This window comes from Gossypium arboreum, chromosome 12 (genome assembly GCF_025698485.1).
Source record: "Gossypium arboreum isolate Shixiya-1 chromosome 12, ASM2569848v2, whole genome shotgun sequence".
Classification (NCBI taxonomy): domain Eukaryota; kingdom Viridiplantae; phylum Streptophyta; class Magnoliopsida; order Malvales; family Malvaceae; genus Gossypium; species Gossypium arboreum.
The window spans coordinates 51,613,113-51,685,201 of NC_069081.1; the positions used below are offsets into that span (position 1 = coordinate 51,613,113).

The following is a 72,089-nucleotide window of genomic DNA, read 5'->3' on the forward strand; positions in this document are numbered from 1 at the left end:
TACCCGATCTAATTCTGCCTCCGAAGTTCAAGGTGCCTAATTTTGAAAAGTATGATGGGACAAGATGCCCAAAAGCGCATCTCATCATGTTCTGCCAGAAGATGACCGGCTATGTGAACGAAGATAAGCTACTCATACATTGTTTTCAAGATAGTCTAGTAGGACCGGCTTTTCGGTGGTACAATCAGCTTAGTAGGGAAAAGATCCGATCCTGGAAGGACTTGGCATCAGCATTCTGTGAACAATACAAGCATGTATCGGATATGGTGCCTGATCGAATGACTCTACAAATGATGGAAAAGAAACCAGCAGAAACCTTTAGACAGTATGCGCAAAGGTGGAGAGATATCTCGGCCCAAGTGGAGCCTCCACTGACTAAGACTGAGATAACAGTTCTTTTCATCAACATGTTAAAAGAGCCTTTCTATGAAAAATTGGTGGGAAGTGCTACGAAGGATTTTTCGGATATCATAATATCCGGAGAACTTATTGAGAACGCCATTAAAAGTGAGAGGATGGAAGGTTCAGAAAGTTCAAAAAGGGCAGCGCCCATGAAGAAGAAAGAACCAAAAGCCCATATGGTGGGAATGGGAAGCCGTTATACCCCTAATCCATATGAAAACCAACCCCGACCTCGAAATTATCCACCTCCAAATTTTTATTATCCTCCTCAGACCCCTTATTACCAAGCACCACCTCTTTCCTACCCCGTATACGCCACGAACAACCAAAGGCCCGTCACCACATTCCCACAAAACACTCTACCCGCTCAAAGCCAACCCAAAAATGAACCAAGACCAGCAAGGCCCAATCCCGAGAGACCATAATTGTAACGTCCCCACGCCCAAGACCATCGCCGGAGTCGAGTATGAGGTGTTACTAAGCTTAGTTTAACATTTTTAGAACTTTGGATTATTTATTTCTACATTCGCAGCTTTTAAGCTACTTGCATCACAGTCACAAGAAAAATCATATCTTGAGTTACGAAACTAGAAATCAAGATCCGTAAATTTTCCCTGAATCTAGACTCATATACCTATCTACTAATTTGTTTCTAGAATTTTTGGTTGGGCCAATTAGTACAGTTTATTAGTTAAAGTTACCCCTGTTTCAGGACTCGACTGGTCTGACCTCTGTTTACTACGAACCACATTTCTCTCTTTAAAAAATTCATATGACTATGAGATTTGTTTCTACTAAAACTAGACTCATAAGGATTCTGAGGATATAAAATATACCACCTAATTATATCTTTATAATTTATGATGAATTTCTAAAGTTGGAACAGGGGATTCAAAAACTGCTATGACCCTGTTTCACTAAAATTCAAATATCTTCTAACATATAATTCCTTTACCTGTTTCATTTGTTTCATGTGAAACTAGACATAATAAGCTTCAATTTGATATGTATTCCATCACCAAATTCAATTGCTATGATTTTTAGTAAATTTTCAAACTCGCATCAGTGTTGCTGCAGTATCCTATTTATGGCAAATTTATCCCTTTTGATGAGTTTTTATACACTAAGTATCTTATTAATTTTCCTTATCATCAAACATAATCTAAACTAACCATTTTCATAATTTATCATTATCAAACATTTCCTCAACCATTCCATTACCATATCATAAGATCATTTACACAAAATAGATATATTGCTATACATGCCATACTTAAATTTACAAGCCATTTACCAAAAGTCTTAGGATAGTGTGGTGAGCCTTGACCTATCCCGACTCTGAGTGGCTTGTCCAAAACTACAATGAGTAAGAAGGAGGAGTAAGCATAAATGCTTAGTAAGTTCATATGCAAATAATAAGTAACATAACAAACAGTTATACCAATCAACATTAGCATACATCACTAAAACACATATCACATTTCGATCATTTTCATCATCTTATTACCTTATAGTGGTTGTATCAATACTCAACCCGAGGGTTAAATAGATACTGTCCAAAATAACCATTTCACATCACTCACCAATACTTCTCTTTACATCTCAAATATTCCTCCATTGAGTAGAACTTTACCCGTTGAACACATCGAAATATAATTGGATACATGGATAATTTGCATATAAGTGCCACATATTCAATCAAGCAATCATGTAACCCGCCCATAAGCGAACTCGGACTCAACTCAACGAGCTCGGGCGTTCGCATCCATAAGTGAACTCGGACTCAACTCAACGAGTTCGGATGCTCAACCATCCTAGTGACATCTCACTTGTATCCTAATCTATTCCTAAGGTTCAAGCGGGCTTTTCCTCGAACACTTATCCTTGCCGTCTTAGTAGAATGCCGAAATCAATACTCAGTAACAATTATATTTAACAAGTAATTCACATAATTTACATATTATTTGAAATTAACCACAAAGCATACATTTCATAATAAAATTCAGCTTAACATATAATTAACATCAATAACTTAAAAATAACCATTATGCTACATTATTTACACATGAACTTACCTTGGTACCAAAATACAAAGATTTTGCAATTTAGTCCACAATCTTTTCTTTTCCTCGATTGAGGTCGATTCCACGTCTTTCTTGATCTAAAATAACACATTTAGCTTATTTAATACTCACATTATCAAATTAATCCTTAACTCAAATTTTGGCAAAATTACAATTTTACCCTAAACTTTTGCATATTTACATTTTTGCCCTTAGGCTCTGGATTAAACTTTATTCCTTATTCTTATGTTTTACAACATGCTGATCACTTTTCTCTTCTATGGAAACATCAAATTCTCACTCTAACATGTACTTGTGACTATTAGGTATTTTTACCGATTAAGCCCTTTTACTCGTTTTTGCTTAAAATCGAGTAGTACAAGTTGTCTAACATAATTTAAAACTTCATATTCTATCATAAAGCATCAAAATACATAAATTTAACCTATGGGTATTTTTCCAAATATAAACCCTAGGTTAAATTATTGCTAACATAAGCTTTATCGAGTTCTGAGATCTCAAAAACGTAAAAATCATTAAAAGCGGGCTTGGAATCACTTACTATGGAGCTTGGAAGCTTGAAACAAACCCTAGCTATGGAGAACCCTTGAAATTTCGGCCTAATGAAGAAGATGGACAAAATTGGCTTTTAATTTTGTTTTAATTCATTTTAATAACTAAATGACCAAAATACCCTTACTACTAAACTTTCCAAAAATTCCTTCCATGTCCTATTTTTGTCCATGAACTTAAAATTGGTCAAATTGCTATTTAAGACCTCCTCATTAATATTCCAAAACAATTTCATACTAAAAACTTCTAGAATGCAAGTTTTGCAACTTATTCGATTTAGTCCCTACTTTCAATTTAAGCACTTTAGGCATAGAATTTCATCACGAAATTTTCACACAATCATGCAATCATATCATAAACCTCAAAATAATTATAAAATAATTATTTCTATATCGGATTTATGGTCACAAAACCACTATTCCGATTAGGCCCTAATTCGGGATATTACAACTCTCCCCCCCTATAAGGATTTTCGTCCTCGAAAATCTTACCCGTAAATAGATGTGGGTATTGATTTCTCATAGTTTCTTCGAATTCCCATGTAGCTTCTTCTACTTCATGCCTTTGCCACAACACCTTCACAAGTGCAACATTTTTATTCCTTAGTTGTTTGACCTCTCGAGCTAAAATCTTAATCGGTTCTTCTTCGAGGTCATATATGGTTGTAGTTCAATTTACGTCGGTGAAACTACATGTGAAGGATCCGAACGATACCGACGTAACATAGATCGTGGAACACATCATGAATCTTCTCTAATTCGGTGGTAATGCTAGCCGATATGCTACCTGGGTCCAACTTTTCAATTACTTCATACGGCCCAACAAAACGCGGACTTAATTTGCCCTTCCGTCCAAATCTAAGGACTTTCTTCCACGAGTCACCTTTAAAAATACTTTATCACCAACTTGAAATTCAATGTCCTTTCGTTTTAAATCGCATAAGATTTACATCTATCAAGCGACTTTCAAACAATCTCGAATTACCTTCACTTTTCTTGTTTCTTTTATTAGATCAACTCCATAAATTTGATTTTCCTTGAGTTCATCCAATACAAAGGCGTTCGACACTTACGACCATATAATGCTTCATAAGGTGCCATTTTCAAGCTCGTCTGATAACTATTATTGTAAGCAAATTCCACCAACGGTAAGTATCTTTCCCAACTTCCTTGAAATTCCAATACACAACATCTAAGCATATCTTCAAGAATCTGAATTATTCTTTTCGATTGTCCATCGGTTTGTGGATGAAAAGCGATCTTGAAATTTAACCCGTACCTAACGCGTCTTGCAACTTTTGCCAAAACCGCGAGATAAACCTTGGATCTCTATCTGAAATAATCGACAATGGTATTCCGTGTAATCTAACAATTTCTCTAATATACTGATTCAGCCAACTTGTTAAGAGAATAATCCGACGCGTCAGGGATAAAATGAGCCGACTTAGTTAATCATCAACTATTACCCAGATGGCATCTTTCTTTCCGAGTCAATGGCAATCCGAAACAAAATCCATAGTAATCCGATCCCATTTCCATTCAGAACCATAATAGGCTGGAGTAATCTCGAAGGTACTTGGTGTTCACTTTCACTGTTGACAAATTAAGCATTTGGACACAAAATCGATATATCTCTTTTCATTCCATTCCACCAATACATTTTCTTCAAGTCATTATACATTTTCGTACTACCGGATGAATCGAGAAATAACCACTATGTGCTTCTGTAGGATCTTTTGAATCAATTCCTCATTCTTGATACACAAATCCGATCTTTAAACATTAAGCACCCATCGAACCAATTACGAAATCGATCCCGTATCAACTTCACCTTTGTTTTCTTTTGGCTAGCAAATTTTGATCATTTTTCGAGTTTCAGAAATCTCTTGTAAAAACATTGGTTTTGCTCTTAACTCTGCTAGAATCAAACCATCATCTGACACTTTCAACTGAGTGTTCATAACTCTCAAAGCAAACAACAACTTTCTGCTCAAAGCATCAGCAACCACATTCACTTTTCCCGGATGATAATCAATAACAAGCTCATAATCTTTCAATAACTCCAACCATCTTCGCTGTCTCAAATTCAAGTCTTTTTGTGACATCAAGTATTTAAGACTTTTGTGATCGGTATATACTCGGCACTTTTCACCATACAAATAATGTCGCCAAATCTTCAAAGCAAACACCACTGCAGCCAATTCCAAATCGTGAGTAGGATAATTCCTCTCATGAGGTTTTAACTGCCTCGAAGCATAAGCCACCACTTTTCCTTCTTGCATGAGTACACACCCCAAACCATTTAGAGAAGCATCACTATACACCACAAATTCTTTACCTAATTCGGGTTGTACCAACACTAGTGCTTCAGTTAATAACTTTTTCAATTCTTCAAAACTCTGTTGACATTCTTCCGTCCATTCAAATTTAACATCCTTTCGGAGTAGTCTAGTCATAGGAGCAGCAATTATAGAAAATCCATTTACAAACCGTCAATAATACCTAGCTAGCCCCAAGAAACTTTTAACTTCAGTTACGTTTTTCGGTGGTTTCCAATCAACAATAGCTGAAATTTTACTAGGATCAACCCGTATACCATCACCTGAAACAATATGACCCAAAAATCCAACTTCCCGGAGCCAAAATTCACTTTTACTAAACTTAGCATACAGCTGCTTATTTCTCAAAGTTTGCAAAACTATCCTCAAATGCTCAGCATGCTCTGTCTCATCTTTTGAATAAATTAAAATATCATCTATAAACACCACAACAAATTTGTCCAAGTATGGCCGAAATATGCGATTCATTAAATCCATAAACACAGCAGGAGCATTTGTCAATCCGAATGGCATAACTAAAATTCATAATGACCGTACCTTGTTCTAAAAGCGCTTTTAGGCACATCCGACTTCTTTACCCGATTGGTAATACCGGATCTCAAGTCAATCTTTGAAAACCATGTCGCTCCTTTTAGTGATCAAACAAATCATCAATTCTTGGCAGCGGATACTTGTTTTGATTGTCACCTTGTTTAACTGCCGATAATCAACACACAACCTCATAGAACCATCCTTCTTTTCACAAATAACACGGAGCACCCCAAGGTGAAAAACTCGGTCTCACAAAACCTTTATCATCAACTCTTGCAAGCTGCGACTTTAATTCCTTCAACTCTCTGGTGCCATTCTATACGAACAATCGAAATTGGAGCTTTTCCCAATATCAAATCAATACCAAATTCTACTTCCCGATTGAGGCAAACCCGCAATTCTTACGGAAATACGTCCGCAAATTCACACACAACCCAGCGATTCAACTTTCTTTTCAACTTCTTTTGTATTAATTACATATGCCAAATAAGCTTCATAACCCTTTCTCAGATATCTTTGACCCGACATTGAAGAAATCGCACTAGGCAATGCCTCTGATTTATCTGATTCAACCCGCAGAGTTTCACCATTTTCACACTTTAATTCTATAACCTTTTCTTTGCAATTTATTTTAGCATCATGCAATGTCAACCAATCCATACCCAAAATAACATCAAACTCATCAAATGGCAACAACATCAAGTTGGCTGGAAAATAATGATCCCGAATCATTAAAGGACATTTCTTACATACTTTATCAACAGTCACACATTTGCCTAACAGATTCGACACTCTAATCATAAATTCTGTGTTCTCAACAGGTATATTCATACTAGACACCAATTTCATGCACACATATGAATGAGTAGAACCGGGATCAATCAAAGCAATAACATTAACATTATAGAGAGAAAATGTACGGTAATCACATCGGTGAGGAAGCATCTTCACGAGCTTTAATAGCATAAGTTCTAGCCGAGCCCTTCCTTGAGTCTAACAGGGTGCATCCACAGCTACATTCTTCTTGCTTGCTTCGCTCCCACTTTTCTTGGATATCTTCCTCTCGAATCCATCCCACTTGTTTTGTATTCGAAATTTTTCTTTCTCGGCTCTCTCAAGGGTCTCTAATAAAATGATCTGGAGAACCACATCGAAAACATTCATTTGCTCTGCACGGACCAAAATGATTTCTACCACTTCTTGGCTTTTCGGGTTTAACAAATCTCGAGTTCCCTACACTGGCTGAAGTATATTCGAGATTTAGGACCCACATTTTGCTTCTTATAATTCCTATATGATTGTCCAGCTGAAGCTTGGGAACAAGGATTCATATTCCTTGACTTTCTAGGTTGCTGTGAAAATGAACTACTCATCGGTCTTTTCTTCCAATTTCTAGTTTCAGCCTCTACCTTTTTCTTTTCTTTAAGTAATTCTTCGGCCTTACAAGCTCGATCAACCAATACTACCATTTCTTTTAATTCAAGAATTCCAACAAATACCTTGATGTCTTCGTTGAGCCCGTCTTCAAATCGTCGGCACATCTTGGCCTCTGTAGGAACATACTATCTGGCATACTTACTTAATCGAACAAACTCTCTTTCATACTCTGTAACCGTCATATTACCTTGCTTCAGCTCAAGAAATTCTTTACGCTTCTGATCAATAAATCTTTCACTAATATATTTCTTCCGAAACTCTTCTTAAAAAAATTCCCAAGTTATTTTCCCTTTCGGTACCACCGAAATCAAAGTCTTCCACCAATTATAGGCTGAATCTCTCAACAAAGATGTAGCACATTTCAAACATTCTTTAGGTGTACAAGATAATTCATCAAGTACCCGGATAGAATTTTCAAGCCAGAACTCTGCTTTCTCTGCATCATCCTCAATATTTGCTCTAAATTCTTCAGCCCCTTGTTTACGAATTCATCAACGGGGTTCGTGAAATTTTATCATATCCATACCTTGAGGCATCGGGGTGCAGGTTGAGGAATTGGGGAGGTGAGGGAGGTCGTACATTTGGGTTCGTCTGAACGAACTCGATGTACCATGCACTCATTATTTGGAGAAAGGCTTCCGATCCCTTTCTCCTCCTCCCGACCAACATGAGGGGTGGGTTTTCGATCAGTGCTGCTCCTTCAGTAGGAGTGGCGCATTACTCTCTACTTCATCTACCACAATTGGATCGGGATCCATTTACTATATATAAAAAATTCATTTAAAAAGGTCAGAAGTCGTCACACTATCACAATTCATACATATGGCATGTATAGCAAAATCCGTACATACAACACGTAGTCCAAGAACCAACTAAACCTGCTCTGATACCACTAAATGTAACGTCCCTACGCCCGAGACCATCGCCGGAGTCGAGTATGAGGTGTTACTAAGCTTAGTTTAACATTTTTAGAACTTTGGATTATTTATTTCTACATTCCCAGCTACTTGCATCACAGTCACAAGAAAAATCATATCTTGAGTTACGAAACTCGAAATCAAGATCCGTAAATTTTCCCTGAATCTAGACTCATATAACTATCTACTAGTTTTTTTCTAGAATTTTGGTTGGGCCAATTAGTACAGTTTATTAGTTAAAGTTACCCTGTTTCAGGACTCGATGGTCGACCTCATTTACTACTGAACCACATTTCTCTCTTTACAAAATTCATATGACTATGAGATTTGTTTCTACTAAAACTAGACTAAATAAGGATTCTGAGGATATAAAATATACCACCTAATTATATCTTTATAATTTATGATGAATTTATACTTGTGACTATTAGGTATTTTTATCGATTAAGCCCTTTTACTCGTTTTTGCCTAAAATCGAGTAGTACAAGTTGTCTAACATAATTTAAAACTTCATATTCTATCATAAAACATCAAAATACACAAATTTAACCTATGGGTATTTTTCCAAATATAAGCCCTAGGTTAAATTATTGCTAACATAAGCTTTATCAAGTTACCGGGATCTCAAAAACGTAAAAATCATTAAAAACGGGGCTTGGAATCACTTACTATGGAGCTTGGAAGCTTGAAACAAACCCTAGCTATGGAGAACCCTTGAAATTTCGGCCTAATGAAGAAGATGGACAAAAATTGGCTTTTAATTTTGTTTTTAATTCATTTTAATAACTAAATGACCAAAATACCCTTACTACTAAACTTTCCAAAAATTCCTTCCATGTCCTAATTTTGTCCATGAACTTAAAATTGGTCAAATTGCTATTTAAGACCTCCTCATTAATATTCCAAAACAATTTCATACTAAAAACTTCTAGAATGCAAGTTTTGTAACTTATTCGATTTAGTCCCTACTTTCAATTTAAGCACTTTAGGCATAGAATTTCATCACGAAATTTTCACACAATCATGCAATCATATCATAAACCTCAAAATAATTATAAAATAATTATTTCTATATCGGATTTATGGTCACGAAACCACTATTCCGATTAGGCCCTAATCTGGGATATTACAATAATTTACCCCTATTCCTGTGTCGTATGGGGAATTGTACCCATAACTTTTGGAGAAACAACTAATATCTCCCCATTACATGGCACCCCTTAAACCTCCATACTCGAAATGGTACGATCCAAATGCTAGTTGTGCATACCATGCCGGGAACCAGGGGGACTCTACGGAAAATTGTCTTGCCTTCAAAAGGAGAGTCCAAGGACTCATCGATGCGGGCATTCTGTGATTTGATGGTACTAGCGGTACGGCTGGAAACCCATTCCCAAACCACACTGAAGGACATGTGAGCACAGTGGGAGAGGAGGACAAACGGCAAAGTAGAAGATGGGTTTCTGAAATAAGAACACCTCTGCAGAAAATCTGGGAGGTGCTTGTTGAAAAGGGGTTACTCTGTCATCTTAACAGAGAATTTGAAGGAAGAAATGCAAAAGGTCAAAGTTTTTGCGAATTCCATGGAATCGAGGGGCACGACATTCAATCCTGCGAGGAGTTTAGGAGATTACTGTAAAATATGATGGATAATAAGGAGATTGGGATTTTTTATAAAGGAAAAGAGGCCGATAGAGGAGAAATATGCGCCTCTGACAATCAATCGTCAGGTTTCCTGTATAGTGCCAACCGACCGTTAATAATTTATTATGACGCGAAGAAAGAGCCGATGAAACCAAAAGTGATAATCGAAGTACCATCTCCTTTCCCCTACAGGGACAACAAAGCAGTACCATGGAAATACGACGCCAATATCATCACACCTGAAGATGAAAAACCCAAAGCCACAACTGGAGATGTTGGGGAGGTAGGCCATTTTACCCGCAGTGGGCGGTGCTATTCTAAAGAAGTCGAGCCGGTAAAGAAAAATAGTAACTTGAAACAGAAAGGAAAAGAACCAATGCATGTGACTGAAGATGAGCATGAAACTGTGCCTGAATAAGAAGCTAAAAAGCCTGTGGACGAGGAGGAAGCACAGGAATTCTTAAATTTTATCAAGCACGGTGAGTACAACGTGGTGGAACAATTGAGTAAGCAGGCAGCACGAATCTCGGTATTATCTCTACTGTTGAATTTAGAACCACACCGGAATGCTCTGCTGAAAGTGTTAAATCAAGCTTATGTGGAAAACAATATACCTGTTGAAAAGCTGGATAGGTGGGTGAATAACTTGAATGCGGATAATTTCATTTCTTTTAGTGATGATGAAATACCACCCAATGGTAGAGGCTCCGTGAAAGCATTGCATATCACAACCCGCTGCAAGGGTTACATAATACCGAACGTACTCATCGATAATGGATCGGCGCTCAACGTCATGCCTTTGGCCACACTTTCCAGGATTCCGATGGATTTGTCCTATCTAAGGCCTTGTCATTCCACAGTAAGGGCATTCGATGGGACAAGACGTAAAGTCATGGGGAAAATTGAGATCCCTCTAGAAGTGGGTCCCTACATATATGATGTCGAGTTCCAAGTCATGGACATTACACCCTCATATAATTGCCTTTTGGGAAGACCCTGGATCCATTCCGCTAGAGCGGTCCCATCGTCCCTCCATCAAAAGGTGAAATTTATCATGGATGGCTGTTTGGTCATTGTCGAAGGGGAAGAAGATATTGTAGCATCTATTTCTACCGACGCACCATACATTGAATTGAGTAAAGATGCTATAGAATGTTCCTTTCGATCCCTTGAATTTGTCAATGCCACATTCGTTACTGAGGGAAATAGAATTCCCGCTCTAAAACTGTCAAAAAATACCAGGATGGGTACCAAGATGACTGTGGGAAGAGGAGCCCGAGCAAGGAAAGGTTTGGGAAGGCATCTGCAAGGAATAGTCAGGGTCTTAAAGCCGGTACATTACAAAGCTTGATACGGTTTAAGGTTCCAACCAGATGTGCGTCAAAGAAGAAAACAGTGGAAGAAGGATCAAGAGAGAAGGATTGCGAGAACTTTGGGCCGAGAAATAGAATGGGAGCCCATAAAGTACCCTCTTTTGTCAAAAACATTTACATCTGCAGGGATGATATACCCCGGACAGAATAATACACAAAGCATGCTGTTATTAATTGAAAGGGGTCTTCAGAATATCAGTATAAATGTCATTGACAAAGGAAGTGAGGCAATTAAAGATGTTTCAACGATACGCCCTTGTCCTCCTGGTTTCATGTTGAACAATTGGACTGCTGTGGAGCTCCTTGTAGTTTCTAAATCTTCTCTAGAGTAATGCTTAATATTAACACTATTCTTTTTGTGTGCCCCTAAGTAATAGTAGGGGTTCTTTTGTAAGAGCTTATGATTTGCTCTTTATCATTTAAATGAACATCAATGAAGATGCATTTTGTCACAATCTTTCGCATTATCACTAATTTCATAATCATTTTCTCATTTCATAGCCTATCCTTACATTTGCCTCATGCCATGTCATAACATTTCGCTTGTTGGTTCCAATACTTTGATACTCCTCTATAGTTTCCTTTTCCATTCAACTTGCAAGTGCTCAGATATCAACCGCATGAACAAACCCGTTACGAGTCTTGAAATCGATTTTGAGAAGGCTGTTTGTTTAGGAGAATTCGAAGCCGAAGAAAATGCTGAAGACTATTTCTCGTCTCCTAACTTGCTAAGAATGGTGGAACAAGAGGAAAAACAGATTTTGCCTCATCAAGAATCTGTTGAAACAATAAATTTGGGAATTGAAGAAAGGAAGCAAGAAGTGAAGATTGGGACCCCTATTTCAGGGGACACCAGGCACAATTTGATTGCTTTGCTCTGCGAGTACAAAGATGTATTCGCATGGTCATATCAGGATATGCCAGGATTGGATGAGGATGTAGTGGTCCGATGAGACCTGAAATGTTGTTGAAAATAAAAGAGGAAGTCAAGAAGCAATTTGATGCTGGCTTCCTACAAGCCTCCAAATATCCAGAGTGGGTGGCTAACATAGTCCCGGTACCAAAGAAAGACGGCAAAGTACGAATGTGCGTGGATTATCGTGACCTGAATCGAGCAAGTCCTAAAGATAATTTTCCTTTGCCACACATCGATACATTGGTGGATAATACAACCAAGCATTCATTGTTTTCTTTCATGGATGGATTCTCGGGGTATAATCAGATCAAGATGGCCCCTGAGGATATGGAGAAAACTACTTTCATAACAATGTGGGGAACATTCTGCTACAAGGTAATACCATTCGGATTAAAGAATACTGGGGCAACATATCAGAGGGCTATGGTAACATTATTCCATGACATGATGCATAAAGAAATAGAGGTCTACGTTGACGATATGATTGCTAAATCCTGAGGGGAAGAAGAGTATGTAGTGAACCTGAAGAAGTTGTTCGACAGATTGAGAAAGTTCTAGCTAAAGCTCAATCCGACCAAATGTACGTTTAGGGCTACCTCAGGAAAATTGCTAGGCTTTATTGTCAGTAAAAGAGGTATCGAGGTTGATCCAGATAAAATAAAAGCCATTCAAGAGTTACTACCCCCGTGCACGCAAAAGGAAGTCAGAGGATTTTTAGGGAGGTTAAACTACATCGCCCGATTCATCGCTCAACTTACAAACCAATGCGACCCAATCTTTCGGCTTCTTCGAAAACACAACCCGGGAGAATGGAATGAGGAATGCCAGGTGGCCTTTGATAAGATAAAACAATATTTGTCTAGTCCTCCAGTGCTCGTACTGCCAACCCCGGGAAGACCATTGATATTGTATTTGACTGTGTTTGAGAATTCAATGGGTTGTGTACTGGGGCAACACAATGAGTCAAGAAAGAAAGAAAAGGCGATTTACTATCTCAGCAAAAAGTTCACTGAATATGAGGCAAGGTATTCGTCCATTGAAAAATACTGTTGCGCTTTGGTTTGGGTAGCTCGGAGACTCAGGCAATATATGTTGTATCATACGACATGGCTAATTTTGAAGTTGGACCCAATAAAATACATGATGGAATCACCGGCACTCTCAAGAAGAATAACACAATGGCAGATCCTTTTATCGAAATACGACATTGCTTATGTAAGTCAGAAGTCGATAAAAGGGAGCGTAATAGCTGATTTCTTAGCGACCCGAACAACCGATGAATACGAGCTGTTGAGATTTGATTTCCCGGATGAAGACTTGATGTGCATTACAGAAAAAGAGGGCGAGTCATCAGAAGAGAAGTCATGGAAGATGAGCTTTGATGGTGCATCAAATGCATTAGGGCATGGGATTTGAGCAGTTTTGGTATCACCAGAAGGGAACCATTATCCGTTCACTACCAGGCTGAATTTCTTCTGTACTAACAACATAGCGGAATATGAGGCCTGTATCATGGGACTTCGTGCAGCAATTGAATGAAACATCTAAACTTTAGAGGTATACGGAGACTCAGCATTGGTGATTTACCAAATCCGTGGAGATTGGGAAGTGAGAGATTCGAAATTAGTTAAATACAGCGATCTAGTGGCAGGATTGATCAAAGAATTCAAAGAAATAACTTTTAATTACTTCCAACGAGAAGAAAACCAATTGGCTGATGCCCTAGCCACTTTGGCTTCAATGTTCAAAGCAAATAAAGAAATAGAAATAATGCCTCTTCAAATGAGCATATATGAAGTCTCTGCGCATTGTTTCAGCATTGAGAAAGAGACAGATGGACAACTATGGTTCCATGATATCTTGGAATATATCAAGAATCAAAAGTATCCCGAACAAGAAAATGAGAATGACAAAAGAACAATCAGAAGAATGGCAGCGGGATTTGTTCTTGATGGGGACATCCTATACAAAAGAGGAAAAGATCAAGTGCTCTTGAGTTGCGTGGATGCTGTTGAAGCTAGAAAAATACTTGAAGATGTCCATGAAGAAATTTGTGGGACACACGCCAATGGTTTCACTATGGCCAGGAAGATTATGAGACTCGGTTATTACTGGCTGACGATGGAAAGTGACTGCATTAGTTTTACACGAAAATGCCACAAATGTCAAATTTATGGTGATAAAATTCATGTAGCCCCTTTGCCCCTTCATGTCATGACTTCTCCATGGCCTATTTCTATGTAGGGCATGGATGTTATAGGGCCAATTTCCCCAAAAGCTTCTAATGGACACCGGTTCATTTTTGTGGTTATTGATTACTTCACAAAATGGATAGAAGCCGCTTCGTTTACCAATGTGACGAAGACTGCAGTTTGTAGATTTTTGAAAAAGGAAATCATTTGTCAATATGGTTTGCCTGAAAGAATCATTTCAGATAACGCCATGAATCTGAACAACAAGATGATGAAGGAAGTGTGTGAGAAATTTCAAATAAAGCATCATAATTCATCACTCTATCGCCCGAAAATGAACGGAGCTGTTGAAGCAATCAACAAGAATATTAAAAAGATTATTGGGAAAATGACTGAGACATATAAAGACTGGCACGAGAAGCTACCATTCGCTTTGTATGCATATCGCACATCTGTGCGGACATCTACGGGCGCAACTCCTTTCTCTCTAGTCTATGGAATGGAAGCTGTGTTACCTATCGAAGTCGAGATCCCCTCTCTACTAGTCTTAATGGAGTCGAAACTAGAGGAAGTAGAATGGGTTCGAGCTCGATATGACCAGTTAAACCTCATCGAGGAAAAATGTCTAAAGGCAATTTGTCACTGGCAGATGTACCAGAAGAGAATGATCGCGACCCATGACAAGAAAGTACGGCCAAGAGAATTCCACGAAGGAGAACTCGTGCTGAGAAAGATTCTCCCAATACAAAAAGACCTGCGAGGAAAATGGGCACCAAATTGGGAAGGACCATACGTCGTAAAGAAAGCATTCTCGGGCGGAGCTCTGATTCTCATCGAGATGGATGGGAAGGAGTTACCGAATCCAGTGAACTCAGATGCTGTGAAGAAATATTATGTTTAAAAAAGAAATCAAGATGAAAACCCAAAAAGGGCATCTTAAAAAAAAAGGATCAAGGTGAAAACCCGAAAAGGGCGTCTTGATTAACACAAAAGATTAGGATGAAAACCCGAAAGGGCATTCTAATGAAGCAAACCCGGACTTAAAAAGCAAGGCATTTTGAACGGTGGGTCAAACAGCGAGACTACAGTATTTGAAGCATTTCTGAAAGCTCGAAATCTTCTACACAATAAGCCATGCTCGAAAAGATTCTTAATTGAGGAACGGGGAAGAGTTCATGCGTTGAATATCTAGAGCATTTGTATTCGTTGAATGTGACCCCTTTTCTCTTTATGACACTTTTTACTATCATTGATTAACTTTCTTTGTTTGCTACATTTGAAATAAATAAATGTGAGGTAGCCTTTCTGCCCCTACCTAACCATTTTCATGCATCTCATTATGTGTTTATTTACATGATAAATAGTGAAATGACATACTCTAAACAAAAGAAATGTTAAGCATTAACTGGATGAAAATTTGACAAATACAATAGCCTCAAAGTAAGGATAAAGTTCAACCAGGGGCAAAAGAGCGATATCTGAGAAACACAGATTACTCGTGAAACTTGTAGACGGGTACAAAGCATGAAGAGAAAGTCAAGAGTCAAAGCAATGAACGCAGATCATCAAAAATCGTGACGAAAAGACATACAACAAACATGCCTAGGGCGCATAGCATAATCATGTAGGCATAAAAGCATGTGCATATCATGATAACATCATGCATGACATATATAGGTACTTCAATATAGCAAGAAGATGTGATGAGAGCCGTACTGAATCAAAGGAAAAGACACCTGAGCTCCACCAGATGACAGGGTTTGGTATTTTGATGTTCTTATTTTTCAAAATTCAACTCATATTGTGAGAAATGAGTTGAGCCTCAGGATACGTTGAGGTATTTTCAATTTCTGTTTTTCAATTTATATTTTTCAAAAATCAACTCATATTGCGAGAGGTGAGTTGAGCCTCAGGGCACGCTGAGGAATTTTCATTTTTGCTTTTCAATCTTTGCTTTTCAAAAAAATCAATTCATATTGCGAGAGGTGAGTTGAGCCTTGGCTCACATGCTGAGGCATTTTCAATTTTTATTTATACTTTTCAAAAATCAATTCATATTGCGAGAGATGAGTTGAGCCTCGAGCCACATGCCGAGGTATTTTCAAAATTCTGTTTTTCAATTTCTATTTCTTCCAAAAATCAACTCATATTGCGAGAGGTGAGTTGAGCCTCAGGTCATAAGCTGAGGTAATTTCAATTCCTGTTTTTTAATTTCTGCTTTTCAAAAATCAACTCATATTACGAGAGGTGAGTTAAGCCTTGGCTCACATGCCGAGGCATTTTCAGTTTTCAATTTCTATTTTCAAAAATTAACTCATATTACGAGAGGTGAGTTGGGCCTCAGGACGCGTTGAGGTATTTTCAATTTCTGTTTTTTCAATTTATATCTTTCAAAACTCAACTCATATTTCGAGAGGTGAGTTGAGCCTCAGGGCACACTGCAGTATTTTCAAAATCTGCTTTCCAAATTAAGTTTCAAAAACCAACTCACATTGCGAGAGATGAGTTGAGCCTTGGCTCACGTGCTGAGTTATTTTCAATTTATATTTTTAATGTCTGTTTTAAAGAGTCAATTCATATTGCGAGAAATGAGTTGAGCCTCAGGATCACATGCTGAGTAAAGAATAAAGATTGGAGCTGATTGAAGACACCAGATTTGGCCTCCCTGAAGTTGCGGTGGAGCAGGTCAAAGTTGCAAGTCTTGTCTCCCTGAAGTTACAGTGAAACTGATCAAGGATATCAGATCTTACCCTTCTAAAGTTACAGAAGAGAAGATTACAAACCTTATCTCACTGAAGCGATAGAAAGGCCAATTGAAGCTGTAGATCTTATCTTTCTGAAGTACAATGAAGCAGATCGAAGCCACAAATCTCATATCCTTGAAGCTACATTGGAGTAGATTAAAGCTACAAGGCATATATCAGAAGATGCAGTAGATTGAACCAAGCTACAAGATACGGTGGACTGAAAGGAGACTACCTGAACAAAAAGAGCACCAAAGAAGTCAAGACTCAGCAAGACTGGGCAAAATTGGTCTTTCTTTGTGTCTTTGCTCTATTCCCGTTACACGATAATGAGCAAAGAGGAGCAGCTGTTATAGGCCAATTTGGCCCACTTACATCACACCAAGCCCTTAACCCATCAAAATACCCTCAGCCTAAATACATTTACAACCCAAACCCAAATACTACTAACCTAACTACCCATTTGAACCCATCAGCCAACCTTTACCCAACCCAATAACTAAACCTACCCAAACCCACAAAACCCAAGCCCGTTTACAACCATAACCCAACACCCAAGACCCAAATCAGAAACAAAATGCCTAACCCTAACCCTAGCCTACTCAGCCACTTGCACCAGCCCTCTGACACCAGCCAGTAACCCCATCCCCTGGTACCACCTGCTCGTAGTCACCTCCACCGTTCACCCACCACCTGCACAAGCACGCAATAGCAATCAACAATGAGAGGGAACATTTGCTGTGTTAGTCCTCTTAAGTTATGCGCGCGTGACATTTTGATCCTTTTTTCTTTATTTCTTTTTAAATTCGCCCCGAAACTTCGTTTTACGTTCGATTTAGTCCCTTATGTGTTAGTATACTTTTATTTTTCAAATTATTTGGTCATTATTTTCTGTTATTTATTATTATTAGTTATAATCCATATAATTTTTTATTTATTTATTACATGTATAGTATAGGATCTTTTATATATGTATATGTACTTAGTATACTTAGGTATTATATTATATATATATTTTTATATGTTATATATACTTTTAATATTATATATTATATATATCATATATATTTTTAATGTTGTATTATTATATTTTAATATTATATTATGTATATATTTTCATATTATATTATGTACATATATTTTCTAATATTTTATATATATATTATCATGTACATATTTTGATATTATTAGTTATATATTTTATATACTATTTCGTGTATATACTTTAGTATCATAGTTATATATTTTATACTATCTTATATATATATTTTTATGCATATATTTTCTTTTACATATCGTGTACACACACCTTTAATATATCATAGATATATGTTTATACCCTATTAGTTAGTTTTATATACTAATTCATATGTATATTTCTCATGCTAATTCATGTACTTTTTATATATATAATCCTTACTATTGTTATTAATACTATTTTATATTTCATTATATATATGTATATGTATATGTAGTAGTTTTCATTATTTCATTTCAATATTTTGTATTATTTTTTCTTTTTTCTTTTATAATATTATTGGTGTATATATTTTCTATGTAGTGCATTTTTCAATATTTATTTTATATATATGTAAATATTATATATATTTTAGCATTACAAGTTATATTTTTACTATTCTATATATATATATTTCAAATACTATATATAATATATCTTTAACATTATTACTACCTATATATATATATATGTTATTTGGTGTACATACATTTGTTTATTATTATTATTATATTTTCTATGTTATTAATATTCCTAATATATATTGTATATGTTTATTTATATTATGCATATATATATTTAGTATGTATATATTTAGTATTATTATGTCTATATTTTTCATTCCTATTGTCAACAATATTAGTATTTTTTAATGTTATGTTTGCGTCACTTCATTTATTTTATATATATATTCATGATTTTATTTCGTGTTTAATGCTATCACTATCATGTTTAATACCATATATATTCATTTATTCCAGACACTATATGGTGTATGTATTTTTGTATAACTATATTATACGTATATATATATATATATATATGTATATTATGAACGTGTTTTTAATAATATTATGTTTATATATATATATATATATATATGTGTGTGTGTGTATACTTATATAATGTTATAAATAGTTGTTTTTTATATTATTATTTTTAATATGTGTAAGTTACGTAAATATATCAATACCTTATTATGTATATATTTTTATTTATATATACATATCTTTTAATATTATATCTTTATATATGTTTATATTTCTAATACTATATTACGTTTTCAATATATTATGTATATACATTTTCATATTATATTATATATCTATCCTTTTAATACCATTATGTATATAGTTTTTTATTTGTTACTATTAAGTATTCATATGAGTAGCATCATTAATATTTTTAATATCATGTTTTCATAACTATATTAACCATTGTTATTTTCATACTTAATTCTCATATTACGTAAAATACCGCATTCATCTTTATCGTTTTTGATTTGTTCTGCATTACTTCAAAAATCTTACTCTTGTCTTCTAATTAATTTTAATAAATAAGGCAATGTACCGATATAAACATTAAGTCATCGATTTCATCGCTATGTTGGGTGAACATCAATTGGCTTGTGTTAAAACGGTATGACCTTCTCAAAAATCAAAAGAATTGATAATTCTCGTGTTTCAACTAGATCACGACTAAATGTTACATTGAACTCGTATTTTTGAAAATCAAGACAACACGTGTTTTACAAGATACCAATTTTGGGCGTTATGAGGGTGCTAATACCTTCCTCGCAGTAATCAAACTCGAACCCTAATTTTTCTCTCGGATTTTGACGAGACCTAAACTCGGCCTCCTTTTTATTTTAAAATAAATTTATTAGGTGTCCGATCACACCTATAAAAAGGACCGGTGGCGACTCCCTCTTTTATTACAAAATCAAATGTCAGTTTTCAATGTTTTCAATAAATCGCCACAATTAGCGACCAAGCCAAACTAAAATTTTTACATCGCTACAAACCTAATTAGGGTAGCCACATAGCCATGTCCTAAGGACTAAATTAGCCCAAAGTTTAAGCAATTCAACGAGAAGATCAGTCATGCTGTGACCATGTAATGAAGTTTGTGGAAACATATATAGTATTTGGGTTGGATAATGATCTATTGAGTTGTGAAGCCAGATATGTAGGACGTTCAGTGAAAGTTATTTTCACCCAAGAGAAGGTTATTTTGATTGATTTGGGAAGAGAGATCTAAAAATCAAGAGAAGATCTTATGGAGTATATTCAGTACTTCAGGGAAAGGGTGATGAATATTCAAGATTCCCATGTTGAGAAGGAATTGGTGAAAGTATGCATCCAAAGAATGTTTAATGTGTACAGGGTGCATTTGGAGAACTTACCTCTTCCAACCTTTGCTATATTAGTTGAAGCTTTTAGAAGAACCAACAATATAGTCTAAAGAAAAAGAAGAGTTAATCGTTTTGCTAGGAAAAATACTTCTATAGTCAATGCAATTCAAAAAAGAAGAGCAATAAAAGGCTCACCTCTACTTAATCTGCATCCTAGAAGAGATAATGTGAGAAGAGGGTAGAAAAATGATGTTGATTCTTCACCATTTCTAGTTTAATTAGACAGAGTTAAGCATTTTTCCGAGAATAGTCTAGAGATGGAAATATTAATTTGCCTTACATTTGAAATCCACCAACAGCAGAAGAGAAATCCAACCTAAGTTATTGTGATTATCACCAAAAGATCGACCATCCACTTTCTAAATGAATAAATCTTCGTAGGATATTCCATCGAAGAGCACAAGTAAGAGAAGTTGTTATTATGAATAATAGGGTACAAAACAATTCTCTTCCAGTTCACTAGAATCATCAAGGGCATGTGTATTTACTCACTTATGCTCTCACTAAGATGATTCTTCTCATTTTACCACTCAATTTGAATATATACAAGAAAATTCCATGGCTACTTCCTCCATATTAAATTCACTCATGAAGAATCTAAACTTACTTCTTTGATCAATTTCGGGTTATGAAAGAATCAAAGGTAAGAAGTTGCTATTTCCCTTGTTCAAATAATAAGGGAACAATATAAAGACTATAATATGGTTGGGAGGCCTATAGGAAAGATTGTAGTTGGGTATGAGAATTTCATTATATTCACAAAGGTGGATATCTGTATTTCTTATCCTTACCACAATAAATCGCTTTATGTAGAGAGTTCTATTATGGATTTCCTATCAAAAGAACTTTCATTGACGATGGATCATCTTTGAATCTTATTCTTTTTTCTACTTTAAAGGCAGTAAATATGATGTGAACTTCAAAATGAATGAAGTGACAGTGAACTTCAAAATAGTGTTAGTTTAAGACCAAACTTGCTTTCATGTGATTTATATTGATGTGACTTATTATTTTCTCATGGGAATAAAATTATTACATACTCACAATATCATCCATCTTCCCATCAGCAATGTATCTGAGGCTATTGGAAGGCGAAATGGACTCATTCTAGCTATAAAGCACCATCTGAACTGAATGAACTGAATTATACAGAAGCATCTTTCTTTAAGGATCCAACAAAGCATGGATAAAAGACTATTTTTAGGTCAATAAGTGTTCTACTAACTAAATGGGAAGAAATCTCTATGAAGATTAATGAAAACAATGAGAAGAAGAAGAATTGTCAAGGGTGGAAAAGAAGACGTGACAATGCTTCTAGGAATAAAGTAAAAGTGAGGTCAGACAAAATATTGGAGTGGGTTTTTATACTTGCGAAGATAAGAAACTGTTTACTATTTATGATGGGATGTGAGGTCCAAATAGACACCTTTTTTGGCTCAATTCCTTGGGAACCTTTAGATGTATAACAATTTTGTTTTTAAGAAGAGAAAAGTAAAAAAAAAAAAAAAAAGATACAAAAGGTTGTACTTATTCTAGAACTATAAGACCAACAAAACCTACAAATAGATAAGTCAGAAAAGATAAACATGGCTGAATACGATACATTAAACCGCTCTTCATTAGTAAGAATCTCTCAAGTGAGAAAGATCTAGCCTTATTAATCTTTTGAAAAAGTTTTGAGGTGTATTGCTTAAGCATATGAACAAATACTTGGACTGGAAGAAAATCTTGTCACTCATGAGCAACATATTACTCTAGGAAGTAAACCTGTAAAACAACATGTCCGAGTGTTTTGACATGAGATTGAAAACCATATCAAAGAAGATGTTGATAAGGTTCTCAAGGTTACTTTTATAAAACCAATACATCACCCAACTTGGTTAGCCAATATAATTTTATTGAAGAAGAAGAATGTGACAATTAAAGTTTGCATGGATTTTAGGGATTTGAATAAAATATACTCTAAAGATGATTTCTCTTTTCAAAAAATTTATACTTTAGTGGATATTATTTTTGGTCATGAGATGTTTACATTCATGGATGGATTTAGCGGTTATAATCAAATCTATATGGCTTCAGATGATGAAAAGAAAACAACTTTTCTTGTAATTTTTATTATAATGTCATGTAGTTTAGGTTGAAGAACTCTGGTGTAACTTATCAATGTTCCATGATAGCCATTTTTCATGACATGATGCATGATTGTACGAAGGAGGTCTACTGTCTATCCTATGTAATAGCTGAATTGTCTTTTTTGTCTTGTATCTTATATCCCGATGGCTATCTTGGGCCCTTGTCCTCTTGGCTACTTGGTATAACAATATGTCCCTCATAAGGTCCGAGATAGGTTATAAAGTAACTTTGTGAGGGCTTTTGAATGATTCTAAGATGCAAAATGTGTTGTTCTCAGAGAGGGTTATATTCTTTTGGCACTCATGTAATTATAGGAAATTATCCTTTGAATTTGTATTTTTATGAAAGATTAATTTCCTATCCACTAAAGGAGGTGAGGTGTTAGATTGATATCCCGTTTTTATTTGCATCCCTTGAGGGATTAAGCTTTATCCATTGAATATGAGATGAAACCGCAAAACCATGGAAAAGGTGGTGAAGTGTGATGAAACATTTATTTATATCCCTTGCAGATTAATTTATATCCCTTGAGGGATTAATTCGTATGCTTTGAGGGATTGTGTTATATACCACGAGGGATTACTTTGTATCCCCTAGGGGATTTAGTTATATCCCTTGAGGGATTAATTTGAGTATACTCGTTAGGGGTAAAATTTGAAATGACTTCGCAAAGTTTGAACAAGCTAATTATTATAAAGGTGTTTGTATCACGGGCCATAGTTTAAAGCCTATGATCATTGCACAAAGAGCATCTCATGGAGCTCAATCTATTAAATGGGGTCTCATTTAACCTACTTGAACTAATCTTATTCGAAGAACAAATGACAAAGTTGATCTACTTGAAGCCTTTGTGACCCAGTGAAGCACTTATGGTAAATTAGGACTACCGGGGTAAATATAAAATGTAATCTGATAAGATTTGATTGTATAATTTTTGGGGATTATATAAATCCCTTAATTTTAGTTAGGCTTCAATCTCGTCCGTTGATGTAAAGTTAGTTGTACCGTTGGATTTGGGGGAGCTCAACTATAAATAGAGGACCTCCTTCTTGAGCTTTCTTTGAGTTGAAGAATATATTGAGAGTATTTAATCAAACACCTTGCGGGCGTTACTTTTTTATGTCTATTTTGTTCTTTTGAACTTTCTTTTGTCTTTGAGTTGCTTTTACTTATTTTCGATGCCTTAAAGAATTACTATTAAGAATTTTCACTTTATGAAAGTTAGCCTGATTTAAGTGCATTTGAAGCAAAAAAATCACCTAAATTACATGAATTGCAAGTCTAAAATTCTAATCCCCTATATTTGTTGGTGTTGGTGAATTATGCTAATGTTTAAATTGCATTTGAGAAATAATTCGTTTTAAATGCTAAGCAGGAAGCACGCGATAGGGTGAATCAGCACCGATTTCATTTTTTGATGAGGTTACCTGTCATCTAGTGCTTGAAAAAGAAAAATAAAAATAAAAATGGTAAACCAATCTAGATGATAAAAACAAGACTAAATAATAGGAAAACAATCTAATAATCCATGTACATAATCAAACTATTCATAGTTAAACCATAAAATTTTATTTTTAAACAAATTTTAACATATGTTAGTTAATTATTGAATAACCGCAATGAAGTTTGGTTTTAATTTTTAAATTTTAATTATATAAATAATGACTTTAAATATTCCATTACTGGATAAAAATATTTATATTGACCCTCCAAAAACCATATAATAATTATTCAATTTTATTTTTTGAATAATATTATTTAAAATAACATAAGTATATAATTTTTAAGTGATTTGAAAATGACATGAAAATTTAATATATATATATATATATATCTAAATTATTTAATTTTAAAACTACCTCTTTAAAAATAAGTAGTAATTGATTTTTAAAAATGCTATTTAATTTTCTTAAAACTTTTATAAAATTTGTAATCCATTGTAATTTAAATGTTTGTAGGTAGATGAGATTAAGTAAATGAGATTTTTAAACATAAAAATTACAGTGTTGGATGTTATTTTTCAAAAAAAACTTAATTGAATAAATAAATATAAATATTATTTTATATTAATTAGATAATTAGTTTATAATTTTTTAAATTAGATAAATAGTTAAGTAGATAAATAGAAATAAAAAAACAATGCATCTATTTAATTTAACCTAAATAAATTTTTATTTAATATTTAAAAATATACATCAAAATTCATTTTAAATTAAAAACTTTTATCGAATATGTCAAAATAGAATTTATCCATGTGCCATTAAATATAATTATCTCCATAAGCACGTGTCTTATTATAATATATACCATTATTTAAGAGTTTGATTGGATTTGTGTCACCGATCAATTGGATCCCAATTCAGTTATGAAATTAGTAAAAATACTAATATTCTTACAAAGCAATAAATATTATTTTGAGGTTATTTTTTCTTTTTAATATTTTATAGAAAATTTAAAAATAATACACATAATGGGTTTTAAACTCTAAGCATCATGGCCACAACTATTTTAATCAAGTCAAATTTAATTTTGTATCAAATTTTCTTTAAAAAATTCACATAAAATTTTTTTACCTGCATCTTAAATGTGGCATAATTATATAGTAATCTATACTGATATTAAATTCTTGTCCGATTAATATTACAAATCAACTCAACACTAAAACTTCTCAATAAAACAAAAGAAAAGATATTAAAATCATTTAACATTATATAACCACTTTTTAAACATTAATTTTATAATTTTAAATGTATCATACTTTTCCTTTAAAATATAATTATTTTAAAAATAATTTTTCATCTACATGTCATCAATTCTAGATTTTGCTTTAAGTGAGTACTTTTTATAGCATTAAGGCTTTATTTATAATTGAGGTAATTTTCAACCCAAATTTTAATTTTAAATAAAAGTTTGGTAAGACATTTAAATATAAGTATAATTTATAATTGAGCTGATTTTAACTTAAGTAAAAATTTTAGTTTTTGACTTTTAAAAAGTATTTTTAATAAAATTACATTTTATTCCTCATTAAAATTTTTACCTTACAATATTATATCCAAAATTATCATTTTATTTTTAAAAATACTTTTTAAAAACAATGATAAATATTATTAAATTCTTTTAAAAGCACTTTTAAAAAATTACAACACTTTTAAAAATTATTTTTCAACCTCAAATATTAACCTGATTCTAAAGTTTTAAAGTAATATTGTTTGGACTTTTTGTCCATTCTCAATCAAGTTAGTGTGATTAAGTTATAACATATTCAATCAAAAGTTTTATAATAATATTTTTAAATAAGTAATAAATTATACTTATATTTAAGTTTTTATTAAGTTGGTGTCGCCAGTCCTCACGTATCAACTTAATTGGAAAATTAGTAAAAATATTTATACATCGATACATAAATTTAATTTCTTATCTCGAGTTGGTATCACAATTCAACCAAACATTAATTCAATTAAAAAGTACTAAAATATTTATCTATATACAAAGTAAGTTATGTTATTTTAAAGATATTTTTATCTTTTATAGAATATTTATATAAAATCAATAAAACTCAATTTTAACTAGACTTAAACTCGAGATAAATCAATTTTAAAGATTTAGCTTCACTGTTTCAACCAAAACTTCATTAAATTTTTATATCAATTTTTATAAATATATTTAATACATAAATTTTATTCACCCACATTGTAAGTATATCAATAATCTAATAAGAATAATAGACTTTGAAAAATGTTTTTAACCCAAAATTATATTTAAGCAAGGCCGAGCCAACCACAGCATTGGTCTCGAGCCCAAACGTAAAATATTAAATATTTATATTTTTAAAAATATTAAGTATTAAAAAAAATAAAATAAGTATATGCTTTTTGTATCCAATTTTTAAAGTTGAAAATAGTTACGCGCTTATAACTAAATAAAGTAAATTACTAATGTACCAAAGATGAGCTTTTCTTTAAAGGAAGAACTTTTCTATTATCAATAAATTTGTGTTAAATGATACACTAAAAGCCAAACATTAGACTTTACCCAAATCACGTTGGATGTTTACATTTTAGATTCATGAATCTGACCTAAATTGCTTATAATTAATATTTTATTTTAGAGATTTTACCTTTTTAGTTTTCACTTTTACTATATATGTATATCAACCATTATGCAATTGTTAACAAAGGGTGAAAAGGAAATTGAATAAAGCCTCACTTCTATTTCTAACTTTAAAAGGTATAATGGGTTATTAAGTTAAAAAATTTCATTTTAATTATTTATTCTTTTAATCTTTTACATTATTTATCAAATCATCCAAAATAAATAAAAATAACATTATTAACTTTACTAACTTTACTGACGTACAATAAAAATAAATAATAAATTTATAAAAATCTTATGTCCTTATTTCATTGAAGACATATAGAGGTGGCAAAATGTAAGATTTGGATCGACCTGACATGGTATATCATTACCTTTAGACCCTACTTCGGCTTTGCTGTTTATAATATGGGCCTTCCGAGAGATGATCTTGGCATGGCTTTGCTCCATGATCACATAGCTCAATTTTAAAACTCGCTCTCAATTTCCTACTACATATAACAAGGACATGATAACGAAACGAAAGAGAAATTGGGTTACAATACGATGGCTTCAATTTTACAAGAATTCCTGCAAATAACCCATGCTTGATAATTATATTAAACCCTCCAATCAAAATGCAAAACCAGAAGCACGATATAAGTTCTAGTTGGGGCACTATGTGTCATAAATGGACAAGGTTTCATGCTTCGAATAAGCCACCTTTTCTTATACGCATCGAAAGAGGCCTATTTACCGGAAACTGACTAACCAAATTTAACAGGGTTGGAGAAAAAATGTCAATATTCGAACTCTTGATTTAGCATCAATCAAGACTCCAAAGCAACCCAAGGTTTTTTTTTTATTTTTTGCTGCACCAAGGCTTGATTGACAACAAATTGCATTGGACAACCAAGAATCCTCCGTCTTTCACTTATATGCATTATACATACACATAGATATATACATATATACGTCCAATCAAATTGCACTTTTACACTTTGATAAGTTTGGAACAAATGAATTTGCCTTCAAATACAACACAATGCTTCAAACATTCTTCTATATTCTTCCCGTGTTGATGTTAATAAACCCCAAATGAGGTTTACATAATGCAAAGAATCACTAAACTTAGTTATCTTCTTCTTCTTATTCACCATCTCTCTATTCTCCTACCTATATATTTGCCTAGATTCTTAGAAAATAAATCATGGCTTAAGATATAGTAATCTTTTAAAAATTAGACTCGTGGTCGAATCGATTAAATCATTAATTTTCAGTTCAACTAATTTAGTTGTTGGCCAACAATAACTAAATAAATGAATTTTAAAAATTCATAAAAAATAGACTTATATAAAAATAGGTACCTAAACTATGCATTTTCCCATTTAGGTACCTTAAGTTTTTTTTATTAAAGTAAGTACCTAAAATTTTATTCTGCAATGAACCAATCACATTATAACACATGACATTTTAAATTAAAAATATTTAAACTTAAAATCCAATAAAAATAAATTAGAAATAAAAAAGTATCATCTCTATATCTCCTTCCATCTTCATCTTCCTTATAAAGAGATTTAACAGAATTTTGAAATAAACTTTGCTTCAAATTTCTCGCATTAAAACAAAACAAAAAAAAAGATTGTAGAAAATAAAACCTTCATTTTCTACATTTTAATACCATGACATGTTTTTATGGGGATTTTTATTCCACAAATAGCTAACAAGATGAAGAAAGGGAGGGAGGGGAGATGAATTTTTTTTATATTTTTTTAAATTTAAATTTTATTGAATATTAATATTAGATATTTTTATTTAATTAAAAATATCACGCGTCATAATTTAATTGATCCAATTTTTTTTTTTAACAAGCATTAAACAAGCATTAATAGTCGGTACCTAAAGGGTAACAAAATAAAACTTTAGATAACTACTATAACCCAAAAAAAAAACTTTTAAGCACCTAAATGGGAAATGCTGCATAGTTTAAATATCTATTTTTCATAAAAGCCAAAATAATAATAATTAAAATTTTATAAACAGGTTCAAACATTATTTCCCACCAAATTTTGGTTTTTTTTATTAGTTTGGAGCAATTTGCTCTGAAATCATTTCAATCCTTTTGTTTGGATCGGTATACGAACCGGTTCAATCGATCGATCTAATCTGATTTCAACAACATTGATATATAATAGTACTTTTCATTTGGTCAAGTATTATTAAATAATTTAGTAAAGGGTTAAAATATCATCTTGAAGTCAAGTTAGGATTCATGGTTCAATTTGGTACGTGAATTTAGCTTTAATATTCAATTTGATAGTTAGGCAAAATGATATTATGTGACCTAATGAATATTTGATACATATTCTCTAGTAAAAAAACATAAATATTTAATTGCGATAGAAAAAAATTTAAGTATCAAATTAAATATTGAAATTAAACTCAAATACTTAAATAAGATAAAGAAAAACTTGAAATATCAAATTGGTAAAAATAAATATTTATGCCCAAATTTAAAAATGGGGAACCAAAAAGCAGAAGCAGCAAGTCATTGCTAAATGTGTGAGCTGTGGATGAAGTTTAATACTTGGAATATGCCTTGAGCGACGCAAGCTAACCAACTTAAAACCATGATTTTACAAAGTTCATTATATTATTAACTTCAATTTGACAGAACATAGAAATACAATCTTCTAATTGTTTTTACATAAAATAATACATATCGTTATAGGCAACAGGCGGCTTAAGCAATGAATTTAATTAAACAAATAAAACAAATAAAAGGGCATTAGATCGGTGTATCTATTATATTTTCTTACATTTATATCATATAAATATTGAGAATATATAAAATTTATCTTAAAAAAAGTATGCCCGTAGTGTGGCTTTTCTCTGAATGCCCGTAGTGTGGCTTTTCTATTCTTAGATTTTTTAGGAAGTTTTCTGGAGTCTTTTTGTGTTTTGGTTCTTTTTGCGAAGATATGGAGAATATCTTAGCAAGTTTACAAATCGAAAAGGAAGAGGAGAGTGGAGATAAAGAGTTGTGGGAGATTGAAATAGAAGAAAACTTAACGGAGTAGGCCATTAATTTTTGTTTAGTCGGTTGTTCCCTTACAGCAACGACTATCAATTTCCATTCTATGCGCACGGTGATGGCCAATCTCTGGCATCCTATGGAGGGGTTTCTATTACTGACATTGGTGAAAAAAGAATTCTTTTTCGTTTCTTTTGTGAAGTGGACAGGATAGAGTGGTTAAAGGGTCACCATGGACCTTCAACAATCATTTGCTCATCATCTCTATGCTAAAAGAGGGGGAAGACCCGCTGGAAGTGCCTCTCAATAACGCCAATTTCTGGGTTCAGATCCATGATCTACCTTTAGGTCTGTATTCAGAAAATATTGCAAGACAGTTTGGTGACTTTATAGGTTCTTTCATAGAGTATGATACAAAAGCCATTACAGCAAGTCTACGGAATTTTATGAGAATTAGAGTGCAAGTGGATGTCCGAAAACCTTTGAAGAGACGGAAGCGATTACTAGTTGCTAAATTGAAAGAATTTTGTGTCAGTTTTAAATATGAAAAGTTAAAAACTTTTTGTTTCTTATGTGGACGTCTAGGACATGGAGAAAGCTTTTGTTCGATTCAAATGTATCATGAGAGTAAAGATTTACCGATGGGAAGGGATATTTCCTTAATTGCTCTTCCTCGACGAGCGGTGGTAGGTGGGAGTCTTTGGCTTAGGGATTCCGTTACAGATTGGGGAGTAATGGCAGGGGCATCAGGATCAAATTCAGGGAGCAATTTTAGGAATCAACATATTCCTAATTTGATGCGCATTTATGAAGCAAATTTGGGGTTAAACTTGATGGGTAAGTCTTTTTCCCCCCAAGACAATAGCATTAATGAAGAGGATTTTATGGATGATGGATCAATGAATGAGGAAGGGCCTATTCTTGTCAATGAAGGAAAAAAAAGATTGAGGCCCAATTTTGTGCAGGAAGTTGCAATTCAAAGCGATTCTTCTGAAAGGCATAGGAAACGGATGAACTTTTATCAAAATCAGATATCAGCTGAACCTGGGGAACGGGTCAACCGAATATTATGAAAATTTTAAGTTGGAACGTCCGTGGACTGGGGAATCCATGGTCGGTCCGACGTGTTCAGCATTTTCTGAAAACAATCATCCCCATATTTTTTTCTTTATGGAAATTAAAATTGATAGAAGTAGAATGGAAAGAATAAGGAGAAAGTTCAAGTATCAGAATGGAATTGAGGTTGCGGCCAATGGTACTAGGGGTGGTCTTTCTGTTGGATGGAGTAATGAGGTTGATATTCGACAATTGGGTTATAATGACAGTTGTATTGATGTTATGGTCATTAATAACAAAAATAGACCTGATTGGCGTCTTACCGAGTTTTACAGAGCTCCTGATGTTAGAGATAGAATTGGTTCTTGGAATTTGCTTAGAAACCTCAGTCATAATTTTTCGGAAGCATGGGTCGTGTTAGGTGATTTTAATGAAATATTATCTAATCAAGAGAAATGTGGAGGAAGACTTAGAGGGGAAAAACAAATTGAAGCTTTCAGAGATGCTTTGGATTATTGTGGACTCACGGATCTTGGTTACCAGAGTTGTTGGTATACTTGGGAAAGGGGGAATTTTGAGTCTACCAATATTCGAGAAAGATTAGATAGAGGAGTTGCGAATCTCCAATGGTATAATTCTTTCTCTAATTATAAGCTTGTTCATTTACCAAATTCGACTTCGGATCATTGCCTTATTTTCCTTGATTCTGATTTTTTTTGCTAATGATAAATATGTAGTTAAGAATCGGGATTTCCGATTTGAAAAAATATGGTTATTGGAAGAGTCATGTTATGCTAAAGTTAAGTTTTTGTGAGAATTGAATAAGCATCTTAATGTTCCGAAGCGTCTCCATGCTGTTGGCAAAAGTCTTAGTAGATGGGCAATGAGGATTAGGAGGGAGAAATATGGTAAAATGATTAAAAGCAGATTGAATACTCTTGACAACGCCCCTCCGAATGACAAGACCTTGGAAGAAATTATTGAAGCTAAGCTAGATCTTAATCTGGAAATAGATAAAACCAAAATGTACTGAGAACAAAAGGCCCGATCTAATTGGCTTAAGAATGGGGATCATAATATAAAATTTTTCCACAGTCTTACTTTTAACAAACATCGTGTGAATAAGATCATGAGACTCAAATGTGAGGATGGTTCGGTTATTACTGAGGAAGATGAGATGATGAAGACGACAGTCAGCTATTTTAAGGAATTATTTACTAGTTCTTGGCAGAGGGATGATGATAATACGTATGGAGGAGTTTCCTCAAGAATATCTCCATCTATGAATGAAAAACTATTGCGTGAGTTCAAGGTTGAGGAAATCAGAGAGGCTCTTTAGGAGATAGAGCCGACTAAAGTGCCAGGAGTTGATGGTTTTCATGTTATTTTCTTTCAAAAGTTCTGGCACAAAATTGTTTACAAGTCATTAATAGGGAGACTTCACTTCATGAAGTTAATTATACCAAGATTATTCTCATTCCCAAAGTAAGTGATGCGGATATGATGTCTCTATTTCGCCCTATTAGTCTATGTTCAGTCTTATACAAAATAATTTCTAAGACCATTGTTAATAGATTGAAATTGGTTTTGGACCAATGCATTGATCATGCTCAAGGAGCGTTTGTGCTGGGTAGACTAATCTTAGATAATGTCCTTGTGGCATATGAAATTTTACATGCTTTGAAAAAGAGGAGAAAAGGGAAGAAAGGTTTTTTTTGCGTTAAAGCTTGACATGAGCAAAGCTTACGATAGAGTGGAGTGAGGTTTTTTAGAAGGAATGATGAAGCATATGGGTTTTGCGTCGGAATGGATTAGTTTGATAATTTATTGTATCTCCTTGGTGTCTTATACTGTCAATTTCAATGGGTCCTCGAGTGAGAATTTTTTCCCTCAAAGTGGACTACGTCAAGAGGATCCTTTAAGCCCCTACCTTTTTCTGATTTGTACGGAGGGCTTATCACTTTATTAGATTCTGCTGTTCAGACATGCAACTTAAGAGGGGTGAAAGTTTGTAGGGGAAGTCCTGCTGTCACTCACCTATTTTTTGTTCATGGCAGTATTGTTTTTGGTGATGCAAATGATACAGGAGGGCGGGTTTTGATGGATATTCTGAAACGTTATGAAACTGCGTTAAGGCAGAAGATAAACCTTGATAAGTCACAGATTTTCTTCAGCTCAAATGTCTCTGATATTTCTTGTAGTCGTTTGGTGCAGATGTTAGGAGTTTGGCGATCACTATGTATGGAAAGATATTTGGGTCTCTCTACGATGGTTGGGAGGAAAAAGAAGGATGTGTTTCAACATATTTGTGATAGGATGAGGATGAAAGTTCAGAGTTGGGGAGATAGACTTCTTTCTCAAGGTGGAAAAGAAGTTTTTATTAAAACGGTTCTTCAAGCTATTCCTACATACTCGATGTTGTGTTTCCTGTTTCCTAAGACGTTGCGTATGAAGCTTGAAAGTATCATGAGTAGGTTTTGGTGGCAAAAAAGTTCAACTTGAAATGGAATGCACTGGTGTAACTAGGCTAATCTCAGTATCCCTAAAAATTGTGGTGGCATGGGTTTTAGGGATCTTGGCAAGTTTAATATTGCCCTTTTAGCGAAACAAGGTTGGAGGTTAGTTACTAATCTGAATTCTTTATTGGGACGTATTTATAAAGCTAGGTACTATCCTCATACCTCATTTTGGAATGCCACATTAGGCACTAATCCGTCGTATACTTGGAAGAGTATTTTTGCGGCCAGAAAGGTTTTAGAAGATGGTTTAGGCTAGAAAGTGGGATCAGGTTCCCAAATATCAATTTTGCAAGATTGTTGGTTACCCCGTTGGGCAGGGGGAAAAATTCAGGCTACTCCTGCAAACAGCAGGTTTGACAGAGTGTCAGAGCTTATTGATTATTCTACTAAGTCCTGGAAGGTGGATTTAAATAGTAGGTGTTTTACCCCTTTGGAAGCTATTGTAATCTGTTGCATTCCTCTTTCGGTTTACAACTCTAAAGATAGAATGGTATGGTATACGGTTCGTAATGGGTATCGCTGTCTTGTTGGTTCGCGGGTTGAAGACGCTATGAATACTGACTCTTCAGGAGTTTACAAAAATATTTGGGAATTAAATCTTCCCTCAAAGATCAGAATCGCTGTTTGGCGATTTACAAAAGATTATATTCCTGCTACTGTTAATCTATACAATAGATGTTTTAGCTCTTCCCCAAGTTGCCCTAGCTGTGGTGAAGCCTCGGAGAATTTCATGCATACTCTCCTAGTTTGTGGACCTGCGAAAGATGTTTGGCAATCAATGGGAGTTGACTAGTCAAATTTCAATGAGAGTATGGATTTTTGTACCTAGCTCAACTTGGTTTTTCAAGATAGAAGGCATGATTTTGGTGAAATTGCTACAACCACAGCCTGGGCACTCTGGCAAGCCTGAAATAAACGCACAATGGAGGGAAAGCGACAATCAGCCGAAGATATCTGCTCTCTTATTTTCAGTATTATAAAGGAGATGTGTAAGTTGAAAGAGAGAATACCTGCTCCGGTGAACAAAATGAATCCTATTTGGATGCCTCCTCAAGAACCTTTTGTTAAGGTAAATTTCGATGCTGCATTTAGAATAACTCTTCGTCAGTCATCTTCTGGTTTTATTATCAGAAATTCTAGGGGTCAGGTGATGGGATACGGAACCATTTTTAATAAGTTTGTCTCAGATTCGTTCACTGCTGAGGCTATAGCCTGCCTTCAGGCTCTGGATTTCACTAGGGATATGGGTTTTACTCATGTGCAAATGAGGGTGATTCTAGAACTACAATTGCTAAAATAAACCAAGTTCTTCCAGATTTTTCAGACATGAGGACTTACATCGAAGAAATAAAGATACAAGCAAGTTCTTTTCAGTGTATTTCCTTTTAGCATGTTGACAGACGAGCGAACATGGTGGCTCATATGTTAGCAAAAGAGAGGATGTTGATTTCGGAAGATAGTTTCTGGGTACAGGACTTACCGGTAGTGGCAGAAGTTTACTTGGCCAGAGATCTTGTGGGCATGACTTCTTAGTCTTGAAGGGTGCTCTGTGTGGGGTTTTTGGCTGGAGAAATTTTTGGGTTTTTCTTGATCTGCTGTTGAGATAAAAGTGGGTATTGATTTGTCGTTCCATCTTTCCCACTAAGTTTTACTGAGAGTTAAGTTGTTTTTCCTCTGTAGTGCTTTACAGCTAAGGTTGGTTTATTAGTTTTATCATTTGTTTGGTTTTTTGTATTTGACTCTTTATTTTTTTTATTTCTAATAAATCTCTCAGTGTTTACGTCAAAAAAAAAATATTGAGAATATACCATATTTGTACATTATGGAGGGATTCAATGGTTGTCCACCATTTCCTCATTTTTATACAATTAATATTTAAAAATAGGATGGATCTACTTACACAATACAAAAAATAAAATTGTTTTACACACTTTCATAACTATTTATATGGTTTAATATTTTTACATAAAATAAAATTTTATGGTCTATTCATGTAGATCATGCATGTCAAATTTGATGTAAATTTAAAACTTCTAACTTTTTTATGTAAAAAATTCAACAATTGAATATATATATATATATATATATATATATTAATATATAAAGTATTTTATATCGATATGATAAAAATATCAAATCATTTCAAAATTTACATGCATGACAAATACAATTATATTGATAAATTCAACGGTTAGATCACTAAAATATTAATCATATAAATAGTTACGAAGCACGTAAAACTACTTTAATTTTTACACCATGTAAGTGGATCCTCCCTTAAATAATCTAATCTTCTAATTTATCAAGATATTTGTACTAGTCATACATGTAAAATTTTAGATTGATCGATATCTCTATCATATCGATTTAAAATATTGTCTATATTAATATATATTTAACGGTTTAAAGTTTCTTTTACATACAACAACTACTTAAAATTTTTCAATTTATGTGAAACTTGACATGCATGATCTACATGAATAGAGTATGAAATATAACAGTTGGAATGTTAAAATAATTGTAGTATAAAAAATTATGAAAGTGTGTTAAACCACTTTAGTTTTACATTTTACAATGGTGTAAGTGGTTCTCTCTCCTTATCTATGCTAATATTTAAAGTTTCGATTGAGTTGGTGTCACCTTCAATCGGGTCCTAACTCAAGTCTAAATTTACTAAAACCCCTTATTTTTACAAAGTGGTAAATATTGTTTTGAAGGTATTTCTATCTTTTTATGTTTTTATATAAAATCTAAAAAATACATACATAACACTAAAAAATAGTCTGCTATACTAGCACGTTTTTGTTTTGCTTCTCTAGCAAAGTTTTTTAGGATTTTTTTTTTGTTTTTAGTGAGTGATTGTGGAATCGACAGTGGCATGATAGGTGTTTGGTTGTAATTGGTTAGTATTGGGGTTTATTGGCGATGGAGAATGAATTAGCAGAGCTATCTTTAGATGAAGCGGAGGAGGAGATTTTACAAGTACAGGAGGAGTCTAATTTATCGAAGGAAGCCATTAATCTATGTCTGGTAGGGTGTTTCCTCACAGCGAGTGTAATCTATTTCTCAGCTATAAGATGCATGATGGCGAATATTTGGTATCTTATAAGAGGAGTTCATATCTCAAATATGGGGGAGAAGAGATTTCTCTTTTGTTTTTTTCATAAAATGGGTCTCGAACGTGTGCAAAATGGGCTTCCATGGACTTTTAACAATCATTTGTTGGTCTTCCATCGAATGGATGTGGGTGAGGATCCGCCCGAGGTACCATTGATCTATACATGGTTTTGGGTATAAGTGCATGATGTTCATCCAAGTTTTTATTTTGAAGGTATAGCATGGCAATTGAGGGATTTTATTAATAAATTCTTAGAGTATGACACTAAGAGTTTAGAAAGTGGCTTACAAAGCTATATGCAAGTACGAGTTAAAATAGATGTCAAGCAACCCTTGAAGTAAGTTATGTTCACTAGAGGAAAATGTTCTTATGTTCATTTTAAATATGAAAGACTGACAATGATTTGTTTTTATTGTGGGAATTTAGGGCATAATGACCCATTCTATAAGATCTGGATGGAAAAAGGGGAAGAAGTTGTTGATATGGGATGGGATCTATCGCTGAGAGCTCAGTTAAGGATAACATTAGCAATGAATAGCATTTGGCTGGGGGGGAAGGTGTAGGGGGTGAAATTGGATAACTTTGATTGGTATGGATTTGGATGGGGATCTTGAAAGGAAGACGAGGCTTAAAAAGGCATATAGACCCTATTTTAGGGTTAAATTTAGAAAGAGATTTACAACATAGGAGTGGGCAAATGGATATGGAGCACGATTTGGAGGACTACCCCATAGAGAATGGTAAAGGGAAGAAAAGAAAACAAAAGAAATGTTGGAGTCTCAGTGAATCACTGGTGAATGAGTCATTGGGAAACTTAGTTGGAAGATTGATAGACCGGGATCATCTATTATCGGCAGCTACCAAGAAGCAAGTCGACTGGTCGCAATGAAAATCATGTACTAAAATGTTTTTGGTTTGGAAAGTCCACGAGCAATAAGAAGACTTCGGCATAAGATGAAGATGTATAATTCCCAATCAGTCTTTTTTATGGAAACTAAACTGAATAAAAGAAGGATGGAAGGTGTTTGTAAGAGATGTGGTTTCTTAGATGGCATTGAGGTTTCGACTAATAATTCAAAAGGGGGTCCTTGTCTGGCTTGGAAGAAGTTGGTTGCTGTTGATTTACTAAGCTTCTCCACTAATTATAATGATGTGGTTATTAAAGAGACTAAGGTGAGCTGGAGTGGAGGTTCACAGGGTTTTATGGTGCTCCATTTTTGAGTGGTAGGAGTGATGTATGGGATGTGTTGAGGAATTTAAGACGCACACAAGAGTCATCTTAGCTTGGGTGTGGTGACTTTAATGGAATTATGTATTCTTTTGAAAAAGAAGGGGGAGTGCCACGGGAGGAATGTCAAATGGAGGTATTTCACAGAGTTTTAGAGGAATGTAAACTAATTGATGTTGGGTATTCTAGGATATGGTTCATGTGAGAGAGAGGGAATTTTCTTGAGACTAATATAATAAAACGTCTTGATAGGGGGTGGCGAATGCAGATTTGATGACTTTATTGCTTAGTGTGAGAATACAACACCTACTGCATTTTTATTCGGATCATTGCCCACTCTTTATACATACAGAACAGGAGAAAAGGGAGGGGGGGAGGGCGAGGTTCCGGTTCGAGGGGAAGGTAAAGAACCTTTGGAGTTCCACCTTAGGCAATATCTATGATAAATTGGAATGCTTAATACAGAGCTTGGGGAAGTGGGCGGGTTCATTCAAGCGAGGTAAATAAGGCTTAAAAAGGGATCTGGCAAAACTTATTAATACAAAAGTACAACTCAATTTACAAATAGACAAAGATGAAGTACTAATTGGTTACGATTGGGAGATAAAATATGGATTTCTTCCATAGTTATGCTTCCCAATGAAGAAGAATGAATACGATTAAAAGTTTGAGGTATGAGGATGAGAGGGAAACTAAGGAGGAGGGGGAAATGGAGAAGATTGTGAGAGGATTCTTCCGAAAATTGTTCTCAACAAATGGGATAGGTGATATAGAACATATTTTAAAATCGGGAGTAAAGCGGTGTTTATCGAGGGAAGACAATTTTAGGCTTTTAGCGAAGTGTACGAAAGAAGAGGTTTGTATGGCTTTGAAAAGTATGGGTCCTACAAAAGCTCTTGGAGATGATGGTTTCCTAGTTTTGTTCTATCAACGATGCTAGCATATTGTGGGAAACGATGTTATCTCATATTGTCTTGGTATCTTGAATGATGGTAAGGATCTTGATTCCATGAATGTTACTAATATAGTGTTAATCTTGAAGATTCCTTAACCAATCGAATTTAGTGCACTTAAAACCAATTAGTATGTGCAATGTTTTATATAAGGTAGTAGTGAAGATGGTAACTAATTGTTTTCAGCATGTGTTAAATATCCGTATTGATAGTGGCTAGAGTACTTTTGTGCCAGGTTGTTTGATATCGGATAATGTGATGTTAACATATGCAAATTTTCACACTTATCAGTAGAAGAGAACATGAAAGAAGGGTTTTTTGGCATTAAAACTAGATATGAGTAAAACTTATGATCGGGTTGAACGGGAGTTCTTAAGGGTAATGATGGAGTGTATGGGATTTAAGAAAGAGTCAGTGGGTATAATGAAGTGCATTGTACCGGTTTCATATTTTGTTATTGTCAATGAGAAGAGGGGAGAGCCTTTTAAACTGACTAGAGGCCTTTAACAAGGCGACCCACTAAACCCTTTTCTCTTTTTAATTTGTAGTGAGGGTTTATTCGCTTTTATGAGGTTTTCATTACATAAAAGGGGAAAAAGCAAGTAGGAGAGGTCCTCAGGGATCACACTTGCTATTTGCAGATGACTACATCTTATTTGGAGAGGCTACTACTAATGGTGCTCAGATACTGAAAGGGATCTTAAAGGAGTATGAGACGTGTTTGGGTCAATACGTAAATTTTGAGAATTCCATGATTTTCTATAGTTATAATACTTCTAATGATAATAGGGTTTTGACATCAGGACTTTTGGGTGTTCGATACTCGAATGACCCAGAGAAGTATTTAGGATTACTTACTATAGTGGGTAAGAAGAAAAAGGCATCTTTCTTAAGCTTGAAGGATCAGATTAAGAAGCGAATAAATGGGTGGAGCACGAAGTTTCTATAACAAGGAGGAAAGGAAATTTTCATAAAATCAGTTTTACAAGCATTCTGACGTATTCAATGGCCTGTTTTCTGTTACCAAAAACTTTATGTGGGGAGTTGGATAGTATTATAGCAAAGTTTTGGTGCCAAAAAGGGTATAGAATAAGGAGGATCCATTGGTGTGAACGGGGTCACCTTTGCACGTTAAAAGTATATGGGGGCATGGGTTTTCATAGTTTAGAGAAATTTAATATTGCTCTTTTAGCTAAACATGGATGGTGTCTTATTGACCAGCCTAACTTTTTACTAGCGTGCATATTAAAAGCTAATTATTATCCATCTTTCGATTTTTTATACTTCAGATTAGGGAATTTACCTTCCTATATTTGGAAAAGTATTTGGGCGGGGAGTGGTCTTCTTAAGGATGGGTTATGTTGGAAGGTTGGTACTGGTGAAAATATTTCAGTTAATGATAATGCAGGGCTACCTGGGACAGTTAATTACTGATTAAGCAATCATATTCATAACAGTGATATTTCCTTAGTTGCGGATTTGATAGATAACAATAGTAGAAAATGGAAAAGGTATGTTACTCTCAATACCTTTGTAGAAGCTTCTGTGACCAAGATTTTACAAATCCCTTTGGCGAAGGAGAGACATGTGGATCTGCTAGTATTGAGAGGTAAGCCATCTGAGGCTTTCTCGGTGAGGAGGGCTTATAAACTATTACAAAAGGTATTTTTCCCCTAATGCTAATGCCTTACATTATACAAGAAGGAACTTTTATAGACATTTGTTAAATCTTAAATTGCCTATGAAAATCAATATCACCATATGGAGGATATCGTGGAATTTTATCCCTAAGTTTGCTAACTTGTATTATAAGAGACTGGTGAATAATAGAGCATGTCCTAGATGTGGTATGCTATTAAGACTCTATGCCATACTCTTCGTGAATGTCCTGTAACAATAAAGGTGTTGAATATTTTAAATTTCAGATACGTTCTGTCTAGATTGGATTGCTTTGAATGGGTTACCTGGATTTTTGAAAGAAGCTCAATACCCTAAAGGCATTTGTTTTTTTTTTGTGCTCTATAAGCCTTGTGGATTAAAAAAAACAAAAGAATTTACGAATGGAGGGTTCAATCAGACAGTGAGATAGCAACTTTCATCTTAAGGTACATATAGGAGTTTGACAGGATTGAGGTAAAGACCCATACGCTTTTTTGAGTACAGGAGGGATGGAAACCTTCGATTGGGGTGGACATTAAGGTAAATTTTGACGCTGCGTATAACTGTTAGCAAAATAAGTTTGCTGTGGCGATTGTAGTGAGAGATTCTTTGGGGAAGGCCTTGATCTCAAAGACAGTGCAGACGGAGGTTATGTAATACCCCTAACCCGTATCCGTCGCTGGCACAAGGTTTCGGAGCAATACCAGAATATTCAGAAACATTTACAAATAAATTATATGAATTACTATTAATTTATCAAGATTATTCATAACGTCCCTTGATTGGGCCCAAAGGCCCAATATGAGCATTAGAATTGAGTCGGGACTTAATCGAGAACTTTAAAAATTTTTCACAACTTTTCAAAATTTTTCCAAAGCGCACGGCTCACATGCCCGTGTGGTCCAAGGGACAGGCCCATGCTAAAGGCCGTGTTTGACCTCGTGTAACTCTTTGACTTGCACAAACGGCCATGCCTCACGCCCATGCGCTAGGTTGTGTGGTTAATTAATTCGATTCGAAAATAGGTGCAGGTTTCACACGACCAAGATACACGTCCGTGTTCTATGTCGTATGGCACACACGGCTAAGACACACGCCCATGTCTCTGTCCGTGTGCTTAATTCTAAGCATTCTGTTTCTCAAAATTAAGGTGCAGGAGACATATAGCCTAACCACATGCCCATGTTATCAGGCTGTGTGTCACACACGGTCTAGACACACGCCCGTGTGTCTTCCCGTGTAGACAAAATGAAGCCATTTCTAACTTCATTTCTCATCCAAAATTTCACCCATGACCTGCACTTGAAACACACATCCAAAACCAACCAATTCAAGCATTCAAATTGGGCAATTTCCATCATTCAACAAGGCAAATCACTACATGCATATGTGTTCACAAACTTACCTTAGTTTAACTTAGGCATTCACAACATTAATCACATATTCTTAAAATAACACGTGTATATATATATCATAATAATCTACTTAGTCATACCCAAATGAACCATTACTAGCCATTCCAATGGCTAGGTTACAAAATAACATTTCAAGCCACTATTGGCCAAGTTGTCTTATACATGTCATTATGCCAAAATGACTAGTTGATAGTGTGGCGATGATCCAATGATTTTCCAACCTTCACGAGCTTCCGAGCATTATAAAACAGAGGAAAAATAAAATGGAGTAAGCATTACAAGCTTAGTAAGTTTGTATAAAGGAAACTAAACTTACCAATCTTGTTTATTTAATCTAGGCATACAATATTATGTTTCCATCCATTTGGCTAAATTGCATAATCAAATGCATTCAATCAAACGTGTTAGTCACCAAAATCTTTATATCAATCAAGTAACATAGATGAGCTCATCAAGCAATATTCTTTCAAGTCATTATCATTTCATCTCAAGATTTTCATGCCATGTCAAGATTTTTATGTCCGTTGAATCATTAAATTCTGATGGATGCTTAAGTAGTACACTCGTAGTGTATGATTCAATAATCTGTCAATTTCTTACTGAAGTGTACCCATTAAAGAACTTAACCAAGAAACACTCTCTCGAGCCACATATCGTATAACAGGATTACCAGTTCAGGCTAAATCCTTTATATAATGTAAGCTCAGAGGAGCTTGATTAGGATTACCGGTTCAGGCTAAACTGTAATCATAACGTATGTTTGAGAGGCATTATATCGGGATTACCTATCCAGGTTAAATCCTTTCTATAACAAGGTCAATGAGATTACTCGTCCGAGCTAAATCCCGTCTGCAACAAATGCAGGACCTTATTAGTTTCGGGAAAGCACATATAATCATCGAAATTTAGTATTCAATCGGGACTTACCACTTTATCATCATTTCAAGCATGTATTCAAACATTCATTATAGCAATCAAATAAATCATATCAATATAATTCACATTACATACAAACACAACATTCAATTAAACATATTTACAAATTCGTGTAACACCCCTCACCTGTATTCAACACCAGAATAGGGTTACGGAGTATTACTTGACTTTCAAAACAATTAAACATCCATTTAGCAAACATTTTCTCAATTCAAATATTCATCATTTAATTTCAATTAATTTGACCCTTATAATAGCCTAGGAGGCCTTAAACATGTTTTAAGAGTGATTCAGGACTAAACCGGTAACTTAAGAACTTTCATAAAACTTTGAAAATTTTTCTCAAAATAGGAGACACGCCCGTGTAGCTAGGCCGTGTGTCTCACACAGCCACCAGACACGCACATGTCATAGGCCGTGTGAAAACAGGGGATACATACTGACTTGGGTCACACGGCCAACCACACGCCCGTGTATCTAGCCCATGTGCCCTTCGAAGTAGCCACACACACCCGTGTGCTAGGCCGTACCAAACCTGTAAGGTATACTGACTTGTACCACACGGCCAGTCACACGCCCGTGTGTGAGACCATGTGAAGTATACTAATTTCATTTTAATTTCAATACCAAGGGACACACGGCCGTGTAACATGACTGTGTGTCACATATGGCCGAGACACACGCCTGTGTCTCTGCCCGTGTGGACAAAAATAGACTATTTGCAAAGCCATTTTGCCTCCCTAGTTTTACATACCTGCACAAGCATAAATTGCCATATTTTATAACTCATTAAGTAGCAATCCACAACATTTCATACACATTTTATACCAATTCAACATAGTTTTCAAATACCCAATTAATATCATGCATTTTCTATTCATATGCCTACTACATATCAAGACAACATTTGCATATTACTATTGCATTTATTACTTTCCAAAACATACCATATTTGAATACTGATACACAACCAAAACATTATAAAAGTTAAGCCAAATCACATGTCTCTAACTTATACCACAACATGTACCAAAGTTACTATCTCAAGTAACCATAACTATCATCTTTATATCTAGCCTATACATGCCATATTTACATATATCCATTAGTTCAACATGTCATATTTACATATATCCATAAGTTCAAAAGTACCAATCGGCAACTGGATAGTGTGATATGTATCTCCTACTTTATCTGAATCGAGTAAACTATCGAACCTCTATAAAACATGGAAAAGAAACAGAGTAAGCTTAATAGCTTAGTAAGCCCGTATAATTTAGAATTAAACTTACCATTTATACATAATCAATACAATAAATAAGGTATACTCAATTTAATTTCCAAATGCCTAAACACAAACATTCATCAACAAGTTAGTCACATAAGTACATGAATCATCCATTATCTCAATTTAATACTCAATACATTGTATCATATCAAATCCATATATCACATACATCATTTGTAACAATTCACTCTCAATCGCATAAACAATTCATTCGATAACAGTAACTCATCAATATAGACACATAGCTTTTTAACTAATAACAAAATTTATGCCTGTTGAACCTATTAGAATATCGAGGGATACTCGGGTGATATACATTACATATAAATCAGTAATTCGTTGATTCATTATCTTTTCTGCTCTTTCGAGCTATGATTAGTAAGCTCTTCTTGAGCTGAGGGACAGTAAGCTCTATTGAGCTGATATATTGTAAGCTCATACGAGCTGTGGTGAGTACGCAACACATGCAAGATCTCGACCAAAACGGTAACCTTAGTTACATATTACCTACGAATTCCTACGATTCAAACGGGGCTCGATAACCATCAGACTATATCAATAAGGCATTTGTATTTCAAGTAGTTCAATTACTCAACTATATACATTCATTTCAAACAATTACAAGTATTTAAAAGTTTAATTCTAATTATACGAACTTACCTCGAGTTGCTCGGATGAAAATTATCGACTATTCGTCCACTTTTCTTTTTCCCCGATCTAATCCCAATCTCGACTTATCTTGACCTATATATTATCGAAATCATCTTATTTAATCAACTATTTGCTCAATTTAATCCAAAACACACATTAGGGCTATTTTACACATTTGCCCCTAAACTTTCACATTTTTACAATTTAGTCCTTATCACATAAAATTGCAAATTCATGCAATTTAGTACAAACCCATTCTTAGCCGAATTTATTACACTAGCAGCCCATATTTTCAATTTATTCACACTTTTAACCACCACATTTCACATTTTCACTAATTAATCCCTTTTTGACATTTTTGTCAAAAATCACTTTACAAAAACTATTAATCTAACATTAAACCTTCCAAATCTATCATAATTAATCAAATTACTTAAGAATTAAACAATAGAAACATGATAAATCTTTAAAATTTTTAAAATTTAAGGTACGGGCTAGCTAGAATACAAAGCAACGATCTCAAAAACATAAAAACCACTAAAAACGGATCAAAAATTGAGATTACATGCAAGGAGAAAGATGACCGAATGCTTGAGACAAGGAAAATGGTGTTTTCTTTAAGTTAATTTCGGCTAGAGGATTCCGCTAGAGGATGAAGAAAGATGTAACCATTTGTTTTCTATTATTTTACTAACATATTTTTACACATTTACCATATTAACCTTAAAAATAAACCATTAATTCACGTAATTAACGGCCATGCTTGTCCACTTATAAAAAAATAGGTTAATTTCCATTTAAGGCCACCATAATTAAAATCCAAAACTATTTGACACCTTTAACTAATAGAACAACACTTTTACATTTTACGCGATCTAGTCCTTTTTACCAAATTCAGCATTTAAACAATAAAATTTCTTTACGGAAATTTCACACAATAATTCTATCATGTTGTAAACTTTAATAAAATAATAAAATAAATATTTTGACTTCGAATTTGTGATTTCGAAATCACTGTTCTGATTTGACTAAAAACGAGTTGTTACAGTTCGGTTAAGTTACATGAACTTACCTTGACACTTGTTCTCGTTAGAAATCTATTAATTCGAAATCTTTTCTTTTCCTCAATCTAACCTCGAATTAGTGTTGTTCTGATCTATATAAATGAATTTAACCATCAATTTCACACATTTCATATTTAAATGAACTCAATTTACGTCCAAGGCAAAATTACCATTTTGACCTTAACTTTTTTATAAATTCTGATTTTGTCCCTAGGCCCGAAAAATAAAACTTTTGCAAATTACTCCCTATTTCAATCCTAACCAAAGCCCTATTACAAATTTTCTAGCACATGTATTCATAAAATTTCAGAATTTTTGATCAAATTTTACAACTTTTCATTTTAGTCCCTAAATCATGTTTTCATCAAAAATCACTTTGTAAAAGTTGTTTATCTATCAATAATCCTTCATTTTCCACCATAAATTTCTAATTTCCAGCATATATATCCATGACTCATTTTTCATACCTTGATAACTTTTCAATATTAATCCCTCAAATAGAGAGATTAAGCTATCCCAGTTTCAAAAATACCAAAATTACAAAAAACGGGATAAGGAAAGCTACCCAATTAGGCCTTGAAAGTTTCTTTTCTCACACTTAGGGTTTCATGTGTTTTTAGGTTGAAAATGATGAAAATTAGATGATATATTTTTTGTTCATCTTTTAATTAATTAGGTATTTTGATATTTCCAATTTAGTCATTGTCCTTTTTCTATATTTCCATGAATGAGTCACCAAGAAAAATATACATACTTTTTTTAATGGTCTAATTACCATATAAAGACCTTAAGTTTTGAATTCCATAGCTATTTGATCCTTATAGTTACTAGAATGTAACTTTCGCATTTTATGTGATTTAGTCCTTCCTGTAATTAAACACTTAATCGATAAAATTTTCATATCAACATTTTCACATGACATGCCTATTATAATATGAACCATCTAATAAAATAAAAATAAACTTATTTTTAGATTAAATTTGTGGTCTCAAAACCACTATTTTGATTTCACTAAAAAATGGGTTGGTACAGGTTAGTTCTGCTTTTGCAGCAGAGGCTTTCACATGTTTGATGGCAATATAATTAGGGGTGGAAATGGGATTGAGAGTGGTGATAATAAAAGGAGATTCAATGTCAGTAATTAAAAAATGCCAGACAAATCTAGTAGATAAGTCCGAAATTGAAGCATATATCAGAGATATTCAGATGAAAAAAAATCGATTTTGGAGTATCATTTTCAAACATACACATAGATTGGTGAACTAGTTAGCTCATATACTGGCAACGAAGACTTTAAAGAATAGAGAACAGGCTTACTTGGTAGGAAGTATTCCAGTTTATGCTCTCCGGCGGATGGAGATAGGTGGGCTAGGGAACCCGATTGAATCGCGTCTTGTGGAGGAGTGATTTGTGGAGGAGAAGAACGGTCTCAATAATGAGAAGTGTGCACTGGTCTTCTCAGTGAACTGGAACTAGTGGAGGAAATTATGGTTAATGGGGAAATGGGTGCCGATTTTTGATGATCTGACTAGGCATTTTTCTTTTTGTTTTCTTTATTGTTTCTAGATTTTTCTTCCGTTTCTACTTTTTAGGTCTTGGGCCGTTTTAAGGTATTGTTTTTTAGATTTTTCTTTTGTTTTGATTTTCTAAGACCTGGGCTTGTCTGTTTGCCTAGGCCACTTTAAGTTCTATTTTGAAAATCATAAAAGCCTAATTTGATAAATTTTCAAATATATATATATATATATATACATGATGAGATTCAAATCAAAATATCATGAACGCTACTTTATCAATCTTATCATCTTAACAAAAGACATTTAATATGTATGTCAATTTCTTATAAATATATTAGAAAATTGTTTTCACACACGTAGTAGGTGTGTATAATCTAGTATTTATTTATACTATTATAATATATTTGGTTAAGTTAATTTATATTTTTTATAGTTTGATAAATCTAGAAAAATACATATACATGATGAGAATAAAGTGATTCGAACCCTAAAACATTTTAATCTTTAATATTTCAAATTTATCATTCTAACATTTAATTTTATATAATTTTATTATAAAATTGTTATATGATATTTTTTCATCTGAATTGTAGGTGTGATATAATCTAGTTTATGCTAATATTTGTATTATTTTTTATGTTATTGTTTATCATGTCTCATATTACCATATATATATATTGTTTATCTAGTTTGTATAAATAAGTTAGAAGTTTTAAAATTAAGAATAACAACCTAAATATTAAAAAAATAAAATATACTATGTAAATATTTATTTTATTATTTTATTTACACTTAGATTAATAAATATTTAAAAATAACATTCAAATGATATTAATAGTAGTAGCAAAAATTTATAGTAAATTTCGTTATTATGAAGATTATAAAATGATAATTCAACTTATGAATAAAAATAGTAGTAAATATAGATAGAAAATTTCATTATTACAAGGATTAATAATTATAAAATGATAATTTATCTCATTAATAATAGCAGTAGTAAGCCACTCATTAATTAATAAAATGAAGTTTTATTTGATTATCTGAATTTAAGAACTAAAGTTAAAAATATCGAAAATTTCAATCACTTAGTTGTGAGTCACAATATTTGAATGACATGATAATATAACATCTATCGGATATTATATGTCATTGCCAAAATATTTAATAGGCTATGTGGTAATATTTATATGATTTTCTAAAAGTAAATTAAACTTATTGTCAATTTTTGAAATTTTCTTCTCTGGTTGTTTAATTTTGAAATTGGTTATTAAATTTACAAAATAATTATTATTTTGTTTTGAAATTAAATTTTTTCATATTTTGATTAGAAAAGCATTTGATTGACGGTAAGTACCTAAATTTACTTGGGTGAAATGGATATCAAACAGTTCAAGTATTGAATTTTAATGGATTTATTCACCAAAATTTCAAAATTAAAATGCATAATTAACTAAATTAAAAATTACAAAATAATTTTAATTTCAAAAATAAAAGGTTGAAGGCTTATTTCTAAATTTTATAAAATTTGAATGCTTATTTGAGTCTTATCTCAATATATTTTAATAAAAATAAAAATAATAAATTTATTTATTGTAGCAAATTAAAAAATTAGCAGTTAAATTATTATAAAAGACATGGATAATAAACCGTTGATAACAAAGATAAAATATTAATAAAATAAATTTTGACAAATATAAAATTTAGTGAATAAATTATGAATTTTTAAAGTTTGGTAACTAACTTTTTTTTTATTTAACATTTCATTATAAGTTTTGATCATATCTACTCTTTTTTATACAATGTCTAGAATTATCTATAGCTTCTCCTCAACTTATAAATAGGAGGATAATACGTTTCAGCACACTCAAACCCACGTCCTCCTACATTGTCAACAATACCTATGTTAATCAAGCTAAGACTCAATCGACAATAACTAACTTAAATCTTCTTAAAAGTTAATGGTTAAAACTATATTTTATTTTTGAAAATTTTGAAATTGTAGTAGTACATGGACAATACTATTTGATATGTTAAAAGATGGGTTAAATCTAACATGTATCAAATATAGGGGTGAGCAAAACTCGATTCGACTCGGAAAAAGAATTCAAATTTTGAGTTAAACGAATCGAGTTATTCGAGTCAATTCAAATTTTTTTCGAAATTTGAGTTTGAATCAAGTTGAGTTTTCGAATTCGAATAACTCAAATAATTCGAATAAACTAAATACCAAACTATAATATTTTACATTTTTACCTTAAACCCCCAAGCTTTTTTACTTTCCTGCCATCCCACCCCAGTCTAATCCAAACCCATTTTCCCTTTAGATTTTCTTTGAATATTTTCCCCCAAAAATTTTACTCCCCAAAACTTTTTATTTTTTCCTAAACTTTTACTTCTCACCCTTTACCCCCAAATCAAAAATCAAAATCATCAAAAAATCTCTAAACCTATATCATAATAATTTTATTTATATTCTTCTATTTATATTATTAAATTAAATTTCACATGTTGTACTATTTATATTATTGAATTATTTAATCATATTGAATCTTTATAAATTTCTGTTAAATTTGAATTATTGATGATGACATAAATTATTCATGTTAAAATTTTATATTGGTATCAATTTCACATTTTATCTTTAAAATAACTTTTATTAAAAATCACATTTTTTACATTTAATATATTTTTAAATTTTAAAATATATAGCGATAAGAATTGGAAGATAATTGGAGCTAAGCAAGCAAAAATGCTAATCCATATATAAAATATTAATAAAAAAATTCGAAGGGGATAAAAGTTAATAATAAATTTGATTACAGTAGGTAATAGTTGTTACAATGACCCAAAGTTATTTTTTTAAAAAAAAATTTAACTGGAACAAATATTTTCGATTTGATTTTCATCTCACTCGACTCGGTTTGAGACAATTTCAAATCAAATTAGGATGATAAAATAGGATTCCTCAAATTGATTAACTCAAAATTTATTTTATTTGATTCGATTTGATCGAATCCTTACTCCTATTTACGATATCATATAATCCCTAATTTTTGACAGCTATGTGAACAAAATTTTTATCGCCTTAATGATGAGCCCAAATTAATAATTTTAATTGTTAGGATGAGTGAGTTAGACCTATAACATTAATTTATGGTCAATAATATAATAATAAATTATTGATAAATAGTAGTAAATGATTAATCACATAATAGTCATAATTGATAGTATAAAATAAAATTTTCATTACATATCATAATTTTTATAACATCAAGTGTAATTAGAATTTAAGATTTGTAATATAATGTATAATAAATAGGTTAATTCATCATGTTGCGTGTTTAGATTAAAAATTATTAATATGTTAACTTATAACTAACTTTTTGTTTTTAGAGGTTGAAAATTTTATTAAATATAATTACTAATAAAAATTAGATATTTAGTAAATGATTGATAATATAATAATAAATTTAATAACTTTAACATAAGTAATTATAAATCATTAAGTATAATATATTGATAAATAATAACATGGGTGAACTATTCTAATAGTGACGCAAATATTAGGGTACTTTGTAACATTCCAAAATTTCTAGTATTTCAACAATTGTGTTGAATGAATTTCAAGAAATGTGGACCACACATTAGTGTTGAATTTGACTTTTTGACTTTGACCAATTTTAAATGGAGGATAAATGAAAAGAAGGAGATTTTCTCATCTATTTTAAATTTCAACAACAATGATCAATCTTCTCTTTTATTTCTAAAGGCTAGTTTGGTAATACTTTTGAAAAGTACTTTTGAGAAGTGCTTTTAAAAAATTTTATTTAAAATTTAAGTGTTTAACATTCTTGTCAAAAAGTACTTTTTAGAAATAAAATGTTCATTTTAGACATGTTATTATCAAGTAACAAATATAGATTTAAATAATATTTAAATTAGTTAATATTATTATATTTTAGTAAGAATATAAAAAAATTATTATAACTTCTTATTAATATTTTAATATAAAATATAAATTTTAAAAATTTTTAAGCAATAAATATTAATTATTTATAAAATTTAATTAGAATATATAAACTATATTTTAAATATTTAAAATAACTATTAAATACTTGTAACAACCCAATTTTGGGTCTAGTCGAAAAAGTACTTTTGGGACCACAAATCTAATGCAGAAAAATTTATTTTTCTTATATTTTTATTGTCTACATTTTTATGGAATGATTATGTGAAAATTTCGTTTGAAAATTTTAACGTTTGAGCACTCAATTTAGTAAAAAGGACAAATTGCAAAAAGTGCAAAAATTGAGTTCTAAAAGCTAGAGGTGTCTAATTGCTATGAAATTTTAAATTGAAGGTCCTTATATGGTAATTAGACAATTTGTTAAGTTAGTGGACAAAAATGGACATGAAGTAAGAGAAATTTTAGTGTTTTAAGAAAATGACATTTTGGTCATTTGGTAATTAAATGAATTAATAAGGAAATTAAAAGCCAATTTATGGTCATCTTCTACCTCCTGGCCAAAATTTACAAGAGGAAGACATAGCTAGGGTTTTTCAAGCTTCTAAGCTCGACTATAAGTCTGTTCTAGCCCCGTTTTTAATGCTCTTTACATTTTTGAAGTCGTTTAACTCGATCTACTTATTTCTAGCACTAATTTGAGGTATGATTAAGGTCTAGGGTTTCACACATGTTAGACATGTGTGTATTTTGATGGATAATGGTAGAAAATGCACGTTTGATGTTACAAAAATAACTTTTGCTAAGTGATTTTCGGTAAAAATGTTAAAAAGGACCTAATTGTAAAAGTTATAAAATAAGTAGTAAAAGTGTGATTAAGTGGAAAATGTGGGCTGGTATAAGTATGAAAATGGTTTGGCTAGGCTTGTATTTTCAAGAAATTAAATACATTTCAATTTACGAGCCTAGGGACTAAATTGTAAAAATGTGAAACATTAGGGGCAAAAATGTTATTTTTCCATATTGAATAACTTAAAATTTTCATTATAGATCAAGAAAAACAAGGTTCGGACCTAGATCGGGAGAAAAACATATTGTTGGACGATTAGGTTGAATTCTACTATTTTTGTATTGAGGTAAGTTCGTATGTAAATAATGCATTTTGATATTTATGTTTTAAATGCGTTAATATTGTATGAATTATGATTGACTCTTTGGACATATTCGACAAAGTTTCGACAAGCGAGAATTCCCGATTGAGCCTTAGGAATAGAATAGGATACGAGTGACATGTTACTACGAACACATGTATTTATGTGATCCGGGTGCTGGTCTCATACTTCTTACCAGTGGCTGGGTAGTCCAGCATGAGTTGTGAATACCTAACAGCTTGTGTGAACAGCACTGTGTGAGCAGGCCCGTGAGTAGCTCGAAAACGAGCCTATATGTATTATGAGATGTGAGGTAGCTTTTGCTACATGTATGACACTTATGTGTAAAATTTCTGAGTATCCGTTAATATTCTGAGTGTTCATTGGGAATGTCAAAGTTTTGAAAAGATATGGTTATGATGCGAGTTGGTACATGTATGTACGTAAAACTCATACGCAATGAGCTCGTTATGTGATGAACTCTGGATAAGGTTGTGATTGAGCAAATATATGATTATGAGGTTTTAATAGCATTTATGTTAACTTAGATTATGTTAATTGTATGTTAAATGTGTAGATATGATGCTTTTTGTTTGCATAGGAACTTACTAAGCTTTATAGCTTACTCCACTTCCTTTCCCTTGTCTTATAGTGTAACCAAGCTAGCTTGGGGATCAGAAACCGTCGAAGATCCACTCACACTATTATCAATTATTTTGGTACCAATGATTTCAACATTTTGAGTTATGGCATGTATAGGGGACTTGGTCATTTTGTTATGTGTCATAATTGATTTGGCCAAATGGGTTGCCTTATATTGGTTGAAAGTTCATTTTGTATAAAGCCATTTGAAATTGGCTACTATTGGTTTAAGCAATTTATATGATGATGTCTTTCATGGATGTGGAAATTTACATGATTTGGGTTGATGAGTATGTGATGTTTGTGTATAAAAGATGGTAGCATGTTAATGATGTGTTGATACCTTAGTTGTGGCTGATTCGGTTATATATATGTGCTTGGATTGGTGCTATGTTATGTTGTGTAGGTGTGTGCATCAAAGGGTGGCAAAATAGCTTGGTAAATAACCTTATTTTTGTCCACATGGGCAGACACACGAGCGTGTGTCTAGGCCGTGTGTGATGCACGGCTTGCCTCACTGGCATGTGTTTAGGTTGTGTGTCCCCTGCACCATAATTTTTACAAAACAAAATGCTCAGAATTGAGCACACGGGCATAGACATGAGCGTGTGCCTCAGCCGTCTAGATGACACGACCTCAGGCACGGGCATGTGTCCTAGGCGTGTGAAGTCTGCACCTATTTTATGAAAAATCATAAATTTTAAATCGACCACATGGCCTAGTACACGGGCGTGTGAGTTGGCCGTGTGTCTTCAATTTGTTATTGGGTGACAAACAGAGAGTTACACGGGTTCGGGACATGGGCGTGTGTGACCAGACGACCTACCCACACGGGCGTGTCTCAAATCCACATGGGCGTGTGACTCCTGTTTAGGGAAAAAATTTTCTAAGTTTTGAAAAATTTTCTAAAGTTCTCGGTTTAGTCCTGAACCACTTCCAATGCATGTTTTGGGCCTTGTAGGCTCTTATTAGGGACTTTATGATTGAACGTGAAAAGTTTTAATTTAGACAAAAAATTACGGCTCGAAAATGTATGTTTTCTTGTGTTTAAGTTCGATAATGCTTCGTACCCTATTCTGGCATTGAATACTGGTAAGGGGTGTTACAAATTAAATATTTGTGTTGAAGGCTTGTGACCATGGCTCAAAATGTCGAATTGGATAGTTAAACTTATTTGGTTGTTATTAACAAAGTTTTTCTTAATTAAGTAGAAGTGAATTAAAAAAAAGTGTTTTGAGAATCTTCAAGGCCATGGTAAAAATGTGAAAAATTGTTGACATAAGATGAAAAATGTTTAAATGTCATAATTGAGCATTATTTTTAAATATGATACAATAAAGCAAAATAGTGGTAAAAGTGGAAATTATTCAATAAAGTGGCAGACCATGTTTTGTAATATCTTAAAGTAGATAATGTACAATGTTTATAAGTAAGTAGTAAAAATGAAGATGTACATAATAAGTGTCGCTAGTAATATTTTCAATAGATGCATAGAAAGCCCTGTTGAGAAAAAGGTTAATGCAATTGTAAATGTGCATAATTGTTTGAATATGTTTTAACGATAAATCACCTAAGTGATAAGTGAATTAATATAAAGTGCATGAAGTGACTATTGGAAGGCTCTAAGAGCTCTTGAAAAATGAAGAGTCCTTGAAACGTGAATTCCCTTGTAAATATAGTGAAATAGTTAGGGTATAATTGGCATGAAAATAGGGATTAGCATGCATGCATTGTGTTAGAAGACAACATTTTGTTTGAAGATAGTGATATATTCCGTATGGCATAGCACTTATGGTCAAAGTGAAATCCCTAATGTTCAGTGTGATGGTTGGATTACATTTTTAGGAAACAAGTTTATGGTGTTCGGTCTAGATCTGGAGTATCTGAGTCTTATTGTCCTAGAATTTTCTAAGGTTTAAGTGCTTAAATTAATAATAATTGGACTTATAAAGTACAATATGCATGTCAAATGAACTTGAATAGAGTGGTATAATTAAAAGAAAAGTGATGAAATGTATAATTAACTAAGAATGGAATTAAATGTGAAAGTGATGTTACTAATAGGTGAAATTAGTGGAATAAGAAATTAACATTGAAGTTCTTTATGATTAACAAGTAAAGTAAAGTTGAATGAAAATTTTATAAGTTTTGTAATAAGATAAATTTTTAAACGTTGGTGAATAATATGCCTAATTCGACTAAGAGGGCTAATGATTTAGTGATTCTATTAGAATGCTTAATAAGTGGGAAAATAAGTTATTAAATCGTAATTACCTTACGAGTGTAAAGTGAGTAAGTGAACAAACACACCCTTGAGTCTTAATGAATGAACCAATAAGTGAAGAGACCCATACTATCAGTAATGAGTGGCTTTTACAAAGTGAAGATATTAATTTATATAAGACTCAACACTAAGTGTAAGAGAGTAAAGTAGGATATCCTAGTGCATTTTATAAGCTCTTTGAACTTAATGCGCTAGTGGTTTAAATGCATAGTTGGAAGATCTTTCTTAGAAGCTAGAGACTATGTGAATGAAGGATCATATTCCTGTGTGATGCTTGAAGAGATAGAGAAATTAGTTTTGTATCATTTGTGTTAGAAGAGTTTGAAATAACATGTACTTAGACTAGGTGAATTTTTTTCTAAATTTGTAAGTTCCAGGAAATGTATGAGTGCTTTTAACTTTATTAAATAAGCTTGAGTGTCAATATGATATGATTATGTTTTCAAGATGATTTCAAGCTCGAATGTGTTTTGATATTGTTCTAAAATGAATTGATACTTAATGGTATGCTGTTGAAATGGTTGAGGGGTATTTTGGTTTAGCTTAAAGTGGTTTTGGCTGTTCTACCATTGTTGTGACATTTAGCATACATGTCATGACATCGTCCCTCATAATGTTGTGACATTGGGCAAGCAAAGAGCAACGCTAGGTAATACAATGTTGTAAAATTATGCAATGTCACAACATCATGCATCGTATTGCCTCCAATTGCATTGTTTTGGGCTTTTTAAGCCTCCAAGTCCTATGCTTAGCCCCAGGCACCTTTGATCTCTCACATATGGTTGCTAAAGGTGTTTTAAATGATTTTTTAAGATTGTAACTTGATTTTTACTTGTTCCAATGATTTTATGAAAAATTTTTAAAGTCAAATTTCTTAAATATTAATTAGAGTTTTACTTTTTATGTTTTTCGATAGCCTTTCATATTTGTCCCCATCATTAGGACGATTATGGGGTGTTACACACTTTCATTTTTGTCACCCAAGTATAAAAACTTTAAGATTGGTCACTAGCATTGGTGTCGTTTGTAACAGCCCGATTTTCGGCCTAGTCGGAACAGCGATTTCGAGACCACAAATCTGACGTAAGAACTTTATTTTTATTATATTTTTATGGCCTACGATTTCACGAAATGATTTTGTGAAAATTTCGTTTGAAAATTTTGACGTTTGGGCAGTCAATTTAGTCAAAGGGACTAAATCGTAAAAAGTGAAAAAGTTGATTTCTACATGCTAAAGGTGTTCAATTGTTATGAAATTTTAAATTGGAGGTTCTTATATGGTAATTAGACCATTGGTTAATTTTTTGGACAAAAATGGACATGAAATAGGTGAAATAGAATATTTTTAAGTTAGGGGCATTTTGGTCATTTAGTAATTAAAATGAATTAAAAACAAAATTAAAAGCCAATTTTTGTCCATCTTCAAGCTATGGCAGAAACTTGCATGAAGAAACCATGGCTAGGGTTTTTCAAGCTTCAAGCTCAATTGTAAGTCCGTTCTAGCCCCGTTTTTAATGATTTTTACGTTTTTGCAATCCCCGTAACAAGCTCTATCCATTTCTACCATTTATTTGAGCTAGGGTTGATGTTTAAAAATTTAACCATGTGCTACATGTGTGTATTTTTATTTTTAAGGGAGGAATATAAATGTTTTTTGTGTGTTAAATGACTTTTGCTAATAGTTTTCGGTGAAAACGCTAAAAAGGACTAATTTGTAAAAGTTATAAAATTTGTCATAAAAGTGTGATTTAGTGGAAATTTTAGGCTGCTATAGTTATGAAAATTATTCGGCTAGGCTTAAAGAATAAATAAATTGAATGAAAATCATTTTACGAGCCTAGGGGTAAAAGTGTAAATATGTGGAACTTTAGGGTCAAAACATAATTTTTCCATTGTATGATTTTTGGATCACATTGAATAATGTGACTAATAAATAGACTAAATGTGATATTATAGATCAAAGAAAACAAGGTTCGGACCTAGAACGGGGGAAAAATGAGAAATTAACGATTAAGTCCCTTTTTGCTATTTTGATGTCGAGGTAAGTTTGTATGAAAATAATGCAACATATTATTACTATTATATGTTTAATGCTTAAATATTGTATGAAATGTATATGTATATGTATTTGTCTTTATGAAATTGATTCATGATGTCGCAATGACGATTCGACAAAAGTTGGTGTCTCAGAAATCCCGGTTGAACCCTGGGAATAGCCAAGATACGAATATCATGACATGTGAGTTTTGAAATCCTGTATAAGACCATATTTGAAATATGGCATTAGCTTCAATATGAGATCCCATGTAAGACCATATCTGGGATATGGCATTGGTATCGATATGAGGTCCCGTATGAGACCATGTCTGGGACATGACATCGACACTATTATGAGACTTCGTGTAAGATCGTAGCTGGGCTATTGGCATTGATGTGTGATCCCATGTAAGACAACATCTGGGACATGGCTTTGGCATACTATTATGTGTATGATTATTCCGAGTATCCTTTAGTATTCCAAGTGGTTCAACAGGTAATTAAATGATTATATCAAAGTTGTGATAAGGAATGATTATGTCATGATGTAGTACAGGTATGTACACAAAACTCATGAGAAATGATTCAGTTTAAGATGTACCTTTGGTAAGGGTGCAAATAAGTAAGTCATGTTTAAGAGAATTATTTTGTGGTGACCTTGTGGTTATGGGTCTATGTTCATGAGGTATAAATATATGGTAAATTTGATTGATGATCATGTATGAAGCTTTTAAGCCAAATCGAATTGAGATACTATGTGTTTATTCCTTTAATTTTGTGGTTCAATGAATAACAAAAAGAAGAAAGGATCAGCGTAAATGCCTATTAAAAATGGTTATGAATGTGTGGATAGATAAGAGTTTTTGGACATTTGAATGACGTTAAGCTATATGCTTGGAAATGTGAATGTACAAAATTAATGTGTACTAAAACAGTCATGGACAGCAGCGGCAGTCCGACTTTGAAAATCCACAAAAAATTGTGGAAATCGAATTAGAGGGTAAATAAAATATGAAATTAAAACTTATTAATCCTAGTTTCACATATAAGAAACAATGTAAGCAAAAGGAATTCAGATTATGTGATAATTGAATTGTTGTGAGACAAGGTCAGAATGATTTCAGATTCCCTTGTTCTGAATTTGGAAAATCATTAAAAATTGTACAAAAATAATTATGGGTTATAATTTATATTCTTGTAATCCTTAATAAGTCTATTTTAAATTGAAATAGACAAGAACATATCCAAATCCCGTACTAAGAGATAATTAATTTTTAGTAAAGAAAGGTCAAAGCTGTCAAATAGCAGAACAAGGGTAACTTTGAAGAATAAACTGTACTTATTGGCTAATCCATAAATTTTGAAAATTTTATGGTAGAAAGATATATGAGTCTAATTTTAAATTCTTTTAAAAGATATTAAATTAGAATTCTATAGCTCAAGATATTAATAACTTAGTGACTATGAAGCGAGTAAACAGCTTGACATGAACATAAGAAAAAAGTACAATTATGATTGTTTTACTGTTGAGATCATGATGTGAGAATTGGCAGAAGCATGTTAATAAATTGCTTATTATTTTCATACGGACATACTAAGCTACATAGCTTACCCTCTCCTTTTCATTTCTTTGGTGTTGCCAGGTAGCTCAGGGTTGGAGATCGTCGGAAGCAGCATCACATTATCAAATTATCAAATTTTGGGGTATCGATAAACCTCAAGTGTTTTCAAGTGAGTGGCATGTATAGAAACTTAGTCCTTTGTGTTATGTGTTTAATGGTTTGGCCAAATGTATTGGCTTATAATGATTCAAGTGTATATAGCTTATGGGTTTGTAAACCTATTTATCCACATGTAATGTGCTAACACCTTGAAATGTGATCATGTGCTTATATGTATCGAGATCTTGTGTGATGTGGTTATACTTTTCTATAATTAAGTTGAAGTTAATTAGTATGATGATAACCGTGGTATAAAAGTATAAGCGGTATTATAATAGACAAGGCCAAATGAGTATGAGAAACACAAGTATGATGACATGCAAGTGTTATGTTTGTAACTTAATTGAGGATGTTTAATCTTTAATTGGATACCATGTTCTATGCCTTTGATTTTGCATAAGTGTGTGAGCGATTAAGGTTGACCAAGGCTTGGAAAATACCTTAAGTGTTGGCCACATGGACAGAGGCACGGCCGTGTGGAAGACACAGCCTAGCACACAGGAGTCTATCTTGGCCGTGTGACCTTAAAATATTGCTGATGTCATAAACAGAGAGTTACAAGGGCTGATGACATGGGTGTGTGTGACTACACGGTCTACCCACACGGGCGTGTGACTCTCCAAAACTAGAAAATTTTCTAAGCGTTGTAAAAAGTTCGTAAGTTCTCGGTTTAGTCCTGAACCACCTCCGATGTATGTTTTGGGCCTCGTAAGCCCGTATAAGGGGCATTTTGAATATGAATGAATGTTTTTTATTTGAATGAAATTCTTTTTATGGCCCGATTTTACATAGTTGTGTACATTTAAGTCTAGTAATGCCTCGTACCCTGTCCCGACCTCAGACTCGGGTAAGAGGTGTTACATCATTGCTTTTTTGGTTACTCTATCGTTAAGTCACTGATGACTAGTTAATGTAACAATTGGTTTTGTCCACATAGATCTCCAACAAGATCATGTTTAGTTTTTTTTCCACATAAATTTGCTTTCTTTTTTCAAAATTCCAGGAAAGAAGAAAAGAAAGAAGAAGAAAGGGCACTGCCATTGTCAAAAGTTAAACTTGTTTTTAATGAATTTGTAACACCCTTTACCCGTATTCAATACCGGAACATGATACGAGGCATTACCGGACTTACAAAGTGAGAAGACATATAATTCCAGATCATAAATTTCCATCCAAATTTAAAACCATTCGCATTCAATCATAAAGTCCCTAATATGAGCCTACGAGGCCTGAAACATGCTTTGGAAGTGGTTCAGGACTAAACTGAGCACTTAAATTTTTTTTACAAAACTTAGAAATTTTTTGCTATGAATAGGGGTCACATGCCCGTGTGGTTTGGGACACGCCCGTGTGGGTAGACCGTGTGGTCACACACGCCCGTGTCCCTAAACCTTGTAGCTCTCTATTTTGCAATGCATGAACAAATTGATGTCACACAGCCAAGTCACACACTAGTGTGCCAGGCCGTGTGGTAAATTATATTTTCATAACATAGGTGCAGATTTCACACTGTCGGGACACACGCTCGTGCCTAAGGTCGTGTCCCTCACACTTACGCACATACAAGTTCAATGGCATAATTCATGGCATGATTAAGCAACCAAAACATCCATAATCAAGGCTAAATCATATCATTCATTATCAACACTTAACATATTTATTATAGCATAATTTCCCAAATCAATTCATACCAAACTCACATTCACAAATATCAACATGAATGCTTTCATCATGCATAATTCTACTTAGATTTCCTAGCACACCAAAGGACCCATCTCATCCATTTCACAACAAGTCATTTAACCATAATAAGCACATAGCAACCTATTACAAAACTTAGAAGCAAGAAGGCATTAACACATATACTTATATAAATGGGATTACAAACATTTTAGCCAAAATAAGCCAATTATATGGCTAAATACCAAATCACCTTAAACAAATATAAGCCAATACATTTGGCCAAATCAAATGACACATATAACAAAATGACCAAGTCCCTAGACATGCCATACTCTCAAAATTTTTTAAAATCATCGGTACCCAAAAGATAGTTTGATAGTGTGATGCGACTTTCGACGGTCTCCAATCCTGAGCTATCTTGATGACACTATAAAACATTGAAAATAAAACGGAGTAAGCTATGCAGCTTAGTAAGCTCGTATGAAGAAATAAGCAACCTTACCATACATTAATCATGCAAGTATTATAACATAAGATAACATAATTTACCATAATCTCATGGTAATAATTCACTTCCATCAAAACTTACCTTGAAATCGTCATTTCACGAATTTATAACCATAAGCTTCGAGTACATACCTGAACCATCTCGTAACAAATTCACACTTATTCTCATCTTTGACATACCCGTGAACCGCTTGGAATAATATTGTCGGATACTTGGGAATCTTGCACACTAAGTGCCACATATGTAGCCAATGCTAACTCAATCTCATATAGCATAATTTCTCGCTCTCAAGCTACTCAACGGGCCTGCTCACACAAGCTGTCAGTCAAGGCGTAGCTACTTGGTGCTGCTCACACAAGCTGTCAAGTAACCGCAACATTTGCCAGTATACTCAGCCATCGGTAGGACGTACGAGCAGCCACTGGTAGGACGTACGAGCCTAGCACCCAGATCACATAATCTCATAACACATGGTAACCTTAGTGACATGTCACTTGTATCCTAATCTATTCCTAAGGTTCAAACGAGATTTCATGCAATATTAAAGCATTTAAATACAATTATATTAATGCTTATTTAACATACGAACTTACCTCAGTTACAAAATCGGCTATTATCTCGATTTAGTCCACAACCTTGTTCTTCCCCCAATCTAAACCTGAATTTCAGTTTTCTTGACCTATAATATCAAATTTAACTTCTTTAATCATCACATTATTCAATTCAGCCCAAAAACACATTATGGCAAACATTATATTTTTGCTGCTAAACTTTTGACATTTTACATTTTAGTCCCTAAGCTCGTAAAATGAATTTCTTTCAATTTTCTCACAACCCAAGCCTAGCCAAACCTTTTTCATGCTCATGACAGCCCACATGTTTCATTTATTCACATATAAACTTTTAAAAATAAGTCCCTATTTGTCATTTTTACTGAAAATCACTTTACAAAAGTCGTTTAACAAACAACAAACATGCATTTTCTCCCATCAAACATCAAAATACATACATGTTCAACATGGGTAAAATTTTAAACTTCACCTTTCTTTCACATTAGTCCTTGAAGTAGCCAAATCAAGTTACAACTATCTCAAAAATATAAAAATCGTTAAAAAAAAGACAAAGACGGACTTACAATCGAGCTTGGAAGTTGGCCAAACCCTAGCTAGGGCTTCTCCTTGTAAAATTTGGCTAGGGGAACTAAATTGAAGAAGATGGACACTTTTATTTGTTAATTTTATCTTTATTTACCAAATGACTAAAATGCCCTTAATAAAAAACTTCAAAATTTTACCTAACCATGTCCATTTTTTGTCCATACCAAATATAATGGTCTTATTACCATTTAAGGACCTCTAATTTAAGAATTCATGGCAATTAGGCACCTTTAACATAGAGAACTCAAGTTTTGCACCTATTGCAATTTAGTCCTTCTAGTAAAATTGGACAGCCAATCGATAAAATTTCTTAACGAAATTTTCACACAATCATTCAATCATACTGTAGACCTTAAAATAATAACAAAATAAATATTTCTACTTTAGATTTGTGGTCTTGAAACCATTTTTCTAATTTGACCCAAAAACGGGTGGTTACAACTCTCCCCCATTTAGGGATTTTCATCCCCGAAAATTTTACTAGAAGAGGTTAGGGTACTATTTTCTCATAGCTTCTTTAGGTTCCCACGTAGCCTCTTCGACCCCATGTCGTTGCCACAAAAATTTTACTAGAGCTATGCTTTTATTTCTCAACTATTTATCAGTTATTTACCGTAAGTCATATTAGGTCGAATCTCAATCTTTGTCGGCGAGATTATGTGCGAAGGATCTTATCGACAATGACGCAACATCGATACATGAAACACATTATGAATCCTTTCCAATTTCGGCAGCAAAGCTAATCGATATGCCACTGGCCCAATTCTTTCAATAATCTCATACGGCCTAATGAATTGTGGACTCAACTTGCCTTTGCGTCCAAATCTAACAATTTTCTTCCATGGTGATACTTTCAGAAACACTTTATTACCAATCTAAAATTCAATATCCTTTCATTTCAAATCTGCGTACGATTTCTGTCGATCCGAAGCTACTTTCAAACAATCAGGAATTACTTTTACCTTTTCTTTGGTTTCTCAGACCAAATCAACCCCATAAATCTATTTCTCATTAAGCTCTGTCCAGTACAATGGAGTTTTGCATTGCAGCCATACAATGCTTCAAACGGTGCCATCTTTACACTCGACTGATAATTGTTATTACAAACAAATTCGACCAATGTTAGGTATTTCTCTCAACTACCTTCGAACTCTAAAACACAACGGCGAAGCATAACTTCAAGAATTTGAATCACTCTCTCAGATTGACCGTCTATTTGAGGAAGGAATGCAGTACTAAAATTTAAATTTGTACCCAACGCTTCTTGCAATTTCTTCCAAAATCGCGACGTAAACCTCAGATCTCTATCCAAAATAATAGAAGTAGGCACCCCTTACAATCTAACAATCTCAGAAATGTACAATTCAACCAGCTTATCAAGTGAATAATTAGTAGGTACCGGAATAAAATGAGCCGATTTTGTCAATCTATCAACAACGACCCAAACAACATATTTCTTGTTCAGAGTCAGAGGTAATCTAGTTACAAAATCCATCGTGATTCTGTCTCATTTCCACTCGGGAATCATCACAGGCTGAAGTCAACCTGAAGGTACTTGATGTTCGACCTTTACTTGTTGAAAAATCAAACATCTCCATACGAATTCAGAAATATCTCGTTCCATACTTGACCACTAATACAATTTCTTCAAATCATTATACATCTTCGTACTTCCTGGATGAACAGACAAACAACCATTGCGTGCCTCATGAAGAATTTTCTGAATCAACTCAGTATCTTTCGGTACACAAATTCTACCTCAAAACATCAACCAATCACCAGCCCCAATCTGAAAGTCTAAATCACTATTCGGGTCGCACTGAACTCTCTTAGTTTGCAATTCATTGTCACATTTCTGAGCTTCGTGAATTCGCTGAAGAAATACTGGTCTAGCTTTTAACTCAGCTAGAATCGATCCATCATTAGAAAAATTCAGTCGTGTATTTATTGCTTTCAAAGCAAACAAAGATTTCCTACTCAAAGCATCGGTGACTACATTCACCTTCCCAGGATGATAATCGATTACCAACTCATAGTCTTTCAACCACTCGAGCCATCTCCGTTGTTGTAAATTCAAATCTTTCTAAGTCATCAAATACTTTAAACTCTTGTGATCAGTAAAGATGTGACACTTCTCACCAAATAAATGGTGTCGCCAAATTTTTAAAGCAAACACAATGGCAGCCAATTCCATGTTGTGCGTCGGATAATTCCTATCATGCAGTTTCAATTGTCTCGAGGCATAAGCTATCACTTTACCTCTTGCATCAACACATAACCAAGATCGTTCAAAGACGCACCGCTGAAAATCACAAACTCTTTTCTCGACTCTAGTTGCACTAACACTGGTGCCTCAGTCAACAACCCTTTCAATGATTAAAACTCTTTTGACATTTCTCAGACCACTCAAATTTCACATCTTTTTGTAACAATCTAGTCATAGGTGTAGCAATCGTTGAAAATCCCTTAACAAAAAGTCGATAATAACCAACCAAAACCAAAAAGCTTCTAACTTCAGATACATTTCTCAGAGGTTTCCAGTCCACAACTGTTGAAATCTTACTCGGATCAACCCGTATACCTTCCGCTGAAATAATGTGTCCCAAAAATTTGACCTTTCGAAGCCAAAACCCACTTTTTCTGAATTTAGCAAATAATTTTTTATCTCTCAAAGTCTGCAATACAATTCTTAAATGTTCGGCATGCTCAGACTCATCTCATGAATAAATCAAAATGTCGTCAATAAAAACAACCACAAACTTATCTAAATACGGTCTCAAGATTCGATTCATCAAATTCATCAAATCCAAAAGGCATAACAAGAAATTCATAATGCCTTACCTCGTTCTGAACGTGGTCTTTGGCACATTCAAATATTTAACTCTTAACTAATAATAGTCTAATCTCAAGTCTATCTTCGAGAACAGTGTTTCCTTTTTCAACTGGTTGAAAAAATCATCAATTCTCGGTAATGGATACTTGTTCTTTATCATATCCTTGTTAAGCTGATGATAATCAATACAAAGTCTTATGGATCCATTTTTCTTCTTGACGAATAACACTGGTACACCCCAGGGCGAAAAACTTGGTCTCGCAAAACCCTTATCCATTAACTCTTGCAATTGAGACTTCAATTCTTTCAATTCGGTTGGAGCCATTCTATATCGGTGAAGTCCCTGGTACTAGATCAATAGTAAACTCAATCTCTCTAATCGGTGGTAATCCAAGCAACTCCTCTGGGAATACATCCGGATATTCACAAACTACTGATACAGATTCAATCTTCAATTCGGACTCTTTTGTATTCAGTACATAAGGAGGATAACTTCATATCCTTTTCTTACATACCTCTGAGCCAACATCGAAGAAATCACAATAGGCAACTCACCCGACTCATCTGGTTCAATTCGAAGAATTTCATTATTTTGACATTTCAATCCAATAATACTTCATCTACAATTCACTATGACATCATGTAGATCAACTAATCCATTCCAAGAATTACATCGAACTCATCAAATGGTAAAATCATCAGGTCAGCCGGACAGCAGTGACCCCGAATCATTAAAGGACAACTCTTGCAAACTTTATCAACTAGAACATATTTGCCTAAGGAGTTCGACACTTTAATCACATACTCAATAGACTGAATAGGAAAATTCTTACTAGATACCAAATTCATACAAATATAAGAATGAGTTGATTTAGGATCAATTAATGCAACTACATTAGTATCATAGAGAGAAAATGTACCAGTGATAACATCAGGGGTAACACATCTTCGCAAGCGCGAATAATGTAAGTTCTAGCAGGTGCTCTAACCTCTGATCTTGTAGTTAACTCTTTCGTCACACCTCTGCTACTATTCCCACTCCTAGTATTTCACAGTGGCCTTCCTTTAGTGGCAGAGTTACTTGGCCTTACATTCTGAAAATTATCTTTCTCAGCCATTTCAGGACAATCTCGAATGATGTGATCTGGGGAGCCACATTTAAAGCAAGCTCGGTTATTCATCTTACATTCACCGGGATGTGTCACCACAATGTTGACATTCAGGTCTATTAGACCTAACATTACCAACACTCGCTATTGACGTAGTTTGGGCCTTAAAACTCGAATATTGCTTCCTACGATCTCTATTGGGATACCCAGCTGAAGCATTAGAACGAGTATAAAAATCCCTTGACTTCTTGGACGGAGGTTGAAATGACTTATTTCTCAGTCTTTTTCTTGAGTCTCTAGCCTCAAACTCAGCCTTTCTTTTTTCTTTGCTCAACTCTTTGACTTTGTAGGCTCGATCGACCAGCACGACAAATTCCTTCAACTCTAAAATCCCAACTAACAGTCTGATATCCTCATTCAGCCCATCTCCTAATCTCTTACACATGATAGCCTCGATAGATACACATTCCCGAGCATACTTAGTGAGCCTAACAAACTCTCGCTCATATTTAGTCATAGACATATGGCCCTATTTCAGCTCTAGGAACACTTTACATTTCTGTTCAATGAACCACTAGCTAATATATTTTTTTTGAACTAATCTTGAAAGAATTCCCAAGTAACTCTTTCTCTCGGTACCACGGATACAAGAGTATTCCACCACTGATACGCTATGTCTTTCAAAAGCGATATAGCACATTTCAAGCACTCATTTGGTGTGCAAGAGAGCGCATCAAATACCCCGATAGAGTTCTCAAGCCAAACTTTGCTCTCTCGGGACCATCATCAATATTATCTCTAAATTCTTCGGCCCCTTGATTTCGAATATTATCAACTGGAGGCTTGTTTAGTCTTACCAATTCCACACCTTAAGGATCTACGGGAATCGATTGGGGGTTAGGTGGGGGTGGAGGATGTTAGGCAGCCAGATTTGTTCGAACAAACTCAGCAAACCACTCATTCATCCTTTGTAAGAAGGATTCTCTAGCCTCTCCTCCCTGACTAACCGTTACTGGTATACTTTTAGATGGCATTGTCCCTTCGACAGGAGCCGATGCATTACTTTCAACATCGTCAGCTACCTCACGGTTAGGATTCATTTACTAGAGGAAAACACAATTAAAATTGTCAAGAGTCGTCACACTATCACAAATTAAATATGGCATGTATAGCTAGACTCTCACACATGCTACGTTAGTCTGAGAATCGACTAAATTATAGCTCTGATACCATTAAATGTAATACCGCTTGCCCATATTCAACGCTGGAATAGGATACGTGGCATTACCGGGCTTACAAAGTGAGCGGACATAAAATTTCAGATCATAAATTTTCATCCATATTTAAAACCATTCACATTCAATCATAAAGTCCCTAATACGAGCCTACGAGGCCCGAAACATGTTTTGGAAGTGGTTCGAGACTAAACTGAGCACTTAGGAATTTTTAGAAAACTTAAAAAATTTTTGCTATGAACAGGGGTCACACACCCATGTAGTTTGGGACACGCCCGTGTGGGCAGGCCGCGTGGTCACACACGCCCGTGTCCCTAACTCGTGTAACTCTTTGTTTGGCAATGCATGAATAAATTGATGTCACACGGTCAAGTCACACGCTTGTTTGCCAGGCCGTGTGGTAAATTATATTTTCATAAAATAAGTGCAAACTTCAAACGGTCAGGACACACGCCTGTGCCTGAGGCCGTGTCCCTCACACGACTGAGACACACGCCCGTATCTCTGCTTGTGTGCTCAATTCTGAGCATTCTGTTTCTCAAAATTAAGGTACAGGGGACACACGGCCAGAACACATGCCCATGGGGTAGACTATGTGTCACACATGGCCTAGACACACGCCCGTGTGTCTACCCATATGGACAAAATAAAGGCTATCTACCAAGCCATTCATCACCTTCATTCACACCTACACACATACAAGTTCGATGGAATAATCCATGGCATGATTAAGCAACCAAAACATCCATAATCAAGGCTAAATCATATCATTCATTATCAACACTTAACATATTTATTATAGCATAATTTCCCAAATCAATTCATACCAAACTCACATTCACAAGTATCAACATGAATGCTTTCATCATGTATAATTCTACTTAGATTTCCTAGCACACCAAAGGACCCATCTCATCCATTTCACAACAAGTCATTTAACCATAATAAGCACGTAGCATGTAACAACCCTTACCTGAGTTCGACGCTGGAATAGGATACGAGGTGTTACCAGACTTAATGACATGCATACAAACATTTTCGGGTCATAAAATTTCGCTCGATTTTTAAAACTTTCAAACTTCCTCTTAACGACCATAATATAGGCCTACGAGGTCCAAAACATGCTTTGGAAATGGTTCGAGATTAAACTAAACACTTTAGAAAAGTTTGTAAAATTTCAAAGTAGATAGGGGTACATGCCCGTGTGGAAGGGCGACATGTCCGTGTGTCTTCTTAACACGTCCATGTTGAAGGCCCGTGTGGCTCACACGGCTTGAACATATTAGGACATGCCTGTGTCCCTAGCCTGTGTGAATTTATTTCTCGATTCAAACCTACAGAGGTTTTTACACGGCTTGGCACACGTCCATGTCCATGACCTGTGTTCTCTACAAGGCCATGACACGCCCGTGTTTCAGCCCGTGTAAAAAAACCTTGACATTCTGTTTCTGACATCAGCAATCCTTTAGGGGCACACGGCCATGGTACACGCCCGTGTACTAGGCCGTGTCCTCCACACGGTTGAGACACATGGCAATGTCTCCACCTTTATGGTTGCTACTAGGCATTCTGTTTTGCCAAATTTAGGTGCAGAGGACACATGGCCTGACTACATGCCCATGGGCAAACCGTGTGTCACATACGGTCTAGACACACGCTCGTGTGTCTGCCTGTGTGGACAAAAAACAAGGCTATCTACCAAGCCTTTTTGCCACCCTTACTTGTGCCAACCTACACAACATCAAACATAACCAAAATAGCTACAACCATGAGAATTTTCATCAATTGCATTTAATAATAATCAATCTTAGCTAACATCAATGGCCTATACAAAATGAAAATCACATCCATATGAGCCAACACTTGTGGCTAAACTAACATACACTAAACAAAAAGACCAAGTCCCTATACATGCCACACTCAAAACATTTAAACTAGCTATACCAAAAGCTTAAGGTGATAGTGTGATTGATGCCTCCGATGTCCCTTGATTCCCGAGCTAGCTTGGCGGCGCTATAAGAAAATAGAAAAGAGAAGAAGTGAGCATAAAGCTTAGAAGTTATAAGTAAATAATTAACATTACTTTACCAAGTAACATCATACTCATAACATATCATACACTTGCACAAGATACTTGGATGACTATAGACATAACTTACTCATTTCATCCTTACTATTCATATACATAACCCAAGCTCATTCTCATGAGTTTCATGTAGGTACCTGTACCGCTCGCAACGTAACCATAACTTTTCTCAATCATGATATAATCTTTAAATCACCCGTTGAACTGGATGGGAAAATAAATGGATATCCGCTAAGCCTCATACAAAAGGGAAAGATGTCGATGCCATGTCCAAGACATGGTCTTACACTGGCTCTCATATATCGGTGCTGATGCCATGTTCCAAACATGGTCTTATACTAGCCCACATATTGAGGCTGATGCCATGGCCCAGACATGGTCTTACGCTAGCTCTTGTATAAATGCCGATGCCATGTTCCAAACATGGTCTTACACTGGCTCACATATCGAGGTCGATGCCATGTAGCACACATGGTCTTACACTAGCTCTCGTATAAATGCCGATGCCGTGTTCCAAACATGGTCTTACACTAGCTCACATATCGAGGCCGATGACATGTCCCAGACATAGTCTTACACTAGCTCTCATATAAATGCCGATGCCACGTTCCAAACATGGTCTTACACTGGCTCACATATCCTTAGTATCACAGCATGAATATCCGATCTATTCCTACAGTTCAACCGGGAGTTTTACTACATCAAATTTCGTTATGCAAACTCGTAACAAAATTGAACATTTCATGCAATGTCAATAATTTAATGCATATTAACAATAGAATTGTAATATTTACGTGCAACTTACCTCGGTATATAAAAAGTGGGCGACTAGATTAAATTAGTCTGCTAGCTTGGTCTTCGCCCGGTCTAGGTCCGGATTTCGTATTTCTTGATCTAGAATGATAAAATTCACTAATTTAATCATCACATTAATTAAGATATTTCATAATTCATATTTTGGCAAAATGACCGTTTTGCCCTTAGACTTTCACAAAATTATGATTTTGCCCTTAGGCTTGTAAAACGATTTTCATCGAATTTTCACATTAACCAAGCCTAGCCAAAACTACTTTAAGTGTATAGCATCTCACAATTTCAATTATTTCACACATCTGCAACCTATTTTATAAACTTCACAAAATGTTCCTCTTAGGTGTTTTCATAAAACCCCTTTCACAAAAGTTGTTTATTTAACAACCAAGATTCATTTTAATCCATAAAAATTCAGCAAACAACATGGATACTCTCATGGAAAAACCCTAAACTTTCAACCATTTTTCAAAATAGTCCCCTCATTAGCTAGGTTAAGCTATAAGGGTTCCAAAAACACAAAAATCAATAAAAATGACCATCAAAATCACTTACTTGGAAAGGATAGAAGTTTCTAAAATTTGATCTCTCAAAAAAACCCTCTTTGCTGAAAATTTTGGTGGAGAAGAAAGGAGAATGAACAAAAAAGTGGTAGTTAGCCTTTAGGTTAATATTTTATCATCAATTTAGTCACCTAACCTTTGATCATTCCATAAATTAAGGCTCCATGTCCAGCCACTAATAAATTTGTGGTTTATTTGCTCACTAAGGACTTCTAATTTAAGGTTCTCTAGCTATATGAAACTTTTAATTAGTAGAACACAAATTTTGCCTTCTATGCGATTTAGTCCTTTTTCGAAATTAAGCAAGCAATCGCTACAATTAATTCACCAAAAATTTCAAACACTGTTCCGACTAGGCCCAAAATCGGGCTGTTACATAGCAACCCATTACAAAACTTAGAAACAATAAAGCATTAACACATATGCTTATATAAATGGGATTACAATCATTTTAGCCAAAATAAGCCAATTATATGGCTAAATACCAAATCACCTTAAACAAATATAAGCCAATACATTTGGCCAAATCAAATGACACATATAACAAAATGACCAAGTCCATATACATGCCATACTCTCAAAATGTTTCAAAATCATTGGTACCTAAAAGACAGTTTGATAGTGTGATGCGACTTCCGACGATCTCCAATCCCGAGCTAGCTTGGTGGCACTATAAAACATTGAAAATAAAACGGAGTAAGCTATATAGCTTAGTAAGCTCATATGAAGAAATAAGCAATCTTACCATACATTAATCATGCAAGTAATATAACATAAGATAACATAATTTACCATAAGCTCATGGTCATAATTCACTTCCATCACAACTTACCTTGAAATCGTCATTTCATGAATTTATAATCATAAGCTTCGAGCACATACTTGAACCATCTCGTAACAAATTCACACTTATTCTCTTCTTTGACGTACCCGTGAACCGCTTGGAATAATAATGTCGGATACTTGGGAGTCTTGCACACTAAGTGCCACATATGTAGCCAATGCTAACTCAATCTCATATCGCATAATTGCTTGCTCTCGAGCTACTCAATAGGCCTACTCACACAAGCTGTTAGTCAAGATGTAGCTACTCAGTGCTG

The 72,089-nt window shown here is 33.9% G+C and overlaps 1 long non-coding RNA gene across 1 annotated transcript; it reads right to left on the reverse strand.

Annotated features, from left to right (window-relative positions):
• Positions 1-41,778: 41,778 nt before the first annotated feature.
• LOC108478156 (uncharacterized) lies at positions 41,779-47,298 on the reverse strand. The gene is made up of 4 exons (XR_008276116.1): positions 47,007-47,298; positions 44,635-44,718; positions 42,536-42,599; positions 41,779-41,980 (listed from the first exon to the last, which is right to left on the reverse strand). It is a non-coding gene; the product is annotated as an uncharacterized LOC108478156 (long non-coding RNA).
• Between the last annotated feature and the right edge of the window lie 24,791 nt (positions 47,299-72,089).